The 67,762-nt window shown below is 36.5% G+C and overlaps 3 protein-coding genes across 3 annotated transcripts; all 3 read left to right on the top strand.

Moving 5' to 3' along the window:
* The first annotated feature begins 35,098 nt into the window (after nt 1-35,098).
* Nucleotides 35,099-38,937, top strand: LOC146136993 (lysozyme g-like). The gene is made up of 4 exons (XM_083395357.1): nt 35,099-35,191; nt 35,951-36,064; nt 37,295-37,380; nt 37,739-38,937. Exons 1-4 carry the CDS (start codon nt 35,107-35,109, stop codon nt 38,012-38,014), a joined length of 561 nt encoding a protein of 186 aa, XP_083251483.1. The 5' UTR covers nt 35,099-35,106; the 3' UTR covers nt 38,015-38,937.
* Nucleotides 38,938-44,707: 5,770 nt separating this feature from the next.
* On the top strand, nt 44,708-46,686 carry LOC146136992 (uncharacterized). Its single transcript, XM_083396311.1, has 4 exons — nt 44,708-44,838; nt 45,367-45,555; nt 45,625-45,699; nt 46,484-46,686. The coding sequence occupies exons 1-4, from the start codon at nt 44,781-44,783 to the stop codon at nt 46,684-46,686; spliced, it is 525 nt and encodes a 174-aa protein (XP_083252437.1). The 5' UTR covers nt 44,708-44,780.
* Nucleotides 46,687-50,181: 3,495 nt separating this feature from the next.
* LOC146136991 (uncharacterized) lies at nt 50,182-55,017 on the top strand. The gene is made up of 8 exons (XM_083396310.1): nt 50,182-50,428; nt 51,087-51,359; nt 51,942-52,048; nt 52,095-52,108; nt 52,155-52,678; nt 52,722-52,821; nt 52,891-52,958; nt 53,264-55,017. The coding sequence occupies exons 1-8, from the start codon at nt 50,392-50,394 to the stop codon at nt 53,530-53,532; spliced, it is 1,392 nt and encodes a 463-aa protein (XP_083252436.1). The 5' UTR covers nt 50,182-50,391; the 3' UTR covers nt 53,533-55,017.
* Nucleotides 55,018-67,762: the final 12,745 nt, after the last annotated feature.

Raw genomic sequence — 67,762 nt, 5'->3', positions numbered from 1 at the left:
TGATAAACTCCTGTTAACCAAATATTTATTGAATTTTAACTTGAAAGGTACAATTTCTGCGGTAGATCGCAAATCATGGCTAAACTTCCTGTAATAATTTGGTATAGGATCAGCCCTAGTACCGGAAAGTAACGTTACTACAAGTTGGCATTGGTAATCGGTATTATCAAATATCCCCAATAGCAATGTTGTTCAACTTAGTAAAAGTTGGGACCATGCTAAAGGGTTATGTTTCGTGATTAACTTAAATCGGCAATCGGCTCTTATCCGATTTTAGATATTCTTAATTGTAAATTTAATCAACTTGCTATAAGCTAAAGAACTCTAGTTATCCAGGCTAATTCTTATTCTAATCTAATTTGTGAATTGCTTGTTCGCTCTAATTCTAGTTCTAATCTAATTCAGATTTTACCAAAAAATTCTACTTTGTCCAACGGCATTTCTATTATCTTAGTCAAAACAAAGAATTTGTATTAAAACTCTTTGGTTGGAACGTAAGTCTGAAAAGCATATGCTATGCTACAAGGCATCAGAATTCGCACACATATATTTACCATTCACTTTCTTATTAGAATAATTTGCGATTTAGTGAAATTGATTGTGAATATTCAAATGTAATTCTAGTTCAAATCGTTTTTTTTTTTTAAGAATTCGGTAATTCTAATTCTAATCTAATTTGAAAAAACTCAAATGATCTAATTCTAATCTAATTTGAAAAAAAACCCTGAAAAGCTCTAATTTTAATTCTAATCTAATTTTCAAAAGCTAAAGAATTCTAGTTGTCCAGTCTGACGTCAGGTTATACTGACCAGACTTGACCTCACCTTGACCACTTTGTCGTCCATCTTGGTCAGGGCGTGAGCGGCTGAGCACTGGACCGAAGCGAAGTTGTGTGACAAAAGGGCGCTGAGCTGCTCGGAAAATTCGGCGCGCAAACGGTCTCCGAAGATCCTGTAAGCGAAGTCGCGTTATGATTACAAGTGTCGATACGGCATCCTTTTTATTTTTTTAAATTTAGGTCACAAAGTTTTACAACTAAACACCATTTAATAAGGGCAGTAGCTAACAACTTTAAAATAGGGGTGCACGATTTTTTAACTGGGTTAAGAATTTTTTAGCGGTACAATTTGTGAACAGAATTCTCCGTTTTCACCACGGATCATAAAATATGTTTAATCTAGGATCATGAATTGTTTTAGGCAGCAGTCACTAAGTTAATTTAGCAAAACGGAGGCCAATTAATTTTAACTACAAGAGCCATCAACTTTTTTCATAGGGGTGAACAATTTTTCAACAGGATTTTTTAAGGGTCATAAGTTTTTAAACAAATCATCATTTTATTTACCAGATATCACCAATTAGATTGAGGGGTAACGAAGTTTAAACGAGGTCGACCGTGTAAAAATTTTTTCTAAAGGAAACTATATTTTAATTTATCCAACCACTTTTTTAACGAAGGGTGATCACTAATAATGTCCAGTATTTCACATTTATTCCATACAGATACCTGATAATTTGGACAAAAAGTCTACATCTTAATCAAGAAGTTTCGATACGAACTTGCATATTCATAAGTTAATGTGACTGAGAAGCAATTCAAGCATCACTTATAAAATGGTGGAACGCAATTGTTATCAGTCTGAGTTTCTATAGTTGGCATTATTTAGCACCTTCAGGTCTTGAACAGGTGTAGCGGTGATGATAAGGTGCCAACGTTTAAAGTTAATGCTCCCATTATAGAAACTTAAAATGATAAGAATTGCGTCCCATCTTTTATAAGTGGTGCTTGAATTGCTTCTCAGTCACATTAACTGAAGATGACACAAGTCCGTATCGAAACGTCTTTATCGAGATGATGTCGATCTACTCGACGTTTATGGCTTTGAGATTCATCTTCAAGCTACATTACAGATTCGTGCATAGTGTAGACAAAAACATTAAAATCATTACAATTCTACAATTGTTCTTCCGACAAAATTAAAAAAGTGCCAACGTTTCGACCACCTATTCGGGTAGTTTTCTTAAGGCCAATATAATTGAAGAAGATTTCACGAAAAGGTGGTCGAAAATTTGGTTCTTTAATAAGATTTTGCCAGAAGCACAATTGTACAATTGAAACAATGCCTGGCAGCAACAGCATGTTCACTAAAATTATTACCGCAAAAATCTCCAGTCACCCAAAAAATCAAAACCTACTCATGTAAGTCGCTCAATAAGTCACTCAAAAATTTACGTAAAAAGTCACTCAATAAGTCGCTTAATAAGTCACTCAAGAAGTCACTTATACTCTCAGTCACTTTAAAAGCACGCACAAATAATCACTCACTTAACAACGAACAAAATCAAGACCTACCCATGTCCTCCCGGCATTTCTCCGCAAACGTCCAACACGCGAGCCACGTATCCACATATCTCGGCAGCAATGGCAGCGCTAGACTTCTGCATGACTTTGGACAAGGCAAGGAATCCCTTCTCCATTCCCTTCCTGCTTATGATGGTCGGACACCAGCGCTCCCGCGACAGTTCCATCAGCAAACGGGTGAGGGGGTCGTGTTTAGGGGGCGGAGGGGGTTTGGGGGGTTCAGTGACCGCTTTCGGTTGGGGCGGTGGGGCTTGGATCTCTGCTAGAGGCTTTTCTTTTTCCTGCGGAGGACGATGGTTAAGGGTTAGGTTGCTGAAAGATGTTAAGTCGATTTTCATTTTGGTAACATTTTTTGTAATGTTCCCTCATAAACGCACTTTTCAATGTACTAAGGCACTCTATGAGTCACTATTTATGCCATAGTTAATTCGTTCAGTAAGTCCCTCAATAAAGCCCTCAAAAAGTCACTCAATAAGTCGCTTAGTTAAGTTACTTATATTCTCAATCACTTAGGCACAACGCTCAAATAATCACTCTCTTAACAAAACACTATAGGTTAATAACGTACACCAAAGGCAAGATTGTTGTAAGAGATGACTTTAGCTGTAAGTGATCAACACCGGTACTTTGACGAGTAGTTTTGTGCACATTTAAATACAACTTGTTTAACGCACAAGTAGTTTGACAGCTTTTTATGTTCAAACTTACCCAGTACAAGCACTATTATATTGTTTGATACGTTATCGCTATTGTAACCTTTGTTCAACGTTAAGTGAATGAGTTTTTTTTTTGAACTGGGGATCACTTACCGATAAAGAACACCCCAAGGAGGGACTTAAGTTACTAGTACTCCAGTTAAGGTAAAGTGTTGTGGACGTTCAAACCGTGGCGTAATATGCATACAATTATTGCCAGTAGGTGAAAAAGGTTCACACTCCTGCAATAAACAATTGTTCTAGTCTCCAATTCTACTTTTCGTTTAACCACAGCTAAATATATCATCTTGATCAGCCGCAAATCATTTCATTCAAGTTGTAACGATAAACTAAGCCTTGGAAGTAAACGGTGGCTCGCAAAGGTCACCTTTACACGTGGTGTCCTGGCCAGAGGTGACCTTGGCGTGACCTTCTCCTGCACATGCAAGGTCAACTTCCCCTCCGCACGTCTGCCGCGCAAATAATGCTTCAGTTCCAAGTGAATCTCGTCTCCTCTGTGTTTCCAGTAAGATGGACGACGTTTGGCTGCTCGGGAAATCAACATACTTATTAATTCAATGAAAAGACACACACATGTGTATTTAACGACTGCCAAGCCTTATTAGTACGTAAGCCGCAATCGTTAGTCAAAAACAGCTTCAGAAGGACTAGATCACAGTTGTTTAACATATGCGTGTGTGTTTTTCATTGAACACTGTTACAGCACACCGAAAGTCATCAGTGTACTAATGATACGTAAGCCATTATCGTTGGTTGGAAATCAGCTTCAGAAGGTCTAGATCACAGTTGATAAACACACACATGTGTGCATGTTTCATTGAATAAATGTTATATTACTGTGAATCCCCTTCAATATGAAGTTACTTATACTAACAGATTAAGCAAGCATTGGCGTATGTTTGTATATCGACTAGCTCCCCTCTAAGTCTGTGATAACTTAGGCAGTAGAACAACGAGCCAGGTTTAGCCGAGGTCGTGAGTTCGAACCTCACCACACGTTGTTTTTCTAGCCTGCCTTACTTGCATCACTAATCGACAGATTCGGCGAGATTTTCTCACCGCAACGCTTGAAAGTTTTCAGTGATGAAGTCACAAAGATAAGTCATAAACGTATAAAACAAGTAAGCTTAGAAAAACCTGAGGATATAATCCTGAGGATATGTAGGAATAAAGTCGAATAAGCAACTGAAATCTGAGTGTAAATAAAGTCAAAGAGATGGACATACAAAGTAACATGTCATACTCACATAAATACGATGTGCCGCCTTCCGCGGGGGAATCCCCCTCATCTTTGCTCACCGTGCTTTCGAGAAAGGAGAGAAATGAAGAGGCCATCTCTGCAAGGTGAAATAATGTACATGGAAATTAAAAAAGGCGCACAGACGCACAACGATAACTACTACTGTTTCTTGACTTCCAGTTTTATTATAAGGCAACTTTGCGAGGATGCGCCTTTGTAGTCCGATTGTGTTGTTGCAAAAGCAGTGTTGAAGGCAAGACATTTAAAATTGACTTCAGTCCCACTTTTTGAAAAATAACTCAAGTCCAACTAAAGTCATTTGTAAAATAACTTAAATCTAAGTTAGGTATATTTGAATAAATAACAAGTCCCAGTTAATGCTAAATTAATATTGTCTATAATATATTATTATAAGGCAATTTTCTTTCTGCCCGCCTGTTTGTCACCTGAAGAAATCCTAGAAGGGTGATCACTACGGCTTTCCAGTACTTAACATTTATTTCAATACTGATATCCGGCATTTTGAAGCCAACACCAAATGTCATGGTTACAATTTTTTCAAACAAAATTGAAACCTGTAAAGGCGATTTTGCCAAGTTATTAGGCAAAAAAATTGTTTTAGCGGTGAGAAGTCTAGTTACCTCTAGTTGTAAACCAAATATTTTTTTTATTATTTACCGTTCAAATAGAAATCGTTTAGCATTAGCTGGATGGCAAATCCCGGCTGAAATTCGTAAATCAATTCTGTATCACATATGATACCAACCTAGTATCGGACGAGTACCGTTACTGTCACTTTACATAGAATATCAGCACCGATACCAGGTTAGTATCGGACAAGTACCGTTACTGTCACTTTACATAGAATATCAGCACCGATACCAGGTTAGTATCGGACAAGTACCGTTACTGTCACTTGCTTTGATTCGATTTTGTTAAACTTTACTTCCCCTAATTGTATTTAATTTGTCCTTTACTTTCATTTCATACATGAGTGATTTCATGCATGGCTGATTCTTATGCAGGAGTGATTTTTTGCATGACTGGTTTTGTACATGTGGCAGCATGCTTGCCATTTATTTAGTTTAGTTGGTGTTGTCCATGTTCTTGTATGTGCCTACTTATTTTCAGTTTACTTGTGCTTATCATTAACCACATGTAATTGATTCATTCGAACTAAGGATGCTTCATGTTACGAATAATAAGTTACTTGTTATTACATAATATAATATTTAACTCTGTGCACTTGTGTGTAACAAGCTGATTCTTTACATCATTGGTGGCTGCTTGAAGATAAGTTTACAGATATTATCGGCCATCCATAACCGATTATACATTTTTGAACATTGACGTTTTTCATAGAAATTCTATACCTGGAGAAAAACTGAAGGACAGGTTTCGCTCCATCTCTTGAAGTGTGACAAGATGCCGGGCCGGGAGGTTCCAGAGGGGAAGGCGCGCCGGTTCCACCAGGTACCGGATCACAGAGTTGGGGATGTACCCATCCGGCGCCACAGGCCACTGCTCCATTCGTTTGGCGTCGAGCGTCGCGACTGCCAGAAAATAACGCTTTTTACTATAACATGGTTCTTCAACCAATGGCAAGTGGCTTTAGATCAGGGGTGTCAAACTCAAACATGCCGACGTGCCAATTTTTATCTTTACCTTTTTTTTCTTACATTAAAAGCGCTTTTATACCAAAAATAAAAACAGTATAATGTTGTTATATCAGAAGTAATTGTTTGTTGTCGTAATTGCTAGGATTGTTTTGTATTGTGAATAGACAATGACAATTGGCTGACAAATTTTGCTTTTTTGACAATTGCCGTATTTTGAGGGGCTTGCGTGCCATTTTTGTTATTAGGCCGCGTGCCACATTTTCCAACTAGGGACAATTAGCGAAAATTTACACCCAAAGAATGGACTTGAGGTGATTAGCACTACAAAAAAAATCTTGTCGTCTTTCAAATATAAAAAAAAAATGTTTTCGTCTTTTCAATAAAATCTTGTCGTCTTTCAAGCCTTGGATACTCCGGCTTCAGAAGGATTTTTTAAATCGGGTCTTTCTGACCTTAGGCCGCAAAACGAGTTGAGGGGAAACATTTCTAGGCGGTTCACAGACCAATTTAAAAAAGCTAGATTTATTGGAACTTGGTTTCATTTGTGCGACTATACTTCATTTTACAGTAATAATGGAATGGGAAGGAATAGAGAAAGGATGTAAATTTATTGTTGAGCAGCAAGTAACTTATTAATGCGCGGTTGAATAAATAATTTGTTTTAAAACAAGCTCTCCTGTTTTTTTGTTCTATACCTATTTTATAGTTTTTTTTGTCATAAAAAAATTATTAAGCCACATAATTTTTGTGCAACAAAGAAAAAAGGTTGAGAACCGCGGGACTGTATCAATCAACAAAAACGTGTTACGTTGGTACAGGAACATCAAAGCTAGTAGAGACGTGGGTAGCATTTTAATAACGTTTTGAATAATTCTTTAGTTATTTTCAAAGAATTAGGAATTAAATATTTAAAGAATTTTTATTGATAATATATTAAAATTATGTAAAGAACAAATACCATGTTCTAAAAAATAGCAAAAGTTTTCCGACACACTTAAAATCAGACTTGGACAACTATATACCTCTAGTTTTCCGATTCAATAAACTAAAAGAAAATGCGGCTCACTCTAATTCTTATCCAATTCGGGTTTTGCCAAAGATGCTACTTTGTCCAACGGCCTTTTAATCTCTCAGCCAAAACAATGAATTTAAATACTATTTAGTCGAAACAACTTGTAGGTGATTAGTACAGTATGAAAAGCATCCGCTATGCTGCAACGTATACTGAACTAACCCAGGAATATTTGTTATTCACGTTCTTATGAGAAGAAAATTGCGATTTAAAGTAAACTCTTTCGGAATAACTAAATGTATAGTTCAAATTCTAATTTACATACTTACTTTTAAGAATTCACTAAATCTAATTGTAATAAAATTTAAGAAAACTAAACTAATCTGATTCTAATCTAGTTTGAGAAAAAACTGAATTTCTGTAAATTTTAATTTAATCTAAAAAGCTAAAATAAATCTAGTTGACCAAGTCTCTCAAGTTACACTATCGTGCCACTGCACACATTTTACGACCACTGCTGTAAGTCCTGCCTAATAGTGGTATATATCTTGCGATGATTCATCATTTGCATAATCTCAATATTTATAGACAGTGGTACAAAAACTTTTCTAAAAAAATCGGCTGGTGGACCCGTTGAAATTATTTTGATATTTCGCGGCCCTGTACAAAATTCAATGTTTCTTTTAGTACACTAGTGCAGTCACAATTCTTTCTAATGTAACAACTTTCTAACTAATGCGAACGATTCGCTGATAGCAGGACGTACAGCATAATAAATGCTTTATGATGTCACAAGAGACATCTTAAAACACGCTATATGATCGAATATTAAAGTATAACTAAAGACAATAATGATGACAGATAATGTTTAAAACGTTTAGAAACATTCGCTAAAGCCTAATGTTGAAAAACGTAAAGAATAATTCTCATTGCGGACCCTCTGAAACTGCTGTACGGCCCCCAGTTTGGAAACCGCTGCTGTAGACTCTTACTACCTTGTTCTGCCTTGTTACTAAATGTTTGGAAAAACTTAAATGCTCTAAATTTTAATTTCATCTACTTTTAAAAAGCTAAAATAAATCTAGTTGACCAAGTCTCTCAAGTTACACTATCGTGCCAAGGCACACAGTTTAAGACCACTGCTGTAAGTCCTGCCTAATAGTGTTGTATATCTTGCGATGGTGCTTTTTATATAATCTTAACATAGTCAAGAGTCTTACTAAGTTGCTCTGCCTTGTCCACTGTCTTTACCACCAAAGCTTGCTCACTCTGAATTGGCTCCATCATTTCCGATTTGCTTTCCTTCTATACTGACACAAAAACATTCTTCAAACTGCCAAATTTACAGTTCACAAAGTCCGTAGGATATGGAATATATGTTATTTTCTTGACTGATTTATGTACTGAACGTTATCCAATGTTTTGCATATCTTGAAATGTTTGGCGAAAATGCTATGTAATACTATTGCAATAAATAATAAAATGCATCTATACAGCTCTAACTTGCCTTCGTCAGTCTGTAACTTGCTAAAAAATAAGAATAAGGTTATAGTAAATAATTTCAGTTGAAGAATATAGGATTTAGCGCTTTTAACCGATTTTGCGATTTTCGGGAAAAAATCTAACTCGATTTCCTCACAACACCACCTGTTTAAATTTTAAATGAGCTTAAATTTTGTATATTTGTATTTCACTTAACATAGTTCGATTAGTTTAATGTGGCAAAAACTAGAAGATTGTTTTTTTAAATACCTTGAACCACTTGACTCATTTTGGTCTCAGAAACCAGGTAAATAGTAAATAAGGAACTTCGAAAACCAATGATTTAAAAGAGTGTGTTGCAACGAAACGTATTTTTGTGATTACTGAACCTATGCAACTAAACTTTTTAAAGACAAAAATAAACCAAGTAGATGATAACTTTTCTTGTTAAAAAAAATGGTACAAACACACAAAAAACGTAAAAATGATGAATTAAAAAAATGGAGAACTTCGTCTTTGTTTTTGTTTTTTAAATCGGAAGACAATGAAACACGTTAAAAATATTTTTGCATTTGATGAAATATTACAAAACCACGAACTAAATCTGCGATAATATTTTTTCCACTAATCGAAACGCATATAATCAGTGGCTAAATTGGATATTTTTTGCTTATTTCAACTACGTGAACGAATTTGTATTATGGTCTAGTTACTCTATGGTTGTATACTATATTCGCTACGGAAACTTTACGGGGACTTACCCTCAAGTCATCGTCATCAGAGTCAGTGACGTCACTTTCCGTCTCCTCCTCCGTGTTGACACTGCGCATGCGCCGTCTCTGATTCTGCGCATGCGTAATGCTCGCCCTGCGCGTTCTTACAGCGGTCGACTCGGCTTGTGTTCCGGCGAACATGTCTAGCTCGGGAAAAGTGAATGGGTTTAGTCAGGTTAATTTTAGTAAGTGTCTTTAACCCTTCAGCTACTCAAAAAATAATCTAAACAAAATTTTGCAAAAAAATTTAGTGAACTGTAAAAAAATTACTCAACTGCAACCAGGCACTGATTGACAAAGGCAAGAATAACGTGATAGTTGAATTATAATAAACAATGGGTATTTGAATATCTGAATTTGTCTCAATTTTCCTAACCTTTAGTTGCTCTAATCCAGTGTTTTGCACCTTTTTTTGGCTGGCGGCACCCTACAGAAATTATAAATAGTTCGCGGCACCCTTGCTGGTATTTTTGCTCAGTGGTTAGATGTAACGTTTTAATAAACGAGATTAAAACAGTACATTAACTGTGCAACAAGGTTGAAAAAACTTTTTTTTTTAATTTTTGGCACTTTTAACGTACACAAAAATTGTGGAGCAAATCAATAGAGCAAACATTGGAATCCTAAAGAATTTGAAATATCTCTCATCTGCATCAAAAATGGCACCCAAGAGTGCCGCGGCACCACGGTTGAAATCCAATGCTCTTATCCAGGGTGGTCCAACTTCTTTTCATCGCGGGCCAAAAACAAGGTTTATTTTATCTTGCGGGCCAATGTTTTTAAATTGCGATTCTTAGGCTTATTGCTGGCAAACTATACATAGTCTATGGCATATACACTAAATTTATGGAAAGTATACCTTTGTTCAGTTACGGTAGTTATGAAATAATTTCAACATCAAAAAAATAAAAAAACAAAAATTGAAGTGATATTGCCAGATTGAACCAAAGCTGACGATCAGTTCGCGGGCCAAAAAGCTGAACTCCTGCAGTTCGACCACGCTGCTCTAAGTTACACTGGCCCGGAGTTTACTTGGCCCGGAGTTACATTGACTCGAAGTTAAATTGACTGCTAGCTACTTTGACCCGAAGTAGACTAGACCAGTGCTCTTCAACCGGTATGCACGGTACAGCCTTGGGTGCACCAAAATATGCATGGGGTGCACCAGTACGAAAAGCTATACCACAAACTTTTAATGAACTATCAATATTTGACAATCAGGAAACTGGAAAAAATATGTAGGTTTCAACTTATGTATAATTGAACCTCTGCATTCTTTTAAAATGTTAAAATAGTATTCTTTGCTATTTTCTCAAGTTTGTTTGAATGCTGTTCTATGACATGCAATACCTTTAGTAATCACGAACTCTAGCAACTTAGACCCTCAGTAACAGTTTGACACGCAGTAACCCTGGCCTTAGTTACCCCGACCCCGAGTAACCTGGGCCCTCAGTAAGACCTTGACCCTAAGTAACCCCGGCCACAAGTAACCTGAACCCTACATAAACTCCAGTAACCTCTAGCTCTTGGATTACCTTGACCGACGTCCGCGTCTTCGTGCGTTTCGACGAAGAAGTTGCCGCTTTCGCCTTCCAATGGAATCGCCTGTTCAGGTTCGTGTTCGTCGATTCCGCGCGCCTTGGCGATCTCAAGCAGGTCCTCGAGGTAATGCGTTGGCAGGTAGTTGTGCGCCTCGATCAGAACAATGTGGTTCTTTAGTGAGGCGAGCAGGTCGCGACCGTTTGCGAAGCACACTGCTGGTACAGAGTCGCCGAGAACGATTTCGCGGATCTGTCGGTGTGTGTGACAATGTGGTTGGAAAAAGAATAGAGCCAAGCCAACTTAAAGGCTTGTTACACACATGTGAACTCTTATACTCCATAAAGTGCAATTTTCGTTATATTAAACTATAAATCAGTGGTTCCAAACCAGGGGTATATTTAGTTTTACACCCACCTAGCAGTTACATATTTAGTTTAGAAATTTAACATCTGTGTCATGGGGTTATGTTATGTCAACCACCCAGCTCGATAATTACTTAGGTTTTTTTACAGTTGACTCTACTAAAAATAGATCAGATTTAAAGTGTCGTCCTAAATTACCGCCCACTGACCAGCACACCGTCTGTGTCCCAGATCTTGATAGGACCGCATTGAGCTGAGGTTGCGAATAGCTGTAGCAGGTGAGATTCAGATGCACTGGTTACAGCAGACCTGTGATGTAGCTCCGAGTCGATCTGATGCTTGTGTATTGAGGTGAGAATGAAGCTGTTTAGTTCCACTGTTATCTGGGCTGGAATTGGAAGGTTTATGACAGACTTGGACAACTAGATTTAGTTTAGCTTTTTAAAATTAGATTAGAATTAGAATTAGAGCATTTCAGTTTTTCCAAATTAGATTAGAATTACCGAATTCCTAAAAATCAAATTTCAACTAGAATTTGAACTAAAATCACATTTAATTATTTACAAACAATTTAGTTTAATCGCAATTTCTTCTTATAAGAACGTGAATGGTAAATATGTGTGTGCTAATTGCTATGCCTTTTTATGCTTTTTAGCCAGTAAAAATACATACAAGTCGTTCCAACCAGAAAATTTTAATTGAAATTCTGTGTTTTAATTGAGAGACTAAAAATGCCGTTAGACAAAGTAGCATTTTTGGTAAAATCCAAATTAGATTAGAATTAGAATTAGAGCATTCACGCAATTCACAAATTAGATTGGAATTAGAATTAGCCGCACTTAGCTCCAATTCAATGAAATAGAAAACCAGAATTATCTAGTTGTCCAAGTCTGGTTTATGATAGGGGTCCGTCGAACAGTCATAGACCAAGAGTCGCATTTTCTCACGTTCCTTAAGGTCTGAAATCATTTCTTTTTGACCATTTTTGATCCATCGGTCCAACAATCCACGGTTTGGTTAATTTAATTTTACCTTTACCGTGCAGCTGACTGGAAGGTCCATCGGACCCATCGCTGCTCCGGTCGTATCGCGCAACAATTTGTTTCTTGTCATAGCTTACTTTGTGTTTTCTAATTTCAGCGCCAACGGAAAAATAAACATTACTTACTTACCTACTTTGGCCACCCTTGGTTTAGGTTTTTTTGTCAATAAATGGAAAAATGGCTTCACTTGGACTTAAGTGGTTTCGTTTAATAATTTCGGGGACAATTTGGTTAGTTCTTTACCACAATTTGCACTTGTAAAACAGTTTTCTCGCTATATGTTAAGTTGAAATTGTTTGAATTCGCTGTTGCTGCCAGGCATTGTTTCAAATGTACAATTGTTAAGCAACATTGAACACGACTAGCAGGTTGTTCTAAAATGATTCGACAAGTCGTCCGTTGATTTGTCAATGAGTTGACAAAGGACTTTCAAAATTATTTCAAAAGGACTTAAAAAACCGGAAAAACAACAAATACCTTGAGAGGAAAAGAAGCCCTTCCAGTTTAAACGCAGCAGCTCGATGTTTCCTTTTGGGAAGCCGAAGAGAGCGACGTTATCGGTGAGCGAGAGGCAAGTCGGGTCGTCTGGCAACCGCACGAAGCGGAACTTCTGTAGAACAATCTGCCGAAAAAGTGGGAATAAGGAACGTGTTACTATTTTGGCTGTACAGTCCTTGTTATTTGTTTAAAGACGAATCAGCGAAATGTGTATTTCATGATTAAAAGTATGGGTAGTTTTATTGTGCTTCAGATGTTCACAACGTTTTTTACGTTTCCTATATCTTAATGTTGCCTTTCGAACTATACCTTATTTACACGAACAGTAAGTTTTTCACCTTTAGTTTTCCTTGGAACGTGTTACTATATTGGCTGTACAGTAAACAGTCATTGTGATTTTTTTCAACTCGAACAGGAGACTAATGTATTTCATGATTAAAGAGTGGGTAATTTTGTTGTGCTTTAGATGTTACCAAACGTTTTTTAGTAAGTTCTGACATCTTAGTGTTGTCTTTCGAGCTATAACTTGTTTGTTAGCAGTTTAGAATTTATGCTAAAACTGCTTTATCGACAAAAATGGCCAGTCTAATTGCTTATGGATAATTCCATTGTGCTTAGTTTTTTTCAAAACGTTTTTTTTATAAGTTTCTGACATATTAAGGTTGTCTTTCGAACTATAACTTATTTGCAAGCAAATCACAATTACGCTAGGACCGCTTTATCGACAAAATCTTTAATATCCTGCGGACCAAAAAGGTTTTTGAGGCTGACTCTAACACTATCCTTATTTGCTAGTAAATCATAATTCATGCTAAGAATGCTTTGAGTCTAATTGCTTATGGAAAATTCCATTGTGCATAGTTTGTTTCAAATGTTTACTTTTACGTTATTGCTATGCTTTTAACCCGCGTCTCTTTGTTATTTCGGAAAATTTTAAGCACAAGTTGCACATAGCTTAAGCTACAATGAACCACTGATAAACTATTACTGTACCTGTAACGCATAAGTGGACGCACCAGCTTATATGATTACTGTATTATACATAATGATAAAATATTATGCACCATTTTCATCCGCACGTTTATCCGCACGATGTTAGTCATCCGCATTACAATTTTTTTATCCGCAAGTGCGTACCATCCCACGGGTTGAAAAGCACTGCGTTTCTCACATCTTAAGGTTGTCTTTCAAACTAAAAGAGCCTTACAACGTTTCATAAGCGAAAAAGTTTGCCGGAAGAAGCGAAATAGATCAACTTTTACCTCGAAGAAGAGAGGAGACTGGGACTCCATGGTGGCCACCTTCCATATAACTATCCTCTGATCACTTCCTCCAGAGAGAAGGATGTTCTCCACTGTGCTCCCGTGGCCATCTTTCAGGCTGCCATGGAAAGGAACGTAGAGCGTGTGGACTTCGCCCAAGTGAGCCTGGAAAATAACAAGATGCTGTTTAATTTGAAAATATTTTTTAGAACAGGGTGGCTGAAGTTTAGAGCTGAACTTCAGAACATGATGGCTGGAAGATGTGGTTAGACGTGAAAAGTTTTGAATTAATCTTAAGATAAAGGCATGTTGTAGTTGGATGTAGAATGAATATATGAAAGCCCTTACAGAAGTAGGTGGCATTTTGTGAAAGTTTTGAATTAATCTTTAAGAAAATGTATGTCAAAAATGAACTTTGTTAACATTTCGAAATAAATCGTAAGATAAAGGCTAAAGGTTGTAGTTACAATATATAACAAATCCCATACAGAAGAATAGAAGAAGTATATGTAAAAGTTTTGAATTAATCTTAAGATAATGGCTGGAGGTTGTGGTAAATGAACATCAAAGCCCATAAAGGAGTAGGTAGCATTTTGTTAACGATTCAAATAGATCTCAAGATAATGGCTGGAGGTTGTCGTTAGCCGTGAAATATCGAAGCCCTTACAGAGGTAGACAACATTTTGTGAAAATTTTGAATTAATCTTTAGATAATGGCTGGAGGTTGTAGTTAGACGTTGAATGAATATCGAAGCTTGTACAAAACTATAGGTAGCATTCTTTAAGCATTTTGAATAACTGTCACGTTTAAAATATGCAAAATATGCTGCCTACTTTTGTATAGGATTTGACATTAGGAATTGTAATGTTAACTATAGGGTTTGCACAACATCGTATTTTGAACCTGAAGCACAGTTGTACGAAAGGCTGTTGGATTAAAATACAATGTGACGTTGAGGAGTACCACCTGACCTCCACACACAAACGTTAGTACTTTTTACCCAGCTACGAAAGAATTTTTACCTCGACATGGTAGAATTAGCGTTAATGATAAAGTGAAGCGAATAGCTACCTCAGGCTGTCAATAAAGTCACAATTTAGTTTTACCTGTATTTTATAAAAAAAAAAAAAAGCATAATTGCTAATCTGTTTCACGTATCATAAAAGTTTGGTTAAGACAAAATAACCAAACTAACGAGAAAGCAAAAAATAAAAATAAAAAAAAAAATAACAAAGGAAAACCAAAAAAGTAAAAAAAGTTACTTTTGTGTTATTCATAGTGAAGAAGGGACCTATATCGGTCACAGTGCTACGTCGTCGCTTTTTCAGATCGGCGACTTCATCTGCAAAACATAAAAAACACGCACTTTTGTCACACATAAATTGCATTGAAATCTAAATCTAAACGGCGAACATTTGTCAGCGAACTTTGGAATAAAAAAAAAATTTGGAAAAATGTAAATGATATACATACTGTTGCTACCAGGAAGAATATTAAAATTATTAGACAACAATATTAAAAGCCATTTTCTGTGCTTAAGGAAAAGTATGACTTTTAATCATCATTAGGGAATTACTTTATATTCCACTGTAGCGAACCTACCGATGTGCATCCACGTTCATCGAAGCGTGCAGATCGCCTTTTTTCCTATTTCGCAAATGTACATTTATAAACGCGTGTTTGTGCCTGTGCTAGCTCTTTACCTTAACTTAACCATGTCGCAGCTAAGCAATAAAGTACCAACCGCTTTACTGGTGACCCCGACGTGATCTAAACACGCAACCTTCTGATATTAATATACATGCACCGGCACATTTAACGCATTAATAAAGAAAACGGTTTGTGAAAATATGTAAAAAAATTTCGAGCAAAATTGTGATATTATATATTTCTCGGAAATGCAGTTATTTAAGTAAAATAAGTGCAAGATTTTTTTGAGTTTTTATTTGTTGGTTACAGTAGCTTAAACCTTTAAAACGAATCAGAAAAGCGGCTTCAAATTAGAAATCTTTGCCCTGAATGAAACGCAAATGTATCTATCTAATTTCGAAGGATCTTAACTATAAAAACAATCAATTAAATCTTCCAAAACTGATGCCCTTTAGATATTTTAGGGTTACGTTTTTCGATTGTTGGTAAGTAAAGGCCCGTTTACACTACAGCTGCACTGAGCTTGGAGCAAAGCTTAATTTGCATTTAAATTCTATTGTGGCGAGCGTTTCAAACTTTGCTAAACTCAAGCCCCATGCAGCAGCTGCAGCTAGCTTAAAGTTACGCTTTGGAGCGATTTCCACGCTTTGCTAAACTGCAATAGAAAAACGTACGTTTTGGGGCAATTTTTACGCCCAGCGCAGCTCACTGCAGCTGTAGTGAAAATAGTTTCACGTCCAGTGCAGCTGTAGTGTAAACGGGCCTTAAGGGTAGCAAAGTTTTAAAGAAAGGTTCAATTCCTAAAAATTGATTTGAACCAAAATGAATAAAAGCTAAAGATATACTTTTTTTGTATGATGAACATATCTTACTTATATATGTTTACACCAGCGGTTCCCAATCTGGGTTACGTGGGTCAAGTGGGGTCCGTACAGCAGTTGGGTCCGCAAGGAGAATTAGTCTTTACATTTTTTAACATTAGGCCTTACCGAATGGTTTTAAACATTAGATTATGTTTCAAACAATCTGTCATCGTTATTGTCTTTATGTATGCTTTAATATTCTCTAATATAGCGTGTCTTACGATGTCTCTTGTGACATCATAAAGCATCTATTATGCTGTAGCGTACTAAGCCTGCTATCAGCGAATCGTTCGCATTAGTTAGTAAGTTATTACATTAGAAAAAATCGTGACTACACTAGTGTACTACAAGAAACATGGGTCAACTGGCCCTTGATTTTTATAAGGTCACAAAATATCAAAATAATTGCAATGGGTCCACAAGGCAAAATCTTTAGAAAAGTTTGGGAACCGCTGGTCTACACGATGTGACGTAATTTCACGTTTCTTACCTTTTCGAAGACTTCTTTCGCCACCGTCGTACAACTTTATATATCCGCTGTCGAGTCCGGCAAAAACCACGGGCACCTTATTTTCTTAAAACAAACGTAAACTCATTGAAAGGGCTATGAGCATTGCAAAATTTCAGGTTTAGGCGTGAATGTAAGAGACCGTACCAGGGTTGGGCAATTATTTTTACATAACTTTTTTTTATTATTTATTTTTTTCTCAGTAGTATGAGAATTAGGAAAATGTTTAGGAGGGCAAGTTCAAGATTAGTAAAAAGCATTGCTTTGACTAGCTAGTGAGAAAAAGGGTTCCTTTCAAGCATAATTTTTTGATACCATATTCTAAATCAAGATAAAAAACGCAAAGGTTTTTTTTTTATTTAAAAACTTTTATTGAAAATGAGCAGCGGGTGGATTATGTTGCCTGTCGGGCCTTAGTTTTCCAGGTCTAGATTATATTAAACAGTACGAACATACAATACAGTTGAAGCGAAAATGTAGAGAGACGCTACTAAAAAATACTGGTTATTATAAAGCGTATTTTACTTACTTTGTTTGTTTGCTTTCCGAAAGCAAATCTCCATGACTAAGATGCTACAAACCTGCAAAAATAACGAAAAAAAATCATTGTACAATCTTGAAAAACTGTGGTGCGGCGGCAATATAAATTGAAACTTGTAGGTACTGTGTCTTTTACTGTTACAGAAACTGATGGAACTGCTCAGTCGAAACAAATATTCTTTTAAACCAGCTGTTCTTAAATTTTGGGGGTCGTGCCCCCCTTGACACATTTTATCGAAACACGCTTTAAATCCACGTCATTTTACAGGGAGTGTTTTCAGATGAATTATTATTAGACATACATGGTGGTAAATTGATTAAAAAAAATGGTATAGCCTAGTGCCATTTTACTTGCCAATACTGTGCAGTGTTAATAGTAAGCATTCTGTCATATTCTGTTCCCTGGAACTAAATTACTTTATACCAAAACGAGATATTTGTGTTAGAAAACCTTAATATTAAATTAATAAACACAGTGTTTTTCGCACTGAATAAAATAACTAGAATTATCTAGTTGTCGAAGTCTGCCTTTCAAACCGTTAACGTCCACCAGTTTTGGAACTCCTGCTTTAAGAAAAGTTTTCTCCCGGGATTTTGTTTGGGCTTAACAGTTATACTTGTTTAATTACGCGTGAGCGAAGCACTGATCGACAAGCAGAAACCTGCTGACAATCGTTTGGGATTTAAAAAAAAATTACCCTTTTAAACAGGGCTGGGTCAAAACAAGACTCAGAAAAAGAAAGAGGTTTATTTGGTCGGAGTCGGACTCGAGTAAGACGACTACCCGAGTCCCGAGTCCGGCATGAGCATTCGCGGTAGCAAGTTGGCCAAGGTAAAGCAGCACATTGTATGTCGTAAAGGCATAAGGTGGAATACTTTTCAACCACGTGTTTTTGGTGGATGAGTTAAGTGACAACCCTATGAGTGGAATACTAGGTTAAGGAAGTTCTCGGGTTCGAGAAAGTCGATTATTTGGCTGGTGTCGGACTCGGAACTCGACTTTATTGTCTTGGTTGGAGACGGACTCGAGTTATTTAAAACCGATTCCGCAGCCGTTCTTTAAAACTTTTAGGAAAACAAATCAAAGATTTTTCCAAAAAAATGAATAGCTTTTCAAAGGGTTAAATTTGGACCGCAGTAGAATTTTTAAAAAGAATTAAAAAAAACAATATGAACACCATGGTCAACTCAAATTCAAAATGTTTAAAAATTTGTTTTTACAACAGATTTTTCTAAAAACATAATTTGAGTTTGAATGTTAAAGCCAAAAATGATGCCCAAAACACTACCATGCTCTAATGTAAAACATACTATGAAACAAAAAATGCGAGCGTTAGGCGCGAAAATTTGCGCTAACATGTAGTTAAAGTTGGCAAAAATACAGTTCAACAAGTCCTCAGGACCACATTTGACACGTGGGTATGAACCAAAAATTCTAAGCGACACGAACTTTAAATAAAGTGCAATGAAAGTACGGCTATCACGCGGCCCACAACTACATTATAACACTAAGCTATTGAAAAGTAACTCGCGGCCCACTAAAAATGGCTCTGCGGCCCACAGATTGCCGACCACTGGACCAACCTTGTGCCTTGGCCTCTTGCAAAGAACTTCCAGGTTTTGAATGTTGCCGGGGTTCACTGTGCAGTCGAACTCCAGCACGACGCCGTTCTTGAGCACGACGTAGCAGAGTCGTCCATGGCGATCCAAATCCACGCATTTAGCCGGTTCGCTCATTTCAGGCAGTGGGTAGACGATGTTCAGTACAGTACCAGTGACTGGCGAAACCCCGATCACGCAGTAGTCATCTAGTTCGCAGACCAGACGAAAGCCGAAGTTTTCGCTCGTTTCTGTTGTAGCGCTTATAGGTGCTGGGTTGGTGTTGTTGATTGTTTCTAGACTGAGAAGTTCGGTTTGTGGATTTTCAGTTGTCGCTTCGCATATTGCCGGGTCAAACTTGACCTGTGGAAGATAGAATTTCACATTCTTGTAAATGATCTTGTAAAATTGTGTTTTGGGCGACATATTGTTAACGGCATACCTTAATTGTTTTGCCCAATATTTTAACTAGACACTGATTCCTGCACTCGTATTTTACGCTAGTTTTGGTAAAACTTGGATCAGCAACAAAAGCATTAACACACAACAATCTAATCCAAATTCTCGTAAGACCATCTCCTATTGGATATTCTGTTCTATACCGCTTTTCGCTTATACTGGCATCGTCAGTCCCTATAAGCAACGTAAAAGACATTATACATAGCAACGTAAAATACATATAGATGTGACAGCAAAATACTCTAGCAAAGCTAGCGATTCAGGTCAGACACTATTTCTTTTCAAACTATATGGGGAACAACAGTAAAGCTTTATGAGCGTGCGGTAATTTGAGTATAATTGGCGAAATTGCTTTATCCCATGTATGTGGTATCAAGATGTGATAATGCAAATCATCAGATCATGCTAGATAAATGTGGACCCTAATTCCTGATCAGTAACAGTGGAATATTCTAGCAAAAAAAAGAGTGTCTGACCTGAATTCCTAGGTTTGTTAGATAATTGTGCTGTCACGTGTATATGTTTTTTAGTTTGCTATGTTTATGTATTTTACTTTACTTATAGGGACTGACGATGCCAGTATAGGCGAAATATATATTCCTTTAAAAAATGTCTGATCCTGATTTTACTCTGGTTTTCAAACTTTGAGTTTTATTTCTTCATCACAGCGTTCCTCGACCTATGGGTGGCGACTTCAAAGTGGTTTGTTTCATTTCGTTAAGTTGAGTGGAGAAAATAGTTAGGTCCGCCAAGGCTATGCTGCCAAACTTAGGCTTAGCACAGGGGTTCTTAAACTGGGGTCCATGAACCCTTGGGGGTACGTGAAATAGTTTTAGGGGGTCCATGAAGGACTAATAAAACTATTAGAGTATATTTAAGCAATCAATTTTTTAACGAAAAACTATATTAGGGATCAGCACTACTTAAAATTTAACTTACAATTTAGAAAATCAAAATTAGAATTTTTTCCTAAATTTACCAGAATGATCGTTTATTTGAAATTAAGGCGAATATGTCACTGTAGCTTTCACTTTAAAAGTTTTTTTGCAGTCGCTTTTCGGGCGACACAAATTATAAGCAAAAACAATTTTAATTTGGAATGGTATTTCGGTGCGCAGACATAAAAATACCAAAAAATTGTTTTTGTGTTAAAACGTGATTTAAAACGAGTGTGAAATTGCTTGTTTTTGTCTGAAACAAAACAATAAAAATAACTATGATATTTTTTATTTAAAAAAAAAAAAGTGTAACCTCTTGTATGTTCAAAAAGTAAAACAAAGATAACGATAACAACACTTGTTTTGGATGAAAAGCTAAATAAAACCAGTAAACTTTGGAGCATAATGGTTGGAGGTTGTAGTAGTAAGACGTAATAAAAATATCAAAGCCCATACACAAGCAGGTATTCGAAACGTTCAAAATGACACCTACTTCTGTATAGGCTTTGATAATTTTATTAAAACCAGTAAACTCTGTTGTAAATGCCGGCGAAACCACGCCCCTCGAAGAAAGAAAAAAAAATACCTTAGTCGTTTTTTCCTGGAAGGCGACTTCCGAAAGACCGACGGGCGGCTTTAGTTGTTCCGCGGGTCTTTCCAACATCTTGCGCGAGAGACTGCAAAGCCTAAGGGTCTCAGGAGTCGAGCTGAGCGTTGCAAAAATACCGTAAAGCACGTTGACGTTGAATATTCGTACGGCGCAGTCCGACATGTAGAAGAGACGGTCGGCGCGCGGAATCCGCAGGAACAGAATGCTCTCTGAGAAGGTAGCCTCGTTGGCCAGCTCGAAGGTGTCCAGGCGCCATAGGCGAAGTACACCGGTTGACTGGGACCAGGAGACCATCAGCGGCTCCTGAGCGAGGCTCATGACCCCGGTGAAGCCGATCATATGCGCCGAGAAGGTGTGTACGATCGTCTTGATTACTGCGAGATTCGTAAGCGGTTGTATTTCGGTGCTCTGCTTATTGTTCTATTGTGTGACAAGCAGGCCCGGTATTGCCTGATCGAAGATGACACTTTAATAAACTCGACCTATTCTAGGTGGTATCGGTAACGCTACGATATCAAATTAATTTGAACATTAAAGCCATGGTTCGCGATTACCTTACAAAATTTATGAAAAAGTATAAAAACATAGTAAGTTAGTAACTCATTGTAAATAAACTTCTTCACGTCAAAACAATTAGGGCTAAAACATTGGAAAAAAATGAATTCTGATCGTTTGTGTTTTATCATTTTTGCGTGTTTCAGCACAGTGATGATGCTCATGACCCCGGTGAAGCCGATTAGATGCGCCGAGAAGGTGTGACGCCTTGATTGCTGCGCGATTCCGTATTAAGTTATTTAATTTAGCCTGAAAACTAATCAAACATAACATGGAAGAAACAAGGTTTTTACATTGTTTTAGTTTAATCTTTTTTATCAACCCCAATTACCTTTTATCGTTTTTTTGGCCCGATAAATATATAGTCCAAACATAACATAAAATTATTTCTTAATTTTTATTTTATTGTCTTGATTACTGCGAGATATCTAAAGCTTTTCAAAAACTGGGTACAGTCAGAATTCCACACTAGCTTACTAGCAGAACAACAAATCGCATGTTATGCTTTAAAGACAAATTGTGTTCATGGTCGTTACAAGCATCTTAGAGTATTGGGCCGGAATTGTTAGATTTATTGTAAGTTATTTAATTTGGCTTGATATAAAATTGCAAAAAAAGCCAAAAAGGTCGAGTAGATAGACATCTTCTTGATTACGGCGTTTCAATACGGACTTAAATCATCTTCAGTTAATGTGACTGAGAAGAAATTCAAGCATTACTTTATAAAAGGTGGGACGCAATTCTTATCATCCAGAGTTTCTATAGTCGGAGAATTAAATAGCACCTGATTTGCTTATTTATTTGTCCTTTAAAATAGAAATCATTCCATTTTAATATCATTATGAAATAATTAGCTAACGTACTTAATCATAGCCACAAGAATTAAGAATTCGCTTTAAATGCTGTTCTAAAAGTTCAATTGAAAATGTTGTTGACAAAAATTTGGCGATTTAAAATAAGTCATTTGTTATCTAGAAAGACTTGTTTGAAATGAAATTGTATTTCTAACAAGTGCTTTTATTTTAACTGTTTAGACATAAATAACTTATAACAAAAACCTGTAAAAGCTGATTTGTGCTGCAATAGTAATGTCTTAAATCATTTACTTTTAGAGATTTAGATTTAAAATAGAATTGCGGCCCTTTTACACTACAGCTGCACTGAGCTGAGTAAAGCGTAATTTGCATTTAAATTCTATTGTTTCGAGCTTTTCACGCTTTGCTACACTCAAGCCCCGTGCAGCTGAAAAAAATACGCTTTGCTAAACTCAAGCCCAGTGCAGCTATAGAAAAATGTTACGTTTTGGAGCGATTTTTACGCCCAGCTCAGCTCAACGCGGCTGTAGTGAAAACAATTTCACGCCCAGCTCAGCTCAGCTGTAGTGAAAACGGGCCTTCAGTCTTACAGAAAACAGTCTGGTGCAAAATATTTCCGTTGAGGGTTACCTGTATGATATACATGTATTGTCCCGTCTCTGGCAGCAGTGATAAAGTAGGAATACGGTTGATAGAAAGTGCAGTAAGTCAAAGAAGCAGAGTGGGTGTTGTCTATGACGTCGATCTGCCTTCTTGTTTTCATGCTGATGATGTAGATTGTCTCATCGGTGAGAACCAGTAGCAGCTGAGTGCCCTTCAGGTAACTCAGCTTTCTCACCCATTCCTTGGTAGCTTTGGAGTATAATGGTTGGAGGTTGTAGTAAGATGTAGTAAGAATATCAAAGCCCATACAGAAGTAGGTATTATTTTAAACGTTTCGAATAACTCTTTATTCATTTTTAACATCATTTTAAAGGGTTATATATTAAAAACGTTCAAATTGATACCTACTTCTGTATGATATTCTTACACAAACAAACACAACAAAAAAAAAACGAAGAATTTGGGCCAAAATGATTGTCACCAAAAGGCTTTTAACAATTTGCCAGCCTGTCAAAGCCTATACAGCAGTAGGAAGTATTTTGAATGTTTTGTATAACTCTTTGATGATTTTTAATAGAGATAGACAGATATATCGGTTTACCGATAATATCGGCCGATATTTGGCTTCTACCGATATATCGGTATCGGTAAATGTAGGCCGATACTTTTGCCGATATTCTAGTATGAAAATGTTATATAATTTTTCCTATACAACAAACAACTTAACCAATTTTTGATTAAAAAAATTTGGGTTTTAGCATTACGTCAAGTTAGTTTGCAAAATAATTGTTTAACAATTAATAAAGGTATAATAAGCTAAAACAATATTTGGATTTTATTTTTAAATAATTCAAGTTTTAAATATTTTCCAGGCATATATAAAAATCAGTATCAGTTGACAAAATTATAAAAAATCAGGTATCGGTATCCGTCAAAAAAAAAGTTTTATATCGGTCGGTCTCTAAATTTTCAAGATAAAAGTGTTTCCATTCCTTACTTGTGACATCGCAGACTATTTGTTCTTTGAGTTCAACCGGGAGACCGAACTCGATCATGCGAACTTTATGTGAGGTAAGGTGACCTTGACCTCCGAGCAAGAGTTCATCTTTCTCGTCGATGTAAAGCATACACAGCACGCTGTGGTAGATGTGGGTCCTTGTTTTTTCCTGGAGAGTGCTGCCGCTGTATCCGCGGATGGTCATGTCGTCGCAGTACGCTTGTGAGCAATTAAATCATGTTAGGTGTCAAATACTTATTGCATACAAATTCCTAATATTTTTGTTGTTTTTTTGTGTGTGTTGTGAAGCAGTGTTTTTACATCCATTCTCCAACTCCTTAGGCATAATAAAAATTAAATTTTTATGTTTTCGTGGCCGATAAAGCTAAAAAATTTGGAACCTGCATTAACTCCAAAAGGATATTATCTAACACCCCTCCATTTGATTATTAAAAAGTTGTTTTACTAGTGTAAATAAAGTTTTAGGTGACAACACAGTTATACAATATGTTGGTTAACAAATTCTAAATTTCAGCATTTACTCTTATTCCAATACATATAGTCATATACCCAATGTTTTTCGCAACTTCTTTTGTGTGTTGTGACAACCAGTACATAAGCACACCATTCTCCACTTCTCAATTAGGCACGGTGATATAAGGTATGTCCCATACTTAATACTTTATTCCGATTCAATTGAATTGCTTGTACTAACAGATTGAGCAAGCATTGGCGTATGGTTGTTTCTCGACTCGTTCCCTTCTGAGCCTGCATAGGTCAGTTGGTAGAGCGACGGTCCCGGCTTGACCGGAGGTCATCATTTCAAACCTCACTGCTGGCTAGTTGTTTTTCCAGCCTACCCTTATTATTGTACTTCAGTAGAAGTTTAGTTAGCTCTAGTTGTCAACCTAACATTTTATTAATAAATTTGTACTGAAAATTATGAATGAAATTGCTATATTAAATTTTGTATCACCAATACCACCTTAGTAATGGTCTAGTACCCATACTAACTTTGCAACAGAAATTGGCTCCAATCCGACATTATTGGACATTCCCTATGATATTCGGCTAAAATCAATTGTTTTTGAAGATATACATGTATTTATTCTTTTAGTTTACTATCGGCTACCTATGGTGTCGAAAAAGGTAACTGCAGTTTATAGGAAAGTATGTAACTATTTATATCTTATAAAACTTCGGTTACGTTACCCCCTGGTGTGTTGTCCCCACTAAAGTACCTTTCTAACTATTCAAACAGTTTAAAAAGAAAAGTTTGATTAAAATGTATTTTCTGGCAGGCAGCTTTTGAAAGTGACAGTACAACCTGGTTACCAACATGGGATGTTTGATAGTTTGTATTTTCTTCGTATAGCAAGACCTGTTATTTTTGGTAAAAGTATAGCTAACTAGCAGGGCTGCGGAGTAGGGCTCGGGACTCGACGGGGACTCGAGTAAGACCGCGTAAAACTGGGAACACACAAAAAGACATAAAAAGCAAAAATACCTAAAGCAGAATAATCTATAAAACCATAGTATTAAGACCAACAACATAATACAGCCAAATACGCAGTAATATCCCGTACAGCATAAGACCTAAATCTGTCAGAATAAGGTCTAAATTCATCAGAATAAAGCCTAAATTCGTCGGAATTAGTCCTAAATTCATCGGAATAAGGCCTAAATTCATCGGAATAAATCCTAAATTCGTCGGAATTAGTCCTAAATTCATCGGAATAAGACCTAAAGTCATCGGAATAAGTCCTAAATTCATCGGAAGAAGACCTAAATGGCCATAATAACGCCAGAACCTGTGGGTAAAGGGTATGGAACGATCGGGGGCCATCTGTCTGGCATCGGACGTTTTGGTGCCAAGGTTTGGACGCCATAGTCTGACCGGCGCCGTCAGGGCGTCGCTGTTTTGGCAACGGATTTTTGGTCCTGTTTGGGGTTATTGGTGGGTAATGGGTGGGGTTAGAAAATGGGTTAGTGTTGAAACTATTAGGGGAGTTAGTGATGTACTTAGGGGTGGGGTTTGGGGTTAGTTAAAGTGTTGTTTAGGCCTGATTCTGACCATTTAGGTCTTATTCCGACGGATTTATGACTTATTCCGATTTAGACGGTAGCAATATCATTAGGTATTAGTCCTATTTTGGCCTTATTCCGAATTGTGTTTTATTCTGACGTTGGTGTTGTTCTTATCTCGGTCTTATGGCTGGAGTCCGTAAAACTACCCGAGTCCCGAGTCGCGAGTCCGACGTGCGCATGCGCATTTTTAAAAACTGTTAAAAAGTTTAAAACTGTTAAAGCGGCAAATTTAAGTTAATGCAGCAAATTTTGTAAAAGTGGAATAGCAAATGGTGAAATATTTTTAAACCATGTAAAACAGGTGGATCAATTATGGCACCAATATGAGTGGATTGCAGAAAATTCACCTTAATTTAGTTGCGTAAATGGGTAAAATACAGGCTGTAGAGTCAGAGCTGGACTCGGGACTCAACAAAATCTTACATTTGGCCGAAGTCGGACTCGGGTGTTTTTCTGGCCGGAGTCGGACTCAGGTTATTTTCAACCGACTCGGCAGCCCTGCTCAGTAGTTTACTGGTAATATATTTGTTCACAATAAAAAATACAGTAATAAAAAAGTTTAGAGTAATGATATTGCTTCATATATATCTATATACTCTTAAACTGTTTACCAAAAACTATGTCTTTTATCAATATATACCTATACATTATTTTGGGCAAAGTCAAATAGATTATAATTGTTTTTGGGAATGTAGATATAGTGTTCACAGTTTGCACAATAATTCACAATTTAAAAATTAGATTTAGGTCAGAATTTATTTAGTTGTCAACATCTGCCTGGTTTACTAAATTACATGTAATATTGTGCCATTATGATTGGTCTTCAGAAGGGCCAAGTCAAAGAATTAAACATCTGTATATATATTTTGTATGAATGGTTTAATTGCCAAAAAGCTTGTTAATTAAATTTTTTATATAAAAAGTCCTTCTACTTAGTTTAATAGGTTATGTAGCCAGCTCATGGGAGAAAATAAAGATGAGAGTTTTACCCTAAAAAGTACACTTAATACACTATGTTATTTAGCGTTTGGGTGGTGGTAGTATTAGATTTAATTTTCAAGTTTTTCATAGTTTCAATGATATTTTCGGAATAAATGTAAATTTACTTTGTTAGCCGAGTGAATAGCATCAGGAGGCTACGCTTGTACCCGGTAGTGATGTCACTTTAAACCACTTTGTTGTCTGGGTTACTAGCCTCTCTCAAACAAATTCCAAAATTTAAAATGAGGATTATGAAATCAGTGTTTAGTATAAAATTTCATCTAGTTTAACTGGTGATGTACACCCCATGAACTGTTTCCGTTGATAAACCATTATTATTGAACTTATTGTGGGATCACAAAAGAAAATAGGCTGCAAGTTGGCTGAACTAAACCGGCAGGCCACATTTTGTAGTTTGGTGATCCAATATCGAGATCATAGGACAATAAGGGGGTTTAGATGACCATTTGCTAGCACTAAATAGTACAGTTTAAAATGAAGGGTTATGCATAATTGCATGTTCGGCCTGTATCTCACTCATAGGGTAAAATAAGAAGCTTAGATGAGAGTTTTCAGTCGAAAAAATACACTTGAACACAGGTTACCTACAAATATGAGTTGGATGGATGTCTAGATCATACTAGGGCAATGAAACAAACCAGATCTAGCAGATCATAACCTGGCAAAGTGAGGAAGTTTGGATGAGAGTTTTTCAGGGTGCTTGTCTACAATTTTAACACCTACTTTTTACAGTAACGAACTGAGTTGTCAAAATTGACATTGCAAGAATGAAATAGGGGAATAATACTGACCTACACAAACCCAAACTTGCACCCCAACCCAAAACGAAAAAAAATGCAATGGGATTCTAGACCAGCCAAGTTTTTGGCCCAAAAAAGAACACTTACCTACAAATGCGTGCTGCGTCGGAATCCAGATAATGTGCTTGAGGCACTGTCGTATGGCGACCTTTCGCACCATCTTACAAGATGCGTCCTTGTAGTTGTAGCGCCACTCGACAATCACGCTCTTGCCCGTGTCGGCCGACACGTAATTGATGACGTAATACTCCCAGGCGTTCTTGTCCTCGCGGAAGGTGACGCAGAAGACCGGACTCGGGTAATGCGAGATCGTGTTCTTCATCTGCAAGCCGGACTCGAAGCTGATTTCGCCGTCGTTTGCGCAATAACGCCCGCTGCGTAGCGTTTTCTCGATGTCCTCCTTGGAATCCGCCCAGGTCTTGTAGCCCTTCTTATACTTCATGCTGAGCTATTTGTGGCTTTTTTACCGTTTTCGTAAGGTTTAAACCGGTGATGTTTTATTTTGCACCTCGAAATGCTTCATTTCAGTTAATAACAAATCGATTGTTGCGTCACACGCGATTCATTTAAAGCGGCGTAGTTTGAATACGGGGAAATACCTCATGTTGCGAAACATATGACAATTTATTTAACCTGGAAAATATAATTTTTTATTTGCTGAGTTTAAAAATGCAACAACAAAAACTGATTTATTAAACAGAATTAATTGCAAGTGACAACATCTAATCGATTTTAATTTTAATTTAATTTTGTAGTTTAAATCCATCCCACTATTTCTTGATTTGGTGGCTGAAAGAAGATACATTTAGGCAAAGTCACTATAATTCCTCTGGACTTTGCATTTAGAAAATTTAGAAAAACAAGAAAACAGGAAGTTTTGGGGTTGTTTAAGGATTTTTTTAAGTAGAACATAAAACTGATTTTTAATTAGTTTAGATTGAAGTTGAAAACAATGCACGAATTCATAGTTAAGTAAATATTGTGCAGAAGGCGCGTTTCTTTCATTTATTGCTAACCTCGTACATACTTGGTAGTAATAAAACGTCATTCATGCAAAAGCGAAGCGTCGCCTGGCCTTAGCCCAGCCTACGTGTTTTTCTGTTTATAAAAGACAGTTTTTGTAGGCTCCACTCTTTGTGCTTACGCGGAAAGTACACATGCCAAATAACACTAGGACAAAAAATAAGATTCAGGGAGATGTTTACCTCGCATTGGCTTTTGTTCTATATTTGCTTTGAGAGTTGTCTTCAGATTGCTTAGTGAACACCGGCATTAAATATTAACTTAAGGATGTTTTATACTCGTTTTACACAATGCGACGACATATTTCGTGTCTAGAAATTAAAGAGTTTTGGCAGAATCTGTATTTCCAGCAATTGTCTGAAGTCAGTACTCATATTGCACTATATGAGCCAAAAGTTTGTATACAATTAAAAGTTACTAAAATGTTCATATACACAATGTGTTTTCTGTGATCAAACCCTTCTGGTAGACGTGGGCCTACTGGACAACGATAGCCGCATCCGTACATAGCAGGCTACACAACATGCCTTTATAGAGGCTCACCGAAATCAGTCAGCCAGATCAGGATTGTAGTGCAAGCAAGGCCAAAAACGTGAGGTTAAAACTCAATTAGCGAAAAGTAGTCTAACGTACATTTTGCATAGTAGGGCCTACCATGCCAAAAAGGCTTCTTAAACGTTATAAAACCTAAGGGGTAACATTGAGATCGATATTAATGTTGTTAAGCTGCTAAAATCTAGTTTTTTTTAACTTTTCCATAGGGTAGAGTTATTCTCTTACTTTTTTTCGTTGTTTAGCGTGTTTATAGAGCCTATGTACTGTACAGCGAAGCCAACTTGTCCAAAACATGTTTTTCCCCAGTATTCTGCGAATGGCCTTGTGCTTTTTCGGCAGCACTCAAGCATCGAGAGGTGAGCATTCAAATGATGTCACTAAATATATACGTCGTGTTCGACAATTTGCTTAGAAATTCCCTGAAAGCGTATGACGAAAACCTTCGTCATTTTATAATTCAATCTTTGGGCTTGACCAATAAGTTTACAGTTCAAGTTTTATATTTTTTCTTCCCATCCACGATAAATGTAAAGTACGCAAAAGTGTACATAGTGTCACCGGATTAGGGGAAGGCCTTAAACCACAAGTAGTTATCAAATGAGACTGACCCTATTTTAGCAACGATTGAATTTGCGATTGCGAGAAACTAATCGTATAAAAATAATAACGACATTTGCTAGGAAATAATTATATAAATGACATAATAATTACGCAGATAGTAATAAATAATACATAGACCTACATTTATGTCATAATTATAAACAGTAGTGAAAGTAGAATAATTTACTTACCTATACGATGGGATTTTTTATTGAAACGCATGAAAATTTCCAGCGATGACGTCACAAAGTTACGTGACGTCACAAAGTTACATCATAGCAGGACGACTAAAAAAACTCAAACCCGATGTTATCGTTCAACATTTTGTACAAATATGCAACTAAATTCTTGGTTAGAATACACTCAAGGAGATGGAGGGACGGCCTGGTTGAAAATAGACATGGTCTGGTGAAAAAAATTGATTTTTTTACCAATACTCCGTTCGGGCAGCAATTATTTAAGCGGGACACCGTTTTTGACCATTCCAGCAAACTTTCACCATTGGCTTGACGTAAAATCTATCTCGCGATCTTTGCTTAGATATGACCTCTAACAGCAGGCCGCTGATAAACCCGTCTTTTATGCAACTTTATAAACTTTTATTGTACAAGTCACCTTACTCAGTTGATATTGCTCGATGAATATTTTTTTTTAAAAAGCATACGGTACATCACAGCGCACTCAACATAAAAATAGGGAGGTCTAATTGACTAGCGTATTTAGAAAAAACAACACGGCATTACTTATAAAATCATGGTATTTTGTGCTCAAATTATCGATTGTCAGTATCGACCTAAAATAACAGGTTTAAACAATACTACAACCCGTGGAAATTGAGCGTAAAAAACGACTGAGTTTGCCAATGTAGCCTATTTGCAAACGGGTCTAAATAACTTTAACTCAATGATTTTTGCATGTAACAGAGCCTTCAAGTGAATCCGAATGCACGGAAACAGGCGGTTTACCGATGACTCATCAATATGACGTATGTCTGACTCAGCAATATTCCTACAGCAACCCATCTGCAAATCAGCGATCTTGTTGCTATGATACCTTTGCAAGTACGTTGTTGTTGTTTTAGCTGATCATTTGGTCTAGTTCAGCACTCTATATGCTCCAGCTGGTTATATGCTGAGAGTTAAGCGGCCATCATACATGAAAGGCTTAAAACTAGGCCTACTGAACATTTGTTAAAGGTTGGTCGCAATTATTTACATTTTTCTGTCATCATGCCTTAGTTTTTATCCAGTGTACTTCTTTCAACGTAAATTCCAATTAATCCTACTTGTATAATTAAAACCAGGGCCGTGGGTTAAAAATAACCCGGGTCCGACTCGGGCCAAATGTGGGATTTCTTCGTGTCTCGAGTCCGGCATCGACTCAACAGGCTGTATTTCACCAAATTAGGCAACATAACTAAAATAAGCTCGATATTCAGAAACCCTCTCATAAAGGAGTTTTGCTCAAGTTCCGAATCTACCAAAACAAATTGACTCCGTCGAACCCTGAGTCTGACTCCGCAGCTCTGATTTAAGTTTTATAAATTAGATTTTATTTCTCCGCTTTAAAAGTGAATAAATTTCTTGTACTTTATTCAGAACGGATTGTCGAGGACCTTCTACGTGGGGCAACAACTGCCGACTTGGCTTGCCGAAGTTTGGGAGGACACTGCCAGCACAATGTCAACTACTGCTCTGGCAATTACGTGAACGGCCAATGTGGCGGTGGCGGTTCGCGAAAGTGCTGCATATCTTCGTGTAGGTCTGCTTATTCAACTCAAGTGGTTCTCAACATTTTCGGCCCCGTACCACTTTTACGTGCAACTAAGATACGTTGCAGTTAATAAATAATAAAATTGCGGTTTTACACGCCGTAAGACATCCAGTAGTACATAGTTTACCTATCCTCCTATAGACATAGTTTGTCTATATCTTTCCTTAGTAGGAATTTATTAAGAAAACACTACAATGTAAATTCTTCATATTTATTCACGTTTTTCTTATCAGTGTTTCTTAACCTTTGGGTCGCCATCCAAAATTGAGTCGCCGACTGCTTTAGAAGGTTAGATGTTTTTAGATTGGTTCCTAGCAAGATTTATCTAAAACTTAGAAAATCTGCGGGACCAGCACAAATATATTGCTTATATGAACTATATAGAGACTGTTGAGCTATTGTCTTGCTCCCATTAAGCATACAAAAAGTTCTGTGGAAAGAATTATGTGGTCAAACATTTGCTGCCATATATTCACCCTTAGCAAATTGGTCGCGGCGTAAAAGGTTGAGAACCACTCCCCAAGGTTACTGACCTTAATTCCTCAAAACGGAATAAAAGACTATTTTACAAGCAAATAACGCACGTTTGAATAAACAGACGGCGACCGAGATGTAAAGTGTGCTTCGCTCGGGGGCCGTTGTGTGGATTGGAGATTCCACAAATGCGGGGGTCAATATGAACGAGGAAAATGCGGCGGGCCGTCCGACCGAAGATGCTGTCTCCACTGCGACAACCGCTGTAAGTTAATTTTGTACAATGATAAGAGTGCGCTCAACCTTTTTATAAGTGAGGTTTGGATATGTTTCAGTGACACTACCTGATGTTGATAGAAGTGCGAATCGAAATGTCGTTACTAAGATAATGTCGATTTAAGCTACATTACAGATCCGTGCTTACCTAATTTTTTGTATCTTTGTATATATTTTTCGGTGGTTATTTAATACAACTATTTCAGTTGTAGCCTACAGCACTTCAATGTAGAATTTAACATGTGCATTAGGACGTGCTATGCACATTGGTAGAGCGGGTGCTGAATTCAAGACCAGTGGCGTAGCAAGTCGAAAAAAATTGGGGGGGCCGAAAAGTTTGAACTTTTTTGTGGCCGTAACGCATACAAATAAATATGCTAGCAAACCGTGTCGAACAACTGACTGAGTGTTAACGCAATACTAAAAAAACATTCAAAGAGCAAAAACCGCTAAAGTAGTAGAATTACATTAATGTATAGCAAATGTTACTTTACTATACATGACAATTGTGGTATTGAAGGTGCGCCATGCCTGTGATTGACTGTTGTGGTACTGCTCATAAATGTTACAAAACAAATACAATTTCAAATTCCTTTCTGGTGGAGAACCCCTGGTCTATAGATCTACTTGCCAATTTATGATATTCTACCTTATTGAGGTCACCTGCAAGAGCGGATATATAAGTCGAGGTCTTGCGATGCTGGTTGCAAAAGTAGCGGTGGTTCATGCCAAGGCAACACTAACTACTGTGTGGGAGCCTACAAGTCAGGAAAGTGCTGCGGGACTGATGCCAGGCAATGTTGCCTACCGCCCGCTGCGCCAACTAACAACGATTCAGTCGGTAAGCTGTTTTAGATCTAAGCGCTTTTAATATTAGAAAAAAAAGATTTGCTAAACTTTGCCACGGGGAGAAGTTATAAGATAAAAATTGGCACTTTGGCACGTTTGAGTTGGACACCCCTGATATAAGTGTATGCTTGTCACCCTATTCGAGCTGTATGTCGGAAATTGTCATGACAGATGTCCTAACCTTCTGTGATGAGAACTTTAAACCGGTACAGCAAAATCTGCAGATGTAGTTTGTGTGGATGAACACACCACGCCTTTGCCGTAAAGTCAAAAGTTAAACCAACCAATTATTACAGGTCAACTAGTGGTACAATATAGTTTTTTCTAATAGGTATATTATGTCACAATGGTCGCTAAACAGCAGCTGTAACCCAATGTCTGGTCTTACAATATAGCTCATAAAGGGTTAATACAATTTGTGACACTATAAAACTTATGCTTTTTGCAAAATAAATCAATGTCAGTTTATATAGCTCGATCATCACAGAAACAAAGTTTAGAATGGGATAAGCAAAAATGCTAGCTAAACTACCAAACACCTTACGTAGAAGTTTGCTGAGTTTTCGAGAAAAACAGTACAACAAAGAAACTACAACTCGAAACATAAACCCCTATCCGCCATTTTTTCCCTTTTAAACAGAAGAAGGACCTTTCGCAGTTTATACAGTTCCCAGTTGACGTTCCTAGAGCATTTCTCCTTGCTTTCATTTATGCGAACAGCTCTTATCCTTAAATTCCCGCCCGATTTTAACAACGTAGTTTTATTGCGTTGACTGTAACCTGAGATTCGTTTGTTTTCAGCGGGACTTTGTAAAGGTTTGAAGGTAGAAGGAAGTAGTTGCAGGCCTACGTTATAACGTATAGGCATTGCTTAAATGACTAAGTTTATGTTGAGTGAAACCGTTGGACATATGTGAAAACGTCTGTACTAAAGAAGGAGCAAGCATTATAGAACAATTTGTTTCTCTAGTCTAAACTGTGTTTTTAATATTGTAAAGTTATAAGCATGTTATAGTACTTCATAACCTTTTATAGGCATATACAGTATATTGGCATATACAGTATATAGGCATATACAGTATAGCTAATTGGACTGAGCGTAGGCGGCGTATAACTGTTGTACGTCATTTGAAAACGCCTAGTTTAAAGTATTTACTCAAGATGGAGAAAGCACTGTCGACTGATTTATTTCTCTAAGCTGTTTTTCCAATATTGTGAAGGTTTAAGGAAGTATTTGTATAACTTGGACGTATATGTATATTAGACTGTGTTTAAGACCCGTTTACACTACAGCTGCACTGAGCTAAGCTGCCCGTAAAAATCGCTCCAAAGCGTATTTTTTTTCAGCTGCACTGGTTTTGAGTTTAGCAAAGCGTGAAAAGCTCGCCACAATAGAATTTAAATGCTAATTACTCTTTGCTCAGCTCAGTGCAGCTGTAGTGTAAATGGGCCTTTAGGCCGGGCGAGACCGTTTCAAGTCAACAGAAAACGCCTAGTTTGAATTCCTTGTACTGCATTTACATGGTACAAGCCTTAGTATTACAAACAGAAATTTTAAATTGTACGTGCTCGGCTGCTCGCTCAAAGTAAACCTGGTATTCATTGCTTGAAACAGGAATGGGTAGCTACGGAAATATTGCTGACTTACAGCCAAGCGGTGCATCGCTTGCCACTGCAACAGCGGAAGGAAAGAAAAGTCGAGGTGGGTAACTAAATTCGCCTTTACAGAAATACAAGTCGGTTGATGATACCTTAATAATATTACTATTATTTTTTTTGTTAATATCGGGATATAAGCCTGCTCCGGCATTTCTAGTTGTTGATCTTTTTTCATTCGAATTAAGAATCTTAGCAAAACTGACGATGCTTTTTGCGTAACTATAGAGTATTCTACTTTTGTTGAATAAAGTTGTTTTGGATCTTTCTTCAGCCTTTGCGGTTTTGTTTGGAGAAATGTGAGTCGTGTTACAGTATAACTGCCGAATACAGACATGCGCGGAACTAGGATTTTTTTAGAGTATGGCATTAAAGTTTATAAAGATGGCCGTACATTGGATGTTGCGCCGTGTGGCACATCTTCTATAAAGCGTTTTTTTATATTAGGCTATAAGTTAGCCTAAAAATGGCGTCAGTTATCTTTTTAATCTCAATATTTGCAAATTTAAACCAAGTTTCGTAAAATTAATTTTTGTCGCATGTTCACGCACGAGATTGCCTGCAGAGAACAAAAGGTGTTTTGAAGAATAATTGTTTCATAAATGAAGGGTATGACGAAACTTCGTGACGGCATTCCTTAGAATTTTAAAGTCGGTAAAACGAAAATACTGGATCCACCTCACTTTTGTGATAGTAGACCTTGTAATTAAACTTCCGATATCTGCAAACCAGCAATAAGTTCAACCAATCTTAATCCGACGCTTTAAATCAAAATATATATGAGGATAACGCTGAGTTATTACAGGAGTCCAGGCATCCCGAGATATTGCAGACGGAGACCGCAACGATATGAACAAATACAAAAGCAAAATCTTGAATGCGGCCAGGAAGTACTCAGTGGATCCCGCCATTATTGCTGGTAAACCACACACACTTTTACGCAACCCCGTAAATTGAACGCACAGATCAAAATATCACATTGGCAAAATACTTTACACATCTTCACAGTTTGCTATTAAAGTTACGTTATGTCCACATACTAAAATTTGACAGGCCACTCTTTCAGTGTTTACGTTATAGCAGTGTCGTATTTACCTAAGTCAATGACTTGACTCAATTGCACTTCGGTCACTGTTTTCACATGACTTGACTTGACTTAAGTCATTTGGACAAATTACTTGGGTTAAAATAATTAGTTTACATTAAGCAAATATTTGTAAAATTGCGTTATTTGTTCTAATCTTTGCACATAAAAGAATTTGCTTGTAACATGCTGCTTTTATGTTATTATTATTATTTTACTTTCACTCCGATTGCCCATAATCGGAGGAGTTTGTCAGTTTTAATAGTTTAAGGTTTTATTTGTCTGACAAGGGCTTGACTTGAAGTTGATTTGCTCTAAAACTGACTGGGACGTGTTATTTATTTAAAAAGACTTGACTTGGACTTAAGTTATTTTACGAATGACTTGTCTGGGACTTAAGTCATTTTTGCTTGTTTACAACACTGCGTTATAGCGCCCATTAGAGTTATAAGAGAAAAAGTTCCGATTGAAAGAAGTTGTCTGAGCTACAAGCCTGGTTCACTTGATGTATACCCAAATAATTTTTATGACGTTATGCATTAATTTATTTCGACCAAATGAGACTTATGCATGCATTTAAATATAAATCTTATTGTTACTTATTGGTCATGTGGTTACTTTTCGATTTTCTCCGCCAAACGAACACTTTGTAGTAGTAAATGACTTGGCTAAAGTGCACTTACGTCACTGTTTTAAAATGAATTAATTTAACCAACGTTACTCGACTTGGCTTAAGTATGTTGGCAAATAATTCGGGTTACAATTGAGTGATTTTATTACAAAAATATGTTAATATTTGCACGTGAAACTCTTTGCTTGCTATATGTTATAAGTTTTTTTATTTGTAATTATTACTTATATTAGGAGTTTACCAATTTTAATAGTGTAAAGTTTTAATGCTATATCAATGACTTAGCTTGAAGTTGGTGTGGTCTGATAATGATTTAACTTGGGTAAATGAAAGTCATCACAGATGACTTTTGTTTATAACTTAATTTAAACATTGGTTGTGTTCAAATTTCTTGAATGGTACTTACTTTACTTCCTAATAACATTGTTTTGCAGGCATAATCAGCCGTGAGAGCCACGCAGGGAGGGCGCTTGATTCCAATAAAGAGGGGGACGGTGGGAATGGATTTGGTCTGATGCAGGTGAGTGGTTGTTTGTTAACGAGTGGAAATAATAGAATATCTACTATACTTGAATCCGCCTAGTTACTAGTATCTGGCAATGACTTAAGTAGTTTCCCACCAAAGTTATGCGGACAGTGTAAATCGGTCATTTTTAAGGTAAAATGGTTCATTTTTAAGGAAAGGTGAAAATCATTTTTCCGAAGTTAAAACTGTATTCTTTTTCGATATGGTAAAACTAGATTTTTCTCCCTTTATCCGATTCGCGAAAATCGAAAATCTCCGGTTTACCGAACTGTAAAAAAAATTTCCAAAAGCAAATTTTGCAAAAAAAATTTGTAAAAATGTTTTTTTTTTTTGCATTATTTTATAATCGAAGGTCGACAAAAGGTATCACACGCCGACCGGTGCTTGGAACTCGCAGGAGCACATCGACCAGGGAGCTTCGATTCTAGTCAAATCCATCGAGGGGGTGCGGGCCAAGCACCCCTCGTGGTCGAGCGAAAGGCAGATGCAGGGGGGAGTAGCCGCCTACAACTTTGGAGTCAGGAACGTTCAATCGTGGGAGAGGTTGGACGTCGGCACCACCGGCGACGATTACTCAAATGATGTGATTGCGCGAGCTAAGCGCTATCGTGAGCTCGGTTACCGATAGGAATGGCTCGCTGAAGTCAGACGATCGTATTGTGGCTGATACTGTGTATATTAGTGGTTCTCAGCTGTTACTGTGTAAATTTGGAAATGATGACAGATAATTAATTAATTAAAGAAATTCCGTTTTCAATTTTACGAAGACATCCGTTGTGTAATCGAGGTTTTCGATACTTTGTATTTTTTGAAAATAACGACAACAATTAACCAAAGAAATGCCATTGATTTTGCAAATGGCCTTGGATTTCGTAAAATATCCTTTGGATTTTTCGGCACCTGGTATCTTTTGCCGACCTTGGTGACTGATGCTGTGTATTTTTTGAAAATGATGACAGCAGTTGACCAAAGAAATGCCCTTGATTTTTTGAAATGCCCTTTTAATTTTCCGTTTTTCGATGTTTCTGAAGTCTGACGATCGAGGTTTCCCAAACATTGCACATTTAGAAAAAAAAACACTGAACATTTCAGCTTCTTTCCTTTTCAGCATTCCCTTTAACCGGCGGTGATTCCCCACAACCGATCCCCGGTGCTTCCCCAACTATAACGTCATTATGCAAATCGTTCGCTGTTTTAACCGTAATTACCCAATCGCGTCACAATACCAACCTCTGTGACGTATATATACTGTCCTTATGACGTCACTGCAAAACCACCATGCAAAGTGAATTATTTAAATAAAAACATCAATTGTATGTCGAGAAATTTGCTTGCATTTCGTCAAATACCCTTTTGGATTTTCCGATACCCGATATTTTTGGCTGATCGAAGTAAAATTTTCCTAAATTTTGTGTATTTTTAAAGAAGCGGTAATTGATTGAAACAAGAAATGCCCTTGAATTTCACATTTTACCCTTTTTGGATTTTCCGATACCCAAGATTTTTGGCCGACCGTTGTTTACCCGTTGTACATATTTTGAAAATAAACAGCAATTAATCAAAGCAAGAAATACCCTTCGATTTCGCAAAATATCCTTTCGATTTTCCGATACCCTATCTTTTCGGCACAACGCAATATGATCTGATCTGTCTTTTTATCAGCCAATGAGGAAAAACATTTTGAGTACAATGCGACACGAAGCATTTCAAAGAAAAGTCCAATAAGAGAGAAAACTGATGATGCCTATTCATAAGACGAAAATATATATTTCTGCCAAAATTTAAGAAATGATTTTATGTTTTATACCAGTGTTCATAAACAGTCTTAAAACGATAAACTCTTCATGTTAAGTTTATGAACAGCTTGTCGCTCGACGGTTGTCCATATTGTTTAGCAATTAACTGCTTTGTACATCAGTTAACTGCTTTGTACATGAGGTATGCCTCTGTATGAATAGGTGAAAGGTTCAATAGGGGCTTTTTTCCCGTCTTTTGATCCACGTAGTCGTCATACCGCATCACCTTCAGTGTGGAAAAGCCGCTTGCCGTATAATGGCGCTGCGAAAAACGCGAAGTTATAACTGTGGCCATATATTCGCACCCGTTGGACTCCGCAACTTGTTTGCAGGGCGCTGTAGCAAGTGACGACAGACCTGAGTTACGGAACTTTTTACCAACCGTGCCCATGATCATCCAGTAGATTTTTTTAGCTTTTAGTTCTTTGAATACGTTCGCTGTAAAAGAAGTAATATATACTCAAACATTGTAATTAAATGAACCCAATATAAGTAACACTGCAGTAAAACTTCATCAACTCTAGAAGGAATGTTAAAATTTTATTAAAATGACATTATTATTTAATTCTAATATCGATTTGGGGGAAAAATTAGCATAAGCTAAAAAATGTTCTCAATGATGACTAAATTGTAAGATCTATAATATTTTGTCATTTGTATTTTGCCAACCGGGGTTCCAAAGAGCCCAGGGTTCTATAGCTGATGTATTTTTGGAAGTCCGTAAGTAAGTATTGTAAGCTAGTGGTTTTGAAATGACACAAGTCCCAGTCTAACTAATTATTATTGGAGAAATTCAATTCCGAGGAAAGTCAATGACAAGAAAAAACGTAAACTATTAAATTTGGCAAAATCGCCTGATTATGAGCAATAACTCTACTAAGAAATAACAAAAACTCAACATATAGCAAATTACTTTATGCGCCAAGATTACGATAAATAACTTAGTTTTGAAAAGAAATAAAACAATTTGCTTGCTGTATATTAATTTTTTTGTTATTTTTAGTTAAGTTCAGGCCCCCACACGAGTTAATCAAATTTAAACTTGGACTGGGATTTACTGGTTACTGGTTATTTGTTGCAAAAAATTGACTTGGACTTAAGTTGGTTCACAAATGACTTAATTGGGATTTAAGTCATTTCAAAATGTCTTGTTTACAAAACTGATCTTTAAAAGTGTTCATATCAGTAGCATCACAAAACTAAACACTCAATCCGCACTTAAAGTTTAACTGGTTGCTTTAAGGTCACATCTTTTAGTCAAGCCAGCAAAGGGTGTTTCTATCACACCAAAAAGGTTGGGAACTACTGTTTTATAGAGTCCATATTCAACTCAATACATTACGCTGCATACCTGCCATGAATCGAACAAACTCATTCATAGACTTTTCCTCTTCGTTCAAGTTTTCCCATTCTCTTTGGTATTCCTGCATCTCCGCCCCGCTTTGTACAAGTGTATTGATTTGAAAGGCAACAGGTTCTCCTGTTTGTTTGATGAAAGCGCCAAATGAAAAACCTTCCCCAATATACGTTTCAAGTCGCTTTTTATCCATTCTGAAAGCAATTTCGGGGTTTACCCGGAAAATCTGTCTTAGCGGGTTTTGAGCGCTAAAGTTTTCCGCAAAGAAATCTTCGACTGTCTTTAAGTCTTTCTCGGTAATAGTTCTGAGAATGCAGTCGGAAATCTTGATGCCTGAATGTGCCCCTCTTTTAAAGAACATCAAATTGCACGAAAGTCTTCTATGTAGATTTTCAATTAAAGGTATCATCATGATGCCTTCTTAATTTCAACTAAATCTTCTTTCAAACAAAGTGACTGAATAGCCTACAGTTTAGGTGTCAAAAGGTTTTGAAAATCGTAAAAAGGCATAAAGCGATTACAGAAGTAATAAATCTCAGCAAAGGAAATGATTTACAATTTCCATGACTGTCTGTAATCCACCTGAACAACATACAGCCCGCGGTCCACAAGCAATTTAATAAATCTGGCGGCTGATATCCTTTAAACCCTGTTTGATTAAGACTAACGCTTTTGGCTTTCTATCAAGAAGTTAGATAATTACACTTGTATGGAAACCTCACATTTCCCCAGTTTGTGAAAACAGTGATTTTTGGCTACTTTAGAATTTAGATCCTATATATTTGACCTGGCCCTCCAAGATATTTTCGATTTCTTATGCGCCCCCTGCCAAAAAACTTGTCATGTTCTGCTCGATATGAAGCTTAAAGTAGGCCTATCGTCTCTTTAATGCAGTATTTCTCAACCGGAGTGCCGGATGTAATTTATAATGCCCAGGGGTGCCGCGACATATTTGAGAATCTTTAAGAATCTAATTTTTGCCCAATTCTTACAACTTTTTGTATAGGATTAGAGTGGAATCCAATTAAAACTTCTTACGTTGTGCAGAGTTGATGTGTGTTGTTCTAGTTCCGTGTATTGTGACATTCTAGTGAACTACCTACAAAAATTCTTGTAGGGGTGACGCAATCTGTTTATTACTTCTGAGTGGTGCCGCAAGCCATAAAAGGTTGGGAAACACTGCTTTAATGCTACGAAATCGTTTTGCGTTTGTCAGAAAACAAAAAGAGGGTAAAATTGAAAGCTAATCTGGTGTTAAAGTAAATTGTGACCGCGGAATTCTATTCGAGAAAAATGGTGTTTTCTGTAAAGCCTTTTTAAAAACAGAAAAAATAACTTACTTTTTTCTTTAAATTTTCAGAACAGACTTAAAATATGTTAAAATTATTTTACGTCCCAATACACGGATTACGATATTGAACACTGCCAATTGGCAGAACGATTTTGAATTTACCATGCATTTTAAGGTTAGCCATTATAAAGACTATATTAAGGCATTTGAGATATTTGCCCATCGCGATATATTACTTATTATTGTTCGAACAACACCGCTGATATATAATCAATTTCTACAATGTAATCGCGGACACGTAGGGTATGCTTATATGACATATGATGTGCATATACTGTAGAACAGTGCTTTTCAACCCGTGGGATGGTACGCACTTGTGCGGATAAAAAATTGTAGTGCGGCTGACAAACGTTGTGCGGATGAAAGTGGTGCATGTTATTATAATGTGTATTACATTAATCAAAGGAGCTGGTGGGCCCACTTATGCGTTAAAGGTACAGTAATATATTCTCGTATGGTGGTTCATTGCAGTTTAAGCTATCTATTTTGTATCGGTCAAGGCTTAGGCAAGCGGTTTTAATACACAGCAACCCATTTCATTGTTATTTTAAAAATAAAACTAAAGGTTGCAAACTTACTGAGCTTGTTTTGTGCGGTTAGAAATTTTCCGAAATAAAAAAGTGCGGATGGAAATCTTAAAGGCTGAAAAACACAGCTGTAGTACAAAGTATATAACTGTAATTATCAATCTACTGCACCACAATATAGAAATATCTCTCCTTCTTATTTAAAATCCAACTGATCGTAATCCACCTATGGAGGTGCTGGTATTCCTAATCATAACGCGACAAGGTTGTTTCGCGATTTTTACAATTGGAGGTAAAACAATAATAATATAATATTTAAACCGAAACGACTTGAGGAAAACACTTGAGGAAACACTAAAAACACTTGAGGAAACACTAAAACGGCGTAACGTGATTTCTCCTCAAGTATTGTTTGACTGAAGTAGGTTTTCCCAATCTTAGCAGGCGACCCAATGTTGGCTCGATGCTAATTTGGGGAGCTTAGCTTTATAATGTTGTAATGACTTAAGTCAATAACTTGAATTAAGTGCACTTAAGTTACTGTTTTAGAATGACTTGACTTGACTTGACCTACGTCTTTTAAACAAATGCTTAACTTGTACCTAAAACATTGTAAAAATTAACTTGGTTTAAAAATTTAGTGTTTTTTCAACTATTTTCTTAAAAAATGGTTTAATAGTCTCAAACGTGTGCATAAAACATTTGTCTTGCTGTATATTGCGTTTATGTTATTTTTAGTTAAGGTATGGCTAATATAATCGGATGAGTTAACCAAGTTTAATGGTTTTGCTTGACTTAAAGTTTACTTCCTCTCATTTGACTGGGACTGACTTGACTCCCGACGCAACCGATGGACTGGGATTCGAGTTGTAATTTTTCGCGAAAGACTGGTTTACAACACTGCAATGCCTTTAAGGAATTTACGCATTACCTTGTATTTCTAAGATAGTGTTTTAAACTATGGCACTAGTTTTGCCTGAAAAGTGAGGTGATAACAATAATAATCACTGAAATAGCTCAATGAGGCTGTAGTGCAGTGACCCGCAACCTTTTCCACTTGCGGCACACGAACAGAGCTAAACAATTCAGCGGCACACCTACAAAATATATGTCAAACGACAATATCCAACATCAGCAAATATTTCAGGCAGCTTAGAGCAACAGAAGCAACTCGGGGCCAAAAATTGGACAAAAAAATGTATTACTCTTCATAATTTTGCAATTTTACTGTCATGACGTTTATCTTTAGCCGACCACAGTCCTGAAAATTACACCATTTTGCAATAGCGGATCAGACACCATCGAGGGCTTTCATCAATAACATATTCGAAAAAAAAACCTGACATTGGTACTTTAAAAAACATTTTAAATATTTAGATAAAAACGTATTGTTACGCCCTGATTAATGCATAAGGTCTAATGCAGGGGTTCTTAAACTTTTTTTACCGCGGACCCCTAAACTTTTTTTTGGCCTCGCGTGTACAACAATAATCACATTTTTTTTTAAATGACGTCATGAATTTACGTCAAAATACAAATAGACTTCATAAGTCTGCTGATTTTGGTCCAAAAATGTGAAAGTGAAATGGAGTCTTGATGCATTCAGTGCAATACCGTTTTTTTTAATTAAACTGTTTTTTATTTGATAAATTGATTACTTCTTAAACATACACTAATAATTTAATGTGGCCTTTATGGACCCCCTAAAACTAATTCACGGACCCCCAAGGGGTCCATGAACCCCAGTTTAAGAACCCCTGGTCTAATGCCTACCTTTTTTTTTTTTTTTTTTTTTTTCGTGTAAACTCTAATGATTACTAAAATGTACCCGTAAAACGCAAGCAAGACACCCCGAGGAGAGGTGGGGCACACCTGATGGTCTTACAACCCCGCCTGCGAGGCACTTGTTTTGTGTACCACCTTTCACATAGTTTCCAATCAGTTTGATGGTCCCACGATCACCTATTCATTTTTTGCGACTGCACATTGGGCTGTGTTCTGCCCTTTACTATAACTGCCAATAACTGAGAATAGGACGTCACTTTTACAGATGTTTAGATTTTGGGGAAAGACCGATGCCACGTGTGTTTTCAGACCGCACTGTGTATACATAAAATCCCTCTTATTGTATTTATAGATATTCGAGTTGGCGGTAATAAGTTTAGATTAGGATAACAAACAACTCCCACGATCTTTGGCTTCCTTCTTAACCTATTCTTTTGAAGCTTTAAATAGGAAAAAGGTTAAATATAAAGTAGAACCTATAACTTTAGTGCGTTTATGTAGATTTGGAAGTTTAACAACATAAAAGGAATGGTGTAACTGTTTATTCGCACAGTCGCCAATATACCTACAATGCTATAATGAACCGATTGATATTTTGCTCGTTTTGGATCTGGGTTGCTCACATTGGCCAATCAGGTAAGTTCTGCCTTTTGTGTATGTTTGTTTATTATGTCGATCAACCGTAACAACATACCTTAACGATTTAAACGTCTTTCGCCGAACTAAAGTCAAGTTGTATTTTATTATTTTAAGACGTGGAAGCCGAATGCGGAAATTTACAACATTGTATTTCCATAGTATTCCTCATTTTTGTTAGTTTAAATTACACTTGTTCCAGTCATAATCCAGGAAACAGTTAAAGGCCAGGGTATATTTTCCGACAGTGCCATTGAGAGGCACCACGCTGTTCTAGTGAAATAGTTTTTAATCCCCATAACCATCACACATCCCTTTAAAGAACTTGAAGGTTTCAAATAACTCTTTGTGAATTTATTTTGGTCATTTTATTGCATAGTTTAACACAGAGAGAAAAAAGCGACTGGCGCACTATACGGAAATGAATTTGGTGGCATTTGGTATAGCGTAATAGAGGCCTTCGATGCAAAATGTTTAAATATAAAAATTGTTTTATCGACAAGTCATAGACTTTTTACTTGTTGTCAGACACTACATTATGTCGGGGAAGGAACTTCGTGCTTTCAAGCAACAAAGCAGAACAAACAACAGCCAAGTCAGCTTGCATTAGTGGAGGTGGTACCTTGGCAAGTATTCCTGACGAAGCAACACAAAACCACCTCAGCACTCTCGCAAGAAACAAGGTTGGAAACGGGTGGCCTGGAGGTTCAAACGTTTGTAAGTAACAGGAAACATTGGTGTGAAAACAATAGTTTAATCCAAATTAAAAACAAATATTTTTGCCAGACGTTTACATCGGCGGGGAACGTGCCGGATATGATTATAAGTGGCCTAATGGAACAACATTTACAACCTATTCAGGTTTGTTTAGAATAGTCGAATAAAGCAACATTGGAATACAGCAGGAACGTGCTGTTTGCTATGCTTGTTTTAATAATATTTTCTAACAGTCTTTAATACAAACAATTTCGCAAGGTTTTGCAACTACAATTCGGCTGCTTTGAATTATATTCTAAATTTATAATACAAATGCATTTAAAGAAATACATTTAATACCGGAATGCGTCACTAGACTCGATTATAGTCTCAGTAACCCCCCCCCCCCCCCCAAAAAAAAAATATATATATATATATATGTTTGGCCAACAGAAATAACGTGTTTAATACGAATCACCGATCGTTGTTAAAACAATTGTGAGACCTTATGTCAACTTATACAATGGAAATTTTACATCCAACTTAAGCCACTCTTTACCTCCATGCGCACTTTTTTATTTTCGCCTTCGATTTTTACTAAAATTTCAGCAAATATTTAATAAAATCAAATCTTTGCCCCAACGCACCAATTTACGTTGGCAGGTTTTGTGTGTATTGTAGTGGCCTAGTATTTCTTAGATACGGTGTAGAACTAGAAGTGAACCGTTTTCTCTTTTGTTTTCTCTCGTGTTTTATGCGCGCTGTCACCGCTCGTTTTGCCATTCGATTCTTGGTGGCTGAATAAACTGTTTGTCACCTTATTATATTATTCATTCAAACCTTTAAAATACTTTTAGCGTTTCTCATTTATTTTTTGTGTTATTTTTTTGTATTAGTCCTCTATGGTTTGTAATGACGCGAAACTTTCAGCTATTAATTTTTAAAACAGGCAGCAGATGGTCAACACCGGGATACAACGGATGGACAAGTGGAAGTGGACCTTCAGGCAGTGGAAGATGCATGGTGATTGCTGGAACACGATATGGCTTATCAGGCAGCTATACTTACATATGGAAGTGGGGAGATGCGACGTGCACTGGAACATTCTACTACATTTGTGAAAACCAAGGTATCGGAAACAATATAAGTTGATTGCGGAGCTAAAGACTTAGAAAACTCTAGCTGGCAAGCCAATGCAGTTTCAAATGCATAGTGGCCGCTGTTCACTGTTTATCGCCAATTTGTTGTGTAACTCCTGGCAATCATAAAACTAAGTTTACGAAGAAAATAAATCTCTTGGTCTTATACCGATGTAAAACTTGTATAGCGTGTTATACACAGAATTTATGATAGATAAAAACTTTAAGAACAACTTCTTAATGCGTCTTTGGTTAATTTCATAGAAAGGCCAAATAAATATAATTCAGTATTATGTGAAATTAACATCTTTCCATAACCGTGAAATAAAAAGATCGGAATCATTCATGTGTTTTGTCCGGGCGCGGATTCAGGGTGTGGGCACGAGGCGCTGCCACCCTAAAATTATAATTTTTGCTTCGATTTCGTGCTGTGTTTGTCTTCTTCAGGAAATCAAACCGGCGGATTTGCGCTTCCATGCTCGCCTAAATTGTAATGCAAACGGGCGTTAAGTCAGAGTCGTATTGAAATTTTTCGTACTTACGCGGGAAACTTTTTGTCTCATTTATGTGGGACATTATGCCTCCATTTACTTTTGCGAATTAACTGCGGAACAAAAAAAAAATGCCATGAAGCTTAAAACTGGTTTATCGAGATGCGAAAAACTAGGCGTTGCAAATTTTTCGTAAAAATGAGAAATTAAATTTACAAACAATGCGATTTGTTTTTTTTAAACGCAGTTCCCCGCAACTTGGCTGTGACGTCAGCAACCAGCACTCCAGCATTTGGAAGCAGTTTGGCATTCATAGGAACCATCTCTGGCTTTTACAACGAACCTCTTAACGTGGTTGTTGTCCATGGTGGAACAAACACCAACGTTGAAAGTAATTTCGTTGGAACGAGCTTTACTTACGTCATCAACTTCGTCACCTCGTCACAAAATGGAGATTTCGTGTTCACTGCAAGCAATAGTGCTGGGACTTGTTCTGGTTCAACAACAGTAACAATTACAGTCGGTAAATAGAGTTTCGTTTAATCACTTTCCTAAACATCGCATTGGTAACACAAAAACATGGTACCATAGGACAAGGGATATTTTATACTTCAAAACTTAGTGTAGTTCTTCGAAATGAATACGTGATTTTTTTAATAATGTCTTTGCTTATGGTTAAATTGGCAAAGGGATTAAATTTGAAGGCTTGGAGTTAATTGTTTCCGGGTATTGAACTGAAATTTCCTTTTAAACCCCAGAATAAAACGAAAATGGCCTTATGGATATTGCTGCTTGACTTTGGATATCGCCATTATAAATTTTACAGGACATCCCTACATATTGACAACATAAAACTTAATACGATGTAAACAATTAAGATTGACACAGATGATCACCAGGTTAACTGCGAAAACATCTTAATGACCCAATAAGTTTTCAAGAATATGTTCTGAACTTAACCATTCTTCATTATTCTTTTCCTGAGCTCAACAATTAAATATAGTTCCTTAATTTGTGTTGTTGATACTTCTTCTTTTAAATGACAAGACAAGCCAACTCCACCGACTTCCGTGACATTAACCCCTTCAACAATTGATGGATCTTCACAAATACAAGTGACTTGGACGGCTGTTACCGGTGTGACGGGTTACAGGGTGAACTGGAACCATGGTGGTGCTCAGCAAAGAGACGTTAGCTCTGGCACAACTACAACCATCACTGGTTTAACACCTGGACAAACATACACCGTTGAAGTTCGATCTAAAAGTGGATCGGTTTTAAGTGGGGCAGCTGCAAATTCAACAACAACAACAGGTTAGTGAGATATGCAAAATAGTGTACTGTAGACAGTCCAACTCTAAATGATTAGATATATAATTATTTATAGCCTCTTTTGTCAAAAATTGGCCCTTTTGTTTGGCAATAATTGTTATTGCACTTTAATTTAGTACTATAGCTTTAAAACAATGCCATATTTGTTTACATAAAATCCAAAGTTGCCAACTTTTGACACGTGTTTTATGTTATTATAAAGGGATTTCTGTTTAGAAAGGTCATGCAACAATTTCACAGATGCAAAAACAGCAAATTACGCCATAACTTGACGCCACTAACATGTAACCATCAGATAACAAAGCGATTTTTTTTTGATAAATTCTTAGGTTTGAAAAGTTTTACTTTCATTTCACAAGCCAAATCACAAAGATGCTAACTATATTCGTGCGACGCAAAACAACGCCGTATAGTATTGTTTACTGTAATATTCCAAGATTTTGTGCGATGGCACGCAAGGCATCAAACAATTTTAACAAAATGGGTATAAGACATGCTAAAAACTTAAGTTTTTTTACGCAGTTAAATTAGGCAAAAACTAATCCGCCTCTGAACACCTCCAGTTTGAAATAAACATTCGGTATTTAATGCCTAATACTTGCATTTCAAACGAAAACGTTCTAATTTGCACACTTAACCGACCAGTATCCGACAGTTGAAAATGCCATTAATCAATTACTAGATGAAGTAGCCCATACCGGCGTTGCCCAGGCTGATTATAGAGTATATACCAGTTTAATTCTAACTGATTAAGGACTAATGCAGTTGTACCGGTTATGTAAATTGAATCGCGATAATATGCAAAATTAATCTGAATTTTCTGTGGTTAAACAAAATAAACATCTATCATGCCGTGGGCTCTTCATCACCATGACGTAACACGCTGTTCTCCAGAATAGGTTTAATAAAGAGGCGGTAACGCATACAGCCTCCAACATATATGGCCTTTAAAGTCACTAAATAGCGATACACGTAGAGTAAATGGGAATTTAACATCATTTCCTAAACTTGCGAAAGCGTTTTGAAAAGCAACCAGTAACAAACTATTCGGCAAATTGAAAAACGTCTTAACTTTGCGATGACTTTGATGAATTTTTTTTTTCAAACAAAAAAAATTTTTTTTGCGAGCACGAAAAAGCTGCGTCTAACGCCAGAAAAAGCCGTAAACTGTTGCAACAAACGCAATAGTCTACTTTGAAAACTCTGCCTAAATTTATAGCAATGCGAATGGTGTTCCTTTAAATAACGAAGTCAAATATTTTTCTACATGTCAGATTTTGTCCGTTTTCCAATGTCGTAAACAAGCCATTTTTAAATCCCAGTCAAACCATTTGCGAAATACCGTGAGTCCAAGTATTTTGCAAAAAACAACAACAGAAAAGCACTGTCCAAGTCATCAGTTGCCCAAGGCAAGTCCCAGTCAAGTCACGTGAGAGCAGGTCAATTTAGGTCAAGTTTTTGACATAAAAATACAACGTAGAATATATTGAAAATGAAAACCTCGATGGAAAACTAGAATTAGCTTACCAAAAAATAAAAAGCCGACTTGAGTGCGCTTAAGTCAAGGTATCGACTTATGTCATTAACTACACTCGTTTGACCAGCAAGCTTAAACTTGAGGAAATGGTTTTAACAATTTTCCATAAATTTTAGCACCAACCATTCCGAGCAATGTAACATTGGCGCCGTCAACAACTGGTGCAAGTTCTCAGGTCACAATTAGCTGGAGCGCTGTTGCTGGGAATGTAGTGACAGGATACAGAGTGACTTGGAATCCAACTGGTGGTTCACCCACACAACCTTTAGATGTTGCTTCAAATTTTACAAACACAACCGTCAGCTCTTTAACTCCTGGTCAAACTTATACGTTTGAAGTTCGAGCGACAAGCGGATTAATGTTAAGTGCCTCCGCTCTGAGCGCCACAACTACAGGTATTCTACAATCTTCATTAACTGTGTTGAAATTAATTTACTAATTTAGTGTTAGGAAATAGATGGTACCGAATTAATTTAAAACTTTATGTCGCGTTTGTGAACTATTAGCGATTTCTGTACGACCAAAGAACATCCACTATTTAATTGACAGCTTATATTTTACTTACATTTAAGTAACAAACAAAGATTCACCTGATTTCCACGTAAGCGTTAGTGCCAAAATCAGCTAGACCTATACATATTTAATCGCATTCCCGACTATGCTACACAGGCATGATGCATTGACTACGAAATACACTTTCTGACTTTCGGTTGTTTTGTACTGCTATTACACATTGTTTTTGAACTTAGTTTTAGTGAATTATTTATTTTTAGTGTTATTGCCGCTTTAGTGCCAAAATCAGCTAGGCCTATAAGAATTCCCAGGCTAAATCATATCCTGGGCATAAGGCTTTAAAAGTAAAGCCTGCGGTAAGGTTTGAACTTACGAATTCGGGCACTATCGCATTACCGACTATGCCACATATGCTTGAAACATTGAATATGAATCCACTTTATGATTTTCGGTTGTTTTTGTATTACCATTATACATTGTTTTTTACATAGCATGTCAGCAAAACTGTTATATTCGCATAAACAAATTACTTATTTTTAGTGTTATTGCCGCCAAGTTCTGTCAATTTGAACCAATCAACCAGCGGTGGAAAGTCACAAATTACGGTTCAATGGACGGCTGTTAGTGGAGCTACATCTGGATATTCGGTGAAGTGGACTCCAAATGGTGGATCCGTCCAGTCTAGAAATGTTGCAGCTGGCACAACTACAACCACCATCAGTGATTTAACACCTGGACAAACATACATCGTTTTAGTTATGGCTAAGAGTGGAACAGCAAGCAGTGCTCATATTGCTAAATGCATAACAACAGGTTAGTTTGAAAGGTTTATTGAATTTCTAGCTTTTTGCTGGAAGCCTAACAATGTCGGACAAAGTCGTCATGTCAGTCATTTTGCCACAAATCCTAAAATAACCGAACTTGGCTAGAGTGCTTGGAAGTTATTCTTTAGTATTGTCCTAAATAGCGAAAACACTGTAACTCCAACTAGGTCTAAAGGTTAAATAGATACTGCGGATGTCAGTTAACATGTGATAGGAGCCGATAACCGATGACAAGTTATATATCATTTCAACTACTTGAATGCAAAAAAAAAAACGATTTTAATGTAAGGTTTGCTCGTTTAAGAGCAGACTTTTAAATAAATGGATTTTCATCCAATGACGTCATTGTGTAGAAGTACAATTTTTCCGGTAGGTGGCGTTTGCTACTTGGCGCCAGGTGATTATGATTTGTAAAAAAAAAATATGTATATATATATCTGAAGCTATTAACTTTTGCACGACACGATTAAGTACTTTTGTTTGACAGTTAAAGATATTTGCAATGTAACATTGGTGGCATTTTGACTAGATATTACTGCATATGCTTGTGTTTTAAAATGCTATTCATCAGAGGTCTCGACACCACCTATTTCAACGACGGAAATTCCAACGACGGAAGTTTCACCGACGGAAGTTTCACCGACGGAAGTTCCAACGACGGAAGTTTCACCGACGGAAGTTTCACCGACGGAAGTTCCAACGACGGAAGTTTCAACGACCGAAGTTTCAACGACGGAAGTTTCAACGACCGAAGTTTCAACGACGGAAGTTTTAACGACCGAAGTTTCAACGACGGAAGTTTCACCGACGGAAGTTCCAACGACGGAAGTTTCAACGACCGAAGTTTCAACGACGGAAGTTTCACCGACGGAAGTTCCAACGACCGAAGTTTCAACGACGGAAGTTTCAACGACCGAAGTTTCAACGACGGAAGTTTTAACGACCGAAGTTTCAACGACGGAAGTTTCACCGACGGAAGTTCCAACGACCGAAGTTTCAACGACGGAAGTTTCACCGACGGAAGTTCCAACGACCGAAGTTTCAACGACGGAAGTTTCAACGACCGAAGTTTCAACGACGGAAGTTTTAACGACCGAAGTTTCACCGACGGAAGTTTCACCGACGGAAGTTCCAACGACGGAAGTTTCAACGACCGAAGTTTCAACGACGGAAGTTCCAACGACGGAAGTTTTAACGACCGAAGTTTCACCGACGGAAGTTTCACCGACGGAAGTTCCAACGACGGAAGTTTCAACGACCGAAGTTTCAACGACGGAAGTTTCAACGACCGAAGTTTCAACGACGGAAGTTTCAACGACCGAAGTTTCAACGACGGAAGTTTTAACGTCAGAAAACCAATTTTGTATCAACACATCTGTAGCCGTTCCAGTGGGCATTTCCTGCGCTGTAATAGTTGTCATATGTGCTGCTGTTGTTGCCTTCATTAAAAGGTAACCATTAGCAATACAGATAGAACTATTTTATGGCGTCTTGTATTATAATAATTTATCTTGATGCAGAAAACAAATTGCAAGTTGCGGAAGAACTCCGAGCCGCGATACGAATTCCGGATCAAATGCACACAAAGGTAAACAGCAATTACCTGTGGGGCTTTTTTGGCTGAATGTATTGCTATCAAGACTTTCGCCGAACTATAATGTTATGATTTACCACTTTTGAACGTTTTAAATGCAAGATGATACGAATACAAACAAACATAACCCAATAAATTCCTTTTAAAGTGCATCCACATACAGCAATACAAACAAACGTTTGAAATGATTTGTAAAACTTAGTTATTAAGTTTACTGAGTTTCGATTACCAAAATAACTTGTCCTATCAAACCAGCTTTAAACATATCCACAGTTTTTCGATGTTCACATTTATTGCAGTCTACGACTACAATTCCGGCAAAGCTCAAAGTTCACGTAACAACTACGTCAACACCAGCTTTTCAGCTTTCCCAAATGATGACGTTACCAAGCCGTCTGCTGACGATCTCGATTACGTCACTCCAAATGCTCTGATGTCACCAAATGGCCATTACGAAAACGGAAATGTCCAAGCTGAAGAAGTTGGTGCAAGTGAAAACAGAGTATATGAGCAGTTTGCTAATAGTGATGCAGGCGTTGTGCAATCTGTATATGACAGAGTAAAATAGAATTTCGGGTTAAAATCTTGACCAGGCTTGGGTTTAAAAGAATAAATGCAACCCTGTGTCATGTAAATCTAAGTTACTCAAAACGTAGTCAACAGTCGATTGTCCACCTTCTTTAATTCCCCTAGACAGTGGTATTTAACTTTTTTGCTTTCGTGGCCCATTTTCGTTGCACAAAAATTATGTGTATCAATAAATTATTTTAGAAAAATAAATAGATTTACAACAAAAAGCATCACATGTTTCAAAACGGATTATATTCAAACGTGCTGAACAATAACTTTTTTTGATTTACATTACTTCGTAATTCCTTCCCAAGCCATTATTAATGTAGAATTAAGTATAGTGACACGAATGAAAATAAATTCTTTAATAAATCTAGCTTTCTAAAATTGGTCTGTGGCCCACCTTATAATATTTGCATGGCCCACCAGTGAGCCATGTGCCACTGGTGGAGAACCTCTGCCTTAAGGAGATGTGCCGGTAGAATAAAAACCAATTCGTTAAAGACAATAAAACACTGAAATCTGGTTTTTCATCGACATGGGATTACTTTAACCGATTTCGGATGAAATGAGCGTGTTTGAAAACTGATTTTTTATAAAATAAAACACTGTTCCGACATTGCTTGATTTTATGTGCAAGTGACTTAGCCTATAAAAATAAGGAAATGATTAATCAAGAGGTGTTATTGTGTTTATGTTGATATATAATAATCACACCTATATTTTTACTTGTTTGTTTGAACACATTTCGTTCAATATATTTAATATGTGCTTTTTTGATGCTTTTACTCTTGATAATCCGAAGTTCACTTCTATGTCTCCTCAGCTATATGCTGTGTTATGTACTATCTCACCCTAAAGTACACATACAGACATGAACAAATTTACAAACCGTTTAATTAAGTAACTTTCAGGTTGAAAAAATATTCTTATTGTTAAACTAAACGGCATCGCCAGTTTCTTATTTATAAAGAACAACAGTGCTTTTAAACCTTTTCATAATTATTTTACTTTAAAGGCTTACCTCAACAATATTTTAAAACTGAGCGCAAGAACGGTTGTATACAATAAATGACCTTAATATTGTTTTATACACTTTGTTTTCTTCAATTGTTTCTCATTTCGTTCGATTCGGAGTTTACACAAATTCCCATTTACGGAACTTAAAATGCATGTGGTGTGTGGACTTTTAAACCATCCTACATGGAATATCAAGCCTATGACGTATATTGTTAACAGCTGTTTTCTCATACGAAAAAAATTACAAAGCCTAAGTGGTATAATTAATATTTTGCTAAATCAACTTAAAAAATTGCGACAAAACAAAATACGAAGAGAGATGATTTTTTAGGGCACGCCAAATGTTTACGCAGTGTTCGTGTCACTAATTAGTGTCTTAACTGTTGTATTAACATTACTCTTTGTGGGCCTTAAACTTGTTGTTTACGACTAACTGTTCGTATTACTTCAAAATGCCCTAAAATTCGCGGGATGACTATTGCGTTAAAACAGAGAATTATATAACAAAAGTAAGCACGTGTGTTTTTTGTGCGACTGAGAAACCGAGATAAAAGCGAAACTGATAGTTAACACTTCTAGGTATCGGCTGAAAAGCATCGAAGTATATTTCAAAATAGCGGCACAGTATTGTGTTCGTGACTGTTCGTTTTTTTAGTATCTTCACAGAATTTAACTGATGAAATTAGATTTAATAGCGTCTATACCAAGATACGTAAATAAGATGTCAGATAATTCATAACATAGATGTCAGATCACAGCAGGGCTACGAAGTCGGACTCAGGACTCAAGTAAGAATAGATAAAAAGAGTCCGGCGTGTGCGCATCCGCAGTATCAAATTTCAAAACTGATGGCAGCAAACGGTAAATTGTTAGGGTGGAATAGCATATGGTGGCATATTTTCCATGATCCCTATAAGTGGATTGCTATATACCCATCATATTTTAGTCACGGAAATTGGTGACATACAGGCTATAGATAGAGTCTGAGCCGGACTCGGGACTGGATGAAATTGCACATTTGGCCGTAGTCTGACTCGGGTTGTGTTTAACAGACCCTGTAGCCGTGGTTGCCAATGCAAAACCAAGCATAAAAAAATGTTTGGCACGCGAGTTATTAACATTTAAAAATTATTCATAAACTGGCACACTGTATACGAAAGTTTGCCGACCCCTGCTCTATTGCTTGAATAGAACACCGAGGTAAATACATTGCTACTAAAATACTTAGGGAGAATGTTGTTTCAGGCAAGCAATTGTCGCGTTTATTTACATTTCTGGCGTGTCTGGTATAAAGCTTTATTCAGCTTAGATTGAGTAAAACAGAAATGCAAAGGTCGACCTTTTGTTTAAATTTTCTTATGGTGAACAACTATTGTTGGTGTGTAAAGATCGAAAGGCAAACTTAAGCACAACGGAAACAATAAATTGCGTGAAATCTGATCCACAACTTCTTACACAGGAGCTTTATTGCAGCCACTTGCTTTGCTGAAAGAAAGATTTCTAAATAATTTTAGCAAGACGGGAATATTTAGATTTTTGAAATCATTTTTGAAACAAGAACCTCATATTGAATATAATTGTTAATAAAATTGGGGTTTAAAACGTTTACAGGGCTGCTCAGAAGACATTCAGCAAAAACCTTTAACACTTGTATGAAGATTATACAGACTGACAAATTGTGCTGTTGTGGCGGTCAGTAATTTTAGGATCAAAAATTGTGTGAGTTCAGAAAATATAAAATGTTTGCTTATGTTGTTTCTTCGTGCTGTTGCAGTAGCTATTTTTTGTCAAGTGGATTATATTTAATTACGAATTCTAAATTCAAACAAATTGTAAGCAGATCTTTAGTATGGCGAAGTATTTATTTCGGAAAGGTACGTTTTTTATCAGCTTTGTTGGACAGCAAACGAACAGTTGATGAAGAGAGGGTTGTGTCATTGAAACATAAAAGCTTCTAGTAGCAGAAGAGTTGGTGGTGCAATAAGTAATGTTGTGCAACTGCGGCTCTGCGTGGCTTACAGGCCACTGGTGAACTACTTTAAATATACATTGGGATATTCCGTCACTGCAGGCAGCTCAACCTGGTAGAAGTTATACAAGAAATAAGCCATAGAATCCACATGTTTATATATACTGTGATATACCCCTGCTGAAGTAGAACACTGACCGAGGGTTACAACATATACTTAAAACAATAATATACTTTTCGCACTTTCTAAACGTTGACTAAATACTTTAAAGTATGGAAGTACTTTCGTATGCCTATATATAATAATATCGATCAACTTTTTGCTATCACAATTATGTTTAATTGATATGGATTTCAATGTTCTGACTATTTCTTATGCTGTTGCGTTTGTTTTTATTCAGATATACTGACGATGCCTTAGTTGGCGAAATATATATATATATCTTTTAAGATCTGGTTAATGTGTCTGACCTGTATTACTGGCTTTGCTAGATTATTTTGCTGTTACTGATCAGGAATTAAGGTCGACATTTATCTTGCAAGGGTCAAGGTGATTTCTATTTTTCACATATTCAGTGCAAAACGGATTTCAATGTTTCACATTTTGATAACTTTAATGTAAACCAGATTAACGCTTAAAATATTACAGTTTGAATTTTTAGAGCAGAGCGGTTGGAATAACATTGCAATAAAGCGATACGAAATCAGACTACTATGTAAATTAATCAGTTCGGTTTAATTTGCTCATAATTATTACTTTGGTCAGTTTACCTAGCCCTCGCATTTAACCATTTAAACGACTAAACATACTCATGGAGATTCTTGAAACACCCTTTAACGATTTCTGATTTTATTCAAAATCGTAATAGACACTTAAAGTACCGTAGTGAAAACTATGAAAAGTAATTGCATCAAAGTTAGGCCACTAACCATTTCCCTATTAATAGCCTACTCGTATTGCATTTAATATAGAAACAAACTTCCGCCGTTTAACCCAATGTAAATCAAGGTTGTTCGATGTATACAGGGGTTTCAACCCTTTTTGAGGTCGTAGCCCTTTGTCAGGTCAGGGGTTCATCGTACCCCCAAAAAAATTCTTCTTCAATTTTTCAGATAAATATTGCTATTTGCGATGTTTAGGCTGGAATCGTTGACAGCAGGTAATTGGCTCATTAAAATGTTGAAAAGTTGTGTAACCAGTTGAAACACTCAAGCTATAAATCCATCAATGTGGATTATTACTTTAGTAATGCGAACAAATATGAACCGCGCAGTGTGGCTTTGAACGCAGAACTTCCAGAGGAAAGTTTACCGTGTTTCTTGAATAACCTCGCTGAGCAGGACATTGATATTAGTGCTGGTCTAACATTACTATATATCAGAAAAACCTAAAAGGCTTTTAAAAACAATCTCTCATGATAAGAAAAATATTAAGTTAGTAAATATTACTCCCACGAGTCCCACGTAGTGCTAGCTTCCTTGCAGCGCCATTTAATAAGGACTCTTTGTGGGTTGCATATTCATTATAATGCAGGCCGTATAGCCTAGTATGTTAATTTGACAGGGCGTTTTGGAGTGATAATATCTCTGTTAAATTGTTATCGTTTAGGTTAGACCGCTTATAGGAGGTAAATCCACCGTTATAACATGCTATTATGGATAAATTGATAGTTTGGACTTTTCTCTTCGGTATTGCTAAGATTGGATTATCAGGTGAGGGTGTTTTGTCTTTTGCCTATGCAGTGTTGTAGGCACGTCGTTTTAACATCGCTTGAGTCCCCGTCAAACATTTGTAAAACAACTAAAACCAAAATAATTTTTTTTGTTTAAATAACAAGTCTTAAATCACCAGTTGCCAAACTCAAATCCAAACTCAAATCCAGTCAAGTCATAATTTAGAGCATGTCAACTCCAAGTCAAGTCCTTGTCATAAAAATAAAACGTTAAATTTTTAAAATACGTAAAATTGACCGTATATGATCAACAGCTGAACTAAAAAATAGCGTAAACGCATATAGCGAGCCACTTGTTTTATGTGTGAAAGCTAAAATAAATACCAAAACATCTTTTTTCAACTAAAGTCATTCGTCCAAAAGTAATTTTACCTAAAATACAGGGGGCAACGTTATTTTGAGGCTATTAATATTGGTATAATTTGTATGTTAACGACTATATTTCGTTAAATCAATGTCAATATTGTTTGTTGAATTCATATCCTGCGAAGACCCAAAACGCCGTAGAAGACCCGAGAAGCATTATTTGTCGGCCATCAACATTTATAGTTTTAAATTAGTCGAGTAACGTACGCCACTAAAAATCATTACCACTTCTAATATTATACTGTACAGTGTTTATAGGTTAAATCAAATTGAAACTAATATATATACGTAAAAATGTATACAATATTAACTATGATTTACTACTTCTAAAGTTGCCCTGGCCAATCCTAACGTCCCTGTGTTGGGACTGCAATTTTATCGGCGAAAGGCTGTAATTGTAAACAAGGGTTGGTCTTTTAAGAGCAAGACCCTCTGGCCCTAGCAAGGCTCAGTGGGTTGAGAGACAAACCACAGAACGATCAAGGTCGGGTTCGAACTCACCGAAAACCACACCTTTCCAATTTCCTTGTTAAAAGTAATGTATCGAGCGTCGGTTAAGTGAATAAAATCAGCATATACATACTGCACAGAAGCCAAGCAAGTTAAATAATGTCAAAGAAAAGATAATAAAACCAACAAACCTTAAAATAAAAATAAACAAAATTGGTTTTAGCATAGGCTGGAAAAAATACAGTTTTTGTTCAAACCCTGGCATGGAGACGGGGATGCGAACATTTTTTGCACAATGTGCGCAAAAATGTGCACGCCTAAATGTGCAAAAAATGCGCGCACATTTTAAAATAGCTTCAAAAATGTGCGGACTTTTTTTCACAATTTTCGCGCACATTGTACAAAATAACGCCACGTCCCCTGTTACTGGCATGCGACCCGCGGACACATTCCGTGCGGCCCGCAGAATAATTTTAGTTTACATAAAATGTTTACAGTTTCATTCATTCCGTTGCCGAACGAGTGTCATGTTTTGTAGAGATACGAATTGTTATAAAAGATTGCATTATGATATGCAGTAAACAGGTGTTTTTGGTATTTATGACGTAACAATGGTATAGAATTAGTTTTGATAAGAGGTCGTGCAAGGCATATTCGCGTGGGTGTAATTGAACACCGTTAGCCAAGCACGGGCGACAGCCTTAATCTCAACTTAGACAGAATTGGTTGCTGTTTGGCGATACTGGGCCTACTTACGCTGAAAGTTATAAAATTAGCCAAGTACATCAATTTTTCATAAAATTAGTCTCAAAAAAAAAATGTGACAGAGGAAAAAGTGCGTTTAATTATAACTGGGAGCAAACTTATTTATTTGCCGACAACAATGGTAAACCACAGTGTTTGGTGGGCCTTCAAGTATTATCTGTACTGAAAGAGTTTAATTTGAACCGACATTACAACACCAAACATGAGGAAAAATATGGAAAATTAATCAGTTAGGCTGTACTTCCCGGGAAGCGATTTTAAAATAAATGAAGGGTAACTTACTTAAACAAAAATATTATCTCCAATTTGGGGCTGATTAAAACGCTAAACTCGCATTATTTAATACAATTGGAGTGAGAATTTGCAGTTTTATGATTACTTTAGAATTTCCCGACTGCGGCCCGCAAGGCTTCCTCAAAAAATTTTGCGGCCATTCTATCCTGCAACCTTGGATCAACAGTGAACTATAGCAATCGTTAATACTCAGTATGGAAGTACTTTTGTATATATAATAATATTGATCAGCTTTTTGCTAACACAATTACGTTTAATTGATACGGATTTCAATGTCACATTTTGCTAACTTTAATGTAAACCAGATTAACGCTTAAATTATTTCAGTTTGAATTTTTAGAGCAGAACGGTTGGAATAACATTGCAATGAAGCGATACGAAATCAGACCACTATGTAAATTAATCAGTTCGGTTCAATTTGCTCATATTTATTACTTTGGTCAGTTTACCTAGCCCTCGCATTTAACCATTTAAACCACTAAACATACTCGTGGAGATTCTTGAAACACCCTTTAACGATTTTTGATTTTATTCAAAATCGTAACAGACACTTAAAGTACCGTAGTGAAAGCTATGAAAAGTAATTGCATCAAAGTTAGGCCACTAACCATTTCCCTATTAATAGCCTACTCGTATTGCATTAAATATAGAAACAAACTTCCGACGTTTAACCCAATGTAAATCAAGGTTGTTCGATGTATACAGGGGTTTCAACCCTTTTTGAGGTCGTAGCCCTTTGTCAGGTCAGGGGTTCATCGTACCCCAAAAAAAATTCTTCTTCAATTTTTCAGATAAATATTGCTATTTGCGATGTTTAGGCTGGAATCGTTGACAGCAGGTAATTCGCTCATTAAAAAGTTGAAAAGTTGTGTAACCAGTTGAAACACTCAAGCTATAAATCCATCAATGTGGATTATTACTTTAGTAATGCGAACAAATATGAACCGCGCAGTGTGGCCTTGAACGCAGAACTTCCAGAGGAAAGTTTACCATGTTTCTTGAATAACCTCGCTGAGCAGGACATTGATATATGTGCTGGTCTAACATGATTATTTAACAGAAAAACCTAAACGGTTTTAATAAACAATCTCTTATGATAAGAAAAATATTTGAAGTTAGTAAATATAACTCCCACGAGTCCCACGTATAAAACTAGCTTCCTTGCAGCGCCATTTAATAAGGTCTCTTTGTGGGTTGCATATTCATTATAATGCAGGCCGTATAGTCTAGTATGTTAATTTGACAGGGCGTTTTGGAGTGATAATATCTCTGTTAAATTGTTATCGTTTAGGTTAGACCGCTTATAGGAGGTAAATCCTCCGTTATAACATGCTATTATGGATAAATTGATAGTTTGGACTTTTCTCTTCGGTATTGCTGCGATTGGTTTTTCAGGTGAGGGTGTTTTGTCTTTTGCCTATGCAGTGTTGTAGGCACGTCGTTTTAACATCGCTTGAGTCCCCGTCAAACATCTGTAAAACAACTAAAACCAAAATAAATATTTTTGTATAAATAACAAGTCTTAAATCACCAGTTGCCAAACTCAAATCCAGTTAAGTCATAAGTTAGAGCATGTCAACTCCAAGTCAAGTCCTTGTCATAAAAATAAAACGTTAAATTCTTAAAATACGTAAAATTGACCGTATATGATCAATAGCTCAATTAAAAAATAAGGTAAACGCATATAGAGAGCCACTTGTTTTATGTGTGAAAGCTAAAATAAATACCAAAGCACTTTATAAAAAATAATTAATGAAAACATCTTTTTTTACCCAAAGTAATTCGTCCAAAAGTCGAGTAATTTTATCCAAAATACAGAAGGCAAAGTTACTTTGAAGCCATTAATATTGGTATAATTTGTATGTTAACGACTACGTCAATATTGTTTGTTGAATTCATATCCTGCGAAGAACCAAAAAGGACGTAAAAGACTCGAGAAACATTATTTGTCGGCCATCAACATTTATAGTTTTAAATTAGTCGAGTGACGTATGCCACTAAAAATCATTACCACTTCTAATATTATACTGTACAGTGTTTATAGATTAAATCAAATTTACACTAATATATACGTAAAAATGTATACAATATGAACTATGATTTACTACTTCTGAAGTTGCCCTGGCCAATTCTAACGTCCCTGTGTTGGGACTGCAATTTTATCGGCGAAAGGCTGTAATAGTAAACAAGGGTTGGTCTTTTAAGAGCAAGACCCTCTGGCCCTAGCAAGGCTCTGTTGGTTGATAGACAAACCACAGAACGATCAAGGTCGGGTTCGAACCACACCTTTCCAATTTCCTTGTTAAAAGTAACGTATCGAGCGTCGGTTAAGTGAAAAAAATCAGCAAATACATACTGCACAGAAGCCAAGCAAGTTGAATATCGTTAAAGAAAAGATAATAAAACCAAAAAACCTTAAAATAAAATAAATAAAATTAATTTTAGTATAGGGTTGAAAAAATACAGTTTTTATAAACTATAGCAGGGTGGTCCAAACCCTAGCACGGGCACATTCCGTGCGGCCGGCAGAATAATTTTAGTTTACATAATTTTTTACAGTTTCATTCAATCCGTTGCCGAACGAGCGGCATGTTTTCTAGAGATACGATTTGTTACAAAATGTTGCTTTGTGATATGCAGTAAACAGGTGTTTTTGGTATTTATGACGTAACAATGGTATAGAATTAGTTTTCGTTAGAGGTCGTGTGAGGCAATTGGTAATACTCGGTCTGTTATTTTAATTCCAATAGCTGTTGCTTTAAATAAAAAGAGTGTCACCTTCTCCGACCCCGAATAATGTCATTACAGTGTTACACAGGAAAAATTAAAACTAATTTGTCGAGATTATCAGATCGACATTTAAGTCTTTTTATTTTTGATGGTAATATTTATTACACTTGAAATGTTCCATCTAAAAATTATTTTTTTTGTATAATTGCCTAATGCAATCCAATGACAAGAATTTTTTAATTGTATTAACAAAATTGGATTTCGCATATCGTTTTAATGTTTGTTGTCAAATATTGGAAACCGTTGTTTTCGCGTAATAGAAACCGTTTACACAAAAGGTTTAAAGAAAAAAAAAATGCTTTGTTGTCAAATCGATTGATGGTCTTTTCCTTGTTGTTAGATGCTGCATTTTGTCGGGGTAGGAGCTTCGTGCTTTCAAGCCACAAGGCAACTCAAGCAACCGCTAAGTCAGCTTGCATTGCGGAAGGTGGTAACTTGGCAAGTATTCCTGACGAAGCAACACAAAACCACCTCAGCACTCTCGCAAGCAGCAAGGTTGGAAACGGATGGAATGAACGAAATGAAGTTTGTAAGCATCTAAGAAACAATAATGAACCAAAATTAGTTCCAGGTATTTGTTAAAACAAATATTTGTGTCAGATGCTTTTATCGGCGGGGAACGTGTTGGAAATGATGTCAAGTGGCCTAACGGAACAATATTTACAACTCTATCAGGTGTTTAGTATAGTCAACATTAGCTATATTAATAATGCGAAAGAAAATGATTATTTGCACTAATATTTTGTTATTTGTATGATGTCTGATTTTCATTTGAGTGTTTAATGGTTTGCAATCACGCTAGCTTCCGCTTATAAACTTTTAAAACAGGTGGCACCTGGTCAACACTGGGATACAACGGATGGATAATTGGAAATGGACCTATTGGCAGTGGAACATGTATGGTGTTTGCTGGAACACGATCCGGCTTACCAGGCAGTTATGCTTACACTTGGAAGTGGGGAGGTGCGGCGTGCACTGGCTTATTCTACTACATCTGTGAAAAAGATCAAGGTGACGTAATTAATATGATTATAAAGTCAAAAACTCTTATATAACAGTAAATCAAACCACATTGCCGCAATTTATTTGATTAGCCGTAAACACTTTAATAATATATAAATAATTTGTAAGGACTATGATTACTATTTTGTTTTTAACCTGAAAAAAAAAACAGATTTATTTTAGAAAAATAAGCTGAACATTGGTTTGCTTATTTAAACAATGTTAATTACCCTGAAAAGTTTTTTCATAAAAATGTTGAAAACATTTATTCTTTATAACAAAAAACATCATTCCAAGTTTACGAGATATATGCAGAAATTTTAGTAAAACAATTATATAATATATGATTTTTTATTTATTAAAGGTCATTTTAGCGTTTTTTCTGTTTAGTGGTACTAATAAATTCATAGGGTGAATACCTATGTTGGATGGATATTCGCATAGGCAGTTTTTGCGTTATATCGTTCTAGATTTTAAAATCCAGCTGAGTCTACGGGTTTATGCTTGAATTATCGTTAAACTTTAAAAAACACGGCACTATATTTATCCAAAATTACTTTCATATGTTAAAGGAATTTATAGAAAGAAGCTTAAAAATGTTTTCTATCTATTTGAAGTACATGTTCGTAGTGCAGTATAGTTGAAGCGCTTATCGAGACAGTAAGGACCCTGTAAATAGTTCTGAGTCATGTCCGAATTTTACGCATTAACAGGTGCAAATTTGTGTTTCTCATTCTACTTGCGATATTCGATACTCCATTTCGAAAGTATTTTGATAATTTTTCTTACATAACGAAGGTAACTTTACAGCCCTTGTGATTTGTTTTTTTAAACGCAGGTTCCATTAACTTGGCCGTGACGTCATCAACCAGCACACCAACATTGGGAAGCAGATTGACATTCACAGGAACCATGTCTAGCATTTACAACCAACGTTTTAACGTGGTTGTTTCTCATGGTGGAACAAACACCAAAGTTGAAAGTAATTTCGTTGGAACGAGATTTACTTACGTCATCAACTTCGTCACCTCGTCACACAACGGAGATTTCGTGTTCACTGCAACAAATAGTGCTGGAATTTGTTTTGGTTCGACAACTGTTAAACTTAAAGTCGGTAAATCGATTTATTTAATTTGACTTAACGTTCTGTAAAATGCCTAAATATAGATTTTGGTGAAAAAAACAGAGCAATTTTAAGGGGATTTCTGATACCTTATGTGTTCTGTGGATACCGTTATTTTACTTTTTAGCAAAAAAAAAAAAAAAAAAATTCCGCAAAGTCTTTCCTATGGTTAAATGGGCAAAGTTAATGAATCAGTCGTAGGTAGTTCGTTGCAGGTTTTGTGCTCATAAGTTGCTTTCCTGACCCTATTAACGCGAGAAAACGATGTCATCACTTCGACTGACATCGGTTTCGTTTCAATATCATGTAACATTCCTAAAATATAAAACCAAAATAATGATTTTTTAAAACTATAAACACTAAGAAAAAGACGTGATCACATGGGTTATAGCAAAAATATTATTAATGATCGAACATGACGTCAAAAATATCCAAACTAAATCTGAATATAACCATTTTGTTATTCTATTTCTGAATCTTGTACGTACACGTTGTTTAGGCTTAATATTTGTGAATGTTTTATTTATTTTGTAAGACAACCCTACATATCCGTGTTATATGACACTGACCCCTTCAACAACTCGTGGATCTTCACAAATACAAGTGAATTGGACGACTGTTACCGGTGTGACGGGGTACAGGGTGAACTGGAACCATGGTGGTGCTCAGCAAAGAGACGTTACTCCTAGCACAACTACAACCACCATCAGTGGTTTAACACCTGGACAAACATACACCCTTCAGGTTCGATCTAAAAGTGGATCAGTTGTAAGTAGGGCAGCTTCAAGTTACACAACAACAGGTCAGTAAAACATATAGAATAGTGTAGACAGACTAAATAATTAGATATATGATTATGAATAGACTCTGTTGCTAAATTATCCGTTTTGGTTAGCAATAATTGTTATTGCACTTTTATTTTGTACTAGCTTTAAAACAATGCAATTTTTTTGGCAAAAAAAGCTTTTTGTTGTATGTAAACTTAAAAAGGCACTCATTCGGGTTATTTGTTTGGAAAGGCATGCACCAAATGTACAGATTACGTCATTAAATTACGCGATGTGCAATTAAATTACTTAGGCTACTGTTAAAACTGCTGCAATAGAAGTAATTATCTGCGAATTCAGCCTAAATTTTGCGTGGTTAAATATACAAAAAATAACCATTTAAACCTAGGAGTCTTAACCTTAAACGTTGCTCTAAATGGCGCTACACGTTCTGTAAAGTAGATTTTATAACAAATGATGTGTTTTTTGCGTTTACGTATAAAACAGCAAAGGCGCTGCTCTTCCCTTGACTGTTTGCCTGACTGCGGATAAAATACTTAAATGTAAGTTAAGTATTGCTGCAAATCTCTCTAAATTGTAGCCTACCTGTTATAAAAACTTAAACAATCCATTTTCTGTGGCTCTTTTACCATTATACAATTAATCTTGTAACATGTCCGTGTAGATTCGATAGGCTCATGGAAATGTGAAAATTACAGCCTACTTATCGCATTTCTGCAACTGGTGTTCATTAAAATTACGAAGTCAAATGTATTTCTACATGTAACTCAAGGATTCTGCAAAAAAACAGACAAATCACAGTCCAAGTCATGACCTAATACCATATAGCAATCAAATTGTTTTACGTGTAAAACTTGAGATAAACACATCTGTTTTAATACAAAATAAATCAAATGAGTTAAGTCATTTAAACATACGACTTAATTAAAGATTAGCAAGCTGGAAAGTTCGGTAATGGTTATGATAATATTCCATTAATTTCAGCACCATCCATTCCGAGCACTGTAGCATTGACGCCGTCAACAACTGGTACAAGTTCTCAGGTCACAATTAGCTGGAGCGCTGTTGCTGGGAATGTAGTGACAGGATACAGAGTGACTTGGAATCCAACTGGTGGTTCACCCATACAACCTTTAGATGTTGCTTCAAATGTTACAAACACAACCGTTAGTTCTTTAACTCCTGGTCAAACATTTATTTTTGATGTTCGAGCTAAAAGCGGATCAATGTTAAGTGCCTCCGCTTTGAGCGCCACAACTACAGGTATTCTACAATCTACATTAAAAGTGTTGAAATTAATTTACTAATTTCGTGTTAGGAAATAAATTGTACCGAATTAATTCAGAACTTCATGTCGCGTTTGCGAACTATTAGCCATTTATGAACGAATGCAAATGTGCACACGATTCACCAATTTCTATTTTTACGTACATTAGATAACCGACTAACGAAGTTATAAAAAAGCGAAAAATTCCAGCTGATCTATATAAAGACAAAAGCACACCCATTATTTAAATAAAACTCATATTTTTAACATTTAGGGTTAAAGTGAACACATATCATAAAGTACAACGCTACTGCTGCATTACATTCTTTTTATAACAGCTGTACATGCATTTGAGTTATACACAAATATCCACCTGATTCCTATGTAAGCTTTAGTGCTAAAATCAGCTAGGCCTATAAGAATTCCCAGGCTAAATCATATCCTGGGCATAAGGCTTTAAAAGTAAAGCCTTCGGTAAGGTTTGAACTTACGAATTCGGGCACTATCGCATTACCGACTATGCTACATATGCTTGAAACATTGAATATGAATCCACTTTATGATTTTCGGTTGTTTTTGTATTACCATTATACATTGTTTTTTACATAGCATGTCAGCAAAACTGTTATATTCGCATAAATAAATTATTTATTTTTAGTGT

The sequence above is a fragment of the Ascidiella aspersa genome, chromosome 8 (assembly GCF_963924565.1).
Source record: "Ascidiella aspersa chromosome 8, kaAscAspe10.2, whole genome shotgun sequence".
Classification (NCBI taxonomy): Eukaryota; Metazoa; Chordata; class Ascidiacea; order Phlebobranchia; family Ascidiidae; genus Ascidiella; species Ascidiella aspersa.
The sequence above is the reverse complement of the archived record's forward strand: the minus strand, read 5'-3'. Positions and strand labels throughout refer to the sequence as shown.

Excerpts from the sequence above, each read along its gene's own strand:
- LOC146136993 (XM_083395357.1), top strand. The coding sequence starts at position 35,107 with ATGGGTAGCTACGGAAATATTGCTGACTTACAGCCAAGCGGTGCATCG. Across the intron at positions 35,192-35,950 it reads GGAAGGAAAGAAAAGTCGAG|GAGTCCAGGCATCCCGAGAT; the intron begins GTGGGTAACTAA and ends GAGTTATTACAG. Across the intron at positions 36,065-37,294 it reads GGATCCCGCCATTATTGCTG|GCATAATCAGCCGTGAGAGC; the intron begins GTAAACCACACA and ends ATTGTTTTGCAG.
- LOC146136992 (XM_083396311.1), top strand. The coding sequence starts at position 44,781 with ATGAACCGATTGATATTTTGCTCGTTTTGGATCTGGGTTGCTCACATT. Across the intron at positions 45,556-45,624 it reads GCCTGGAGGTTCAAACGTTT|ACGTTTACATCGGCGGGGAA; the intron begins GTAAGTAACAGG and ends TATTTTTGCCAG. Across the intron at positions 45,700-46,483 it reads AACATTTACAACCTATTCAG|GCAGCAGATGGTCAACACCG; the intron begins GTTTGTTTAGAA and ends TTTTTAAAACAG.
- LOC146136991 (XM_083396310.1), top strand. The coding sequence starts at position 50,392 with ATGTTAAGTGCCTCCGCTCTGAGCGCCACAACTACAG. Across the intron at positions 50,429-51,086 it reads TCTGAGCGCCACAACTACAG|TGTTATTGCCGCCAAGTTCT; the intron begins GTATTCTACAAT and ends ACTTATTTTTAG. Across the intron at positions 52,959-53,263 it reads CGGATCAAATGCACACAAAG|TCTACGACTACAATTCCGGC; the intron begins GTAAACAGCAAT and ends CATTTATTGCAG.